Below are 72,089 nucleotides of genomic sequence, written 5' to 3'. Positions count from 1 at the left end.
CAGGTGTGCACCCATTTCTGTGATTGTGAGAAAAGTCCAGCTGTGTTTGGCACCTTCTGTTCAAGGCCTCTTGAATTATGCTAATTCTGCGGCTGCATCGTTTCCACGTAATTATGGATTTGCTGCACTTGCCACCTAGTCCTCATTTGCTGCACAATGTTCATATTTCAGCAAAACATCATTTTTTGCCGCCCTAAACGGATCAAACGTCATAACAATAGAAGCACCACACGCGGTGCTGCGAAAAGGAAGGAGGTTTAACAAAGGTACCTGGTAAACCTTAGAAATGCTATTTGCGATATTCAAGTGGTTAACCGGTACTAATGATGTGGAACTTTTGCCCAATTTTAATGTGTGGTGTAATGACAAAAAGCACAATAATACTGCCACAGAATGTGTTGCTCTACGCCACATACTTGTTCCTTTTCTTGAATTTCTTGAAGTATAATTTAAACAACTGTGTCTCATTATTTGGACCGCCGTTGCCACATAATTCTAGTGGCGCTGCCTATTTGGTCAGCTCTGAGTCAAAGCCGAAGTACGGCCATGTTTTTTGTTCCCACTGCTAGACAGATTCAGGAGGCCCTCGCCAGCAGCATCCCTTGGGTATCAGTCAAAGCTTCCACACATTCGGGGAAAACCAATTATCATAGGAGGACAGGTGTGAATGTTATTGGGGTGTATCTGTGCTGTCCTGCTCTCGGTAGTGCTTGGAACCTCTCTGGAGCTAACTGCGAAGGCGGGTGCTGACGCAGCATTTTTAATTCCGATGCTGGCGTTCGCTAAACTTTGCAAAACAAACGAAAAGCACAAATTTCTGTAACATCTATGGCATATGCACTGCGCAGGCACTCACCTTTCAGCCTCAGTGGAGAGCTGAGGTGCTTTGACACGGGAGGGTGGGCGCTTGAGGGAATCTTGGCAGGGTCACGCGCGCGCAGGGCGGTTTGGAGAACAATCAGAGCGGCTCTCGCTGCTAATTAAATCAAATTAATCAAGTGCAGCTATTTCTCTGCTTTATGCCAAGTGACGCACCATCTGTCCCGGGAGCTGCTGCTCGGTTAGCGTTCAGCCAGCACCATGAAGGGAGGGAGGGCTGGGGCCACCGGCACTTGGGATCCTGGACGTGGAGCCGCCGGCCGGTGGACACAGCTCCGAAATGATGTGTGTTCGAGGACAGTCTCGGGGAGCCCTTTTCATATGTTACCCAGAAAACAGGGGGTCTATTGTGTTTTCTCCTTTGTCGTCCATTTGTGGCTTTCAGGCCAGGTAAGGCCCAGGTTCACTTTGTGGCCCTGTTCCCGCCATCATCTGAGCCCTTCACATCTTCTAAGCCGGATCCCGTTGCAATAGATTGTCTGTACTTTCTGTGTGGCCAACTTGCTTCAAGATCAAAGGTTCTTCCTCTTCAAATTCCCCTGATATTGTGATTTTTGTTTCAGCTCGATAATATCCGTTTTACTTGAGGTTCGTCCGCTGCCGATATACATTTTACTTCAGGCTAGCCCCTCCTAATATCCATTTTCCTCTAGGAGTCCCCATAACAATACCCGTTTTGCTTTAGGACAGTGGTTCCCAGCCTGTAGCCCGGGGACCCCTGGGGGTCCGCAAACGCTCCTCAGGGGGTCCGCGACTGCTTAGAAAATGAATTAATATTAATAGAATAATAAAGTGTTTATAAATGAAGTGGCTAAATGTACAACTGAAATTTTAAAACGTACTGTAAATATCAAGGAATTTGAAATTGGGGGTTAAAATTAAATTAGTATCCTCAGATTAATTTGTGGGAGCAGTGCAGGTGCAGCAAATAGAATATAGGTTGTCATTTCAACCTCGGCGGTCTTTTCACAAGACCGCCGAGGGACCGCCGTGCTGAAGACCGCCAGTGCTGGCAGCTTTCCGCCTGGCGAATTATGCCTTCTGGCAGCCCTCCATCCTTTTCCGGACGGAGAGCCGCCAGCAGCCATACTGGCGGTCGGCGGGGAAGTGAAGGTTGCTCCACCTCCACCGCCACGTCAACAGTACACCGCCCACCGAATCACTTCCCATGATTCGGCGTGGCGGTGTTCTGTTGACGGGGTGCTGGCGGCGGAGAAGCCCCCATGGATCCCGTCCCCTCCCGGAGGATCAATGGACCAGGTAAGTTGATCGTCCGTTAGGAGAGGGGGTGGGGGAGGGGGGGTTGTGTGTTGTGTGCGTGCATGGGGGTGTGCGTGTGAGTATGTAGAGGGGGAGTGTGAGTGCGTGTATGCATGCAGGGGGTGTTGTGTGTTTGGAAATGTGTGCATGTCTGTCTGTATGTATGTCTGTATGGATGTGTGCGTGTATGTCTGAATGTGGGTGTGCGTGTATGACTGTGTGTGTGGCTGTTGGTATGTTTGTTGGTGTGTGTGCGGGTATGTGTGTTGGTGGTGTCTGCGTGCATGTCGGGTGTGAGTCTGTATAGTGATGTTGGGGGTAGGGATGGGGAGGGGGGTCCTGCCACCCTTGGGGAGTGGCAGGGGGGTGGGGGGTGTCGGGGAAGGACTCGGGGGTGGGGGAGACCCCTATCAGTGCCAGGGAAGATATTCCCTGGCACTGATAGTGTTTACCGCCATGGATTTGATGGCGGTTCCCAACCCCATGAAATCCATGGCGGTCAGCCGGGTCATGATACCGCCGGCGGTCTTGTGACGGCTGCCGGGTTGGACACCCAAGTCTCCAGCCCAGCGGTCGTCTCCACCCTGGCGGTCGGTTCGGAGAAGTGGCGGATGACCATGGCGGTAACCGCCATGGTCATGATTCCATTTTTTTTACCGCCAGCCTGTTGGTGTTAAGACCGCCGCTTCTCCGCCAACCGCCAGGGTTGTAATGACGGCCATAGTATGAATAAAGTGTGGCTTCAGTTGAATTTAGAAAAGCTCCAACCTTCCTATTGATTTTTTAATTATTATTTATATTTGTTTGCAAGTTAAATAAAATGTGTTATCATTTGGGTATGTGTTTGATGAATGTTTGTTTCTATATTTTATGTGTATTGTTTTGCGTTTCAAATCATCAACAATGTTTAGGCCCGGGGCCCCAAGTTCCAGTAATGAACCAGTAGGGGGTCCTCGGATTCCAATAATGATTCAATGGGGGTCCCCAGTTTCCAGTAACGATAAATTGGGGGTCCAAAGTAGTAAAAAAAAATTGTTAACCACTGCTTTAGGATATTCCCCTGATATTATCTATTTTACTTTAAGATAGTGTCCTGGTAATATCTGTTTTATTATATAAGGTTACCCCAGATAATATATTACTCCATTTGTGTGGAAATGGTGTGTATTATATGTTGTGGTTGTATGACCTCACCTTGTAATACACAACCAACACTTATTAGGACCAGTCAGGCTTCATTTGTCAAACCTTCAGCTCAACTCTTGTTAGCTGTGGCTCTGAGGAATCAGGCTTACGCAAAGGAACACGTGTAACACACGTAAACAGCACTAAACCAACTGAAGAAGAAACACAACTCACAAGAAACCCAACACCAATTTATACAAATAACTGATATTTCTATAAATTTATGTAAACCAAAATGAAAAATATCCACCAGAGGGTTCTGGAGATACAGATTTTAAAAGGAACAATAAGTCAAAGCTTTTCACGTAACCACAAGCAATCATTAGCAAATTCAGCAAATGTGACCCTTAGAAACATTTTGAACAAGAAGTTATTGCAAAGATGGATGCGGTTGCTTGAAAGTTTTTAAGGGGCCCATCTCAGGTAGGAAGCCAGTAAGGGGACCAGAAAGGATGTAGAAACAATTACCTTGGTTAGAAAAACTGTCTTCAATCCAGTTCCAGTGTCAAATGTCGCTTGGAATTGACCTCTATGCAGTGGTCCTGATGCAAGGTAAACAGGATGCTGAAGATACTGTGCAGTTGACAGGGCCCTTCCTGGGACTACTCTTCGGTTCTGGGGGAGTGAATTTGGCCACAGGGGCTGATGTCCCTTGAAATCCTCTTTAGTCCAGCAAAAGTCCAGTCTCCACTGGACTACAGGTCACCGGGAACAACAAAACCAGCAGATCCCTTCTTTTGGTGACAACGTTTCTTCTGGGTGACCAAACTGAACTCTGGCGACTCTCCATGGTCCACAGACTTGGGTGAAACTTCTGAGCATTGGGTAATGGTCTCCCGGGCTGCACTGTGATGAGGAGCGATGATCTGGTGATCTGGCTACTAGTTCGCCCAGGCTGGCTTCCCTATCTTTTGTGGTCCTGTGCTGCGAACAGGAAGACAGCGGACTGACTTTTGGAGTCTCTACTTCTGGGTAGGCTCAGGGGACGAGTTAAAAAAGAACAAGTGATGGACGGAATGCTGAACAATGAGAAACATTCACCCCCAGTACAGAGATCTGGGCCTAAATCCATTGTTTTTTTTCCACCAATGCCATACCAGTTTGGACCCAGCCATATGCAAATCAGTCTTGACCCTGTTCCCCATTTAACAGTCTAGCCCGAACTGCCAAGCCAGGTCCTCCCTGGACTGGAAACAAGCATCCTAGGACCAGTTTCAGGGTATCACCCTTCATCAGCCAGGCTATCTTGATTCCAGTGGCATGGAGAGCAAGGGACCCACGTCTGGGCATACCCTTCCCACTTGAGGCGACAAATGCAAAAAGAACAAGTGATGGACAGAATGTTGAACAATGTCAAACATTCACCCCCAGTACAGAGATCAGAGGACGACTTCTCCATGAGCAGGAAATCACAGGCAATGTCCTATGTTCATTACATGAAAAGATCAGTAGTCCAGTCCAACTCTGGTGCTGCTTCTTCTTTGCCAAGTCGAAGGTCAGCAGGGCAGTTCTTCTTCAGTCTCTTCTTCAGACCAAGCTAGATCTGAGTTCTGCGTGTCAGGAGTGTCCCTTTTTTTTGCACAGAAAGTGCCCTTCCGGGAGGTCGGCACCACTAGCCAATAGGCTTCTTGGTTCCCTCCCACCCAATGACAACTTCCTGTGAAGTAAGGTATCTAGCTATCCCAGAGTGTTTTATTCTGTCCACTCCCAAGACTCTCTTGGTGTGTGGAGGTTGATAGCCACCCCTAGAGGTGCGATGCCTGGGTGCTACACACCCATGGAAAAACCTGGTTTTGGATGTGTTTCCCCTGCCTGTCCACAATGCCAACCTGTCTACGCAGACAAAAAGTAGGCCTTCTCAAGTGTGGTTACTCTTTTCCCTTCATTGGCGACTTACACTTTGAAGCTCGCATTCTGGGCTAAACACATTGTTTGGCTTCCTTGCAGGAGGAGGTAACACCTCCTCCAGTGGCAGGCCTCTATTGTACCTGTCTTGGCAGCTGTTGACATGTCTCCTTGGGTGGGCTGAAGGATGTCTCATGGTCTACCTCGGCAAATAGCCACTGGGAAAATGGACAACAGAGTGGCAGCTTTCTAAAAGTTGCATGTGGCAACAAGTTACATTAGTTTCTACTTGGGCATCAAGTCAGGCATAATATAAGAGTTGTTTGATACCCTGAAGTACCAACTTTGGTAGTCCTATTCAGAAGTTAGCATTGTGAGTTGTCAGAGTGTAACTCTGTGCTTGTCAATGGGGCTGCCAGTCTATCTCACAGTAGAAACAACAATTACAGGTTTTTACTGTCAGAACATAGAAAACACATGTCAAAATTTCTAATATGCTGCACTCTGAATAAGAACTTGAGAGGCCTGCAGTAGGGGTGACTTACACATATTAAACAGGGAGTTTGGGATTTGTCATTGCTTAAAACTGCAATGTCGCATTAGCAGTTTTAGCAGTTTTAAACTGCTCTACCAGTCTGCAGTGGCAGGCTCTGAGTCATGTTTTACCTGGTCTCACTGAGAGCGGCACAACAAATGCTGCAGTCCATGAGAGAACACCCTAACTTACAGGCCCGGGGTATCCCTGGTACCATATACTAGGGACTTAGAAGTAAGTTAGGTCATGACAGAACATTAATGTTGTGAGAGCAGGTGATGCTGGCTAGAAGGTATAGGTTGAAGAGGCTTAGTCGCAGGGAGGATCCTAGAGGAACTTCACAGATGAGGTCATGGGTGTTTGAAATGTACATTTCCAGGCTGACTGACTGGGTCCTTCCAGTCAGAACAGAGCAGATCCATTGGAGTTCATTGTCATATAGGCATTGGATGAAGATGGGGAGAGAGACCGTGTCAAATGTAGCAGAGAAATCCAGGAGGAGGAGGGCTGCTTTGTCTTCTTCTGGCAGAGTCATGCAAACGCCATTTGTTGCAGCGATGAGGGCAGTTTCTGTACTATGGTTGGGCCTTAGTGGTGCCCTGGAATGCTAACATGGAGATGTGTCTGTGGTTGACGAGCGTTGAAGGGTCTGCAGAGGGCTTCTTCAGTAATGGGAGGACAGTTGTGTGTTTCGAAGCACCTAGGAAGTTAAGCTGAAGAAATCCAACCATTTGTCTTATTACAGAAAGCAACTCCACTGGTTTCCTGTAGCAAAGAAAATTCCATTCAAAGCTGAATGTTTCATTAATAAAATCTACTACTTTGTTATGCCTTCCTTTCTCTCCTTGGAAGTACGGAACCATAATCCTACACGTTCATTCAGATATGTGAACAATCTTGAATTTGACATCCGTAGCATGTGAGTTCGACCCATTTAGTCCACCAGGATTTTTCAATTTTGACCACGTGGTTTCTGGACGTTTACTGTGAGTTTTACTACCCGAGTCTCATTCAACAATACATTCATTGTAATAAGAATTGTAATTAGACTGATGTCTGCCTTCAAAGGTAGGGTCACTGCTACGCAGCTGAGATAAGAGTCACTGGGTGGGTTACACAAGAACATATGAGCACATGTGTGAACACACATCTGTTGGCTGCACGTTTGAGACTACCGTTGTGCACAGCCAAGTACCTGTGCAGAGGTATCCCAGTGCAGAAGGGACTCTTTAGGGATTGTTATTGATCTGGGGTAGGCCTTATATTATGAGAGGACATTTATAGTGAAGGTTTGCAGTGCTGAAAATCTACTGTGTTTTCTCAGTATTGTACATGAAATCGACTCCGAAGTACAGTTTAGCCTTACTTAGGTCTACAAAGTCCAGCAAGGTATCAATATAGGTAAAAACAGGCACCCCAATTATGATATTCCAGTCCCCAATATTCCACAAATACATCTCAAGGGACTTCTCATAATCAGATTCCAGGTCTTTGTCTCCCTACTGGACCTATTTATTACTCTGCTCCCCAGCAGAGTGATAAAAGGCCTCCCCACACAAATGACAAATAACAGTGATTGAGCCAGTTCCTGGGAAAAGAAGGGATGGGACGGATTCTGCAGCTGCTACCTTCCTTGTCACACTGCTCTTGGAATGGGACAATCCAGGCCCACTGGAACAAAAAGGGAAACCCAGACCTCTGGGGGCAACACAAGAGAGGCCTGCCTTTGCAGGTTTGGTGTGGAAAGGGATCAGACAGTTGTGTCAGGTACAGGTGAGCTGAGACTCTAAGAGAAGTTCCTAACAGAGGCAACTTGATGTCACCATTTTGGATTGTCCTAGAATGCTGTACAGAAGGGTTGGGAAAAGGGTGACTGGGTGATGTGGCATCCTAAGATTGGCTAGAGGTGCCTGGCCCCTAAAACATAACACTCCCACTTAAAAACACCTGCACAAGAGAGAGACAGATGAGAAGACCCTGGACCTGGGTGCGACAATATAAAAAGGATGTCTAGCTGGAAGGAGAAGCACTTGATGCCCTGCAAGAATGGGCTAGGACCCATATTTATACTTTTTTAGTGCCGCATTTACGTCGTTTTTTGACGCAAAAACGGCGCATGCTTACAAAATACAATTGCATTTTGTAAGTTTGCGCTGATTTTGCGTCAAAAAATGATGCAAATGCGGCACAAAAAAAGTATAAATATGAGCCTAAGTTTGTTGACTCCAACTGACCTCCAAGATTAGGATGGGTCTCTCCAGGACCAGTGTCGCTGGCCCCCTTATGTCGTCTGAGGAACAGTTGGGGGAATGGACCTGCTCAGGGACCTTGCATGGTTCCCCTGGGATGTTGCTGGACTTGCCTTGGACTCCACTGCCAGCTGGCTGCCCTTCAAGAAGCAAGGATGCTCTGGGGCCTGGAGAGTACAGCAAGGGTTTTTTTTGGCTGGCTGTTATGGACAGGCTACACAAGTATCCTACAACAGTAGGCAAAAAGCACCTGGGGCCAAGCAGGGGATTGGTCTGGTGCAGGGAGCCAGAAAATACAGCAACAGAGGAAAAGCACCTCTTTAAAGACAAGGAGGTCTGCAGAAAATGCTCCTGGTGGCCAAGGCTGGAGCAAAACAAGCCCATGTTTAATGGAATCTGTCCTACGGTGCCAGAGATCTGGTGCTTCAAAGATTTGCTTTTTTCTTTCAAATCTTTTTATTAGGTTTTTCAACAAGGAGTAGGGGCATTGCCAAGCATTTTACAGACTGACTATTGTCAAATGTCTGCATGTGCTTTAGTATCCCAAGTGTTTTGTCACAGAATACGATGAAAATAAAGAACTCACCCATCCACCCCTAGCCCGAACAACCAAAAAAGCAAAGGATACCAGAGGGGGGAAACATGGTAGGAACAGAGCTGGGAAGGGAGCAGTAAGATGTTTCTTGCTGGGTGAGAGAGAGGAGGAGGGTGAGTGGTGAGAACTTTTTGAGTTGTAGTGGGCATTCACTGCTTTATCATCCCCACGGGCTTCGAGGGCTTTGAATACGGATGTGTAAGTGTGTGCTCTACAATGTTCTGAGAGGAGGGTGGGTAGTGGGTGTCGAGCTCAACGTCCCATTGGCCTTTGAGGAGGTGTTGGCGACATGGTCTCCTGGAGGTGGCATTGTAATGTGAGATCAACCCCAGCAGGGAATTGTGCTGTGCAAGTGTGTTAGCATCTGCAACAAGGTCGCTTGTCTAAGAGTGGTTAAAGAGTTGTAGGGCCCTGAGTTCGTATGGGGTGAAGAACTTGTGTTTAAGCCATGCGATATAACCTATGAGGAGTTGACAGATGTAGGAGAATTTCTTATCTGTATTGGCCAGTTTGTGTGTCAGGTGCTCCATGGTAAGGACTTACCACATCTTATAAAACCATCAGGAGCTAGATGGGGATCTGCTTTTTTTCCAGTAGAGGGCTAGCACTTGTTGGGCTGCCTGTGTTATGTGGAATGTGAGCACCGAATTGGAGCATGCCATGCCCTTCATGTTCCCTTGTCTCCCCCCCGGAGCAAGCTATCTGGGTCAGATGGGACAGGAGAGACTAGAGTTCCTTTGATATGGCCCAGTATCTCCTTGCAGTACATTTGCATAGTCGCACCACACATGCCTCAGGTGCCAGATTCTCAGTGATACCACCAGCATAGGGCCGTGGTTGAGGGGCATATGCGCTGTAACCTGGTCGGGGTGAGGTAACATTGGTATATCACTTTGTATGTTGAATCCCTTTGAAGGATGCTCTGGGTGAATTTGGATATGTCCCTCCATATACAGTCCCAAGTCCTTCTAAGATTTATATTTTTCCAGGTCCGGTAGTCCACCTCTTTTGATAAGTGTGGAGTCCGAAAGGACGCGGTACATTCTCAAAATCAGGCCCTGTCTACCTCTGAACGCCCCAACCAGTTTTTCAAAGTGTGTGAGTGGTCTGGCCGATGGATGGGTGAAGAGCCCAGTGTCAAAACTGGCAATAATGAGGGCGGGTTTTCTCGGATATGTGGAAATCCAGTTTACACTGCTCAAATGCCTTTATGTCCCCCTAAGAAGAGGTCTGTCAGGGGGTTCTACAATCCCTCCCACCCCACCCCATTCCATGAAAGCTGTGGGGCACAGGGCTGGCTTAAAGTCAGGGTTCCTGGCTATTCTGGGGATGGAATCGGGAAGGTAGTGAGTCCCTTTGTTAGAACTATCTGGTCCCATTTAAATAAAACTGTCCGTGTTGGGGTGGCAATGCAGGTGCCCTTAGGTTGTGTGTGCTGAAGTAGCCGGGTTAGGTCCCAGAGAGGGCGGAAGACCACTGCTCAGTCCATGTAGAAGCAGTGTTGTTCCCTTTCCGCACTACCCAATCTGAGAGGTAGCGTAGGTGAGCTGCCCAGTAGTATTTAAAAAAATGTGGGCACACCAGGCTCCTCTGCCTCTAGGGAGCATTAGGTTGCTGTTAGAGGGTCAGTGGTGTTTTCTCAGCCCAAATGAAAGAGCAAGCAATATCCTGTAGTGGAAAAATGTCTTGTGTGTTTATGGGGGGTTGGGAGAGTTGGAGATAAGTAGAGTACACTAGGTAACAAGTTCATCTTTAAGATGTTGATACAGTTCAGGCACGACAGGTATAGGGCGCACCATCTCTGCAAATTCTCAAATATGTTTCTGCAGAGGAGGGCCAAAGAGGCCTGTGTGTATCCCTCAAGGTGTCATGTGATGATAAGCCCCAGATATCTAATGGAAACTTTGGTCAACTGAAAGGGTGTTGCTGCTTGGAGGGGAGGGAGATCAGTCAGGGGGACTGTTATGTTTAAGATGTGAAATTTTCCTATTTTAACTTTAAACCCTGACACTGCCTTAGATTGCTCTAGAATGGAAAAGAGAGACGGAAGTGATTCCGAGGGGTTCGTTAGCAAAGTAGAACATCGCCGGCAAAGAGATTAAATTTGTGTGCACATCCTTCAAAAGGAATGCCCACTGTAGAGTGTTAATTCGGTATCCTTATGGGCAGGAGTTGAACTGCGAGAGCGAAAAGAAAAGACAGTGGGCACCCTTGTTGTGTACCCCAAGCCAGGGCGATGGATTCCAACCAATGAAAATTTACTTGAACAGGTGTGATGGGGTTTGCACAGGCTGCCATAAATTTCCCCACCATACCTTGTCTGAATCTTGGTGGAGGCAAGTATGTGTTGCCTCTGATTGTCTGTAGGAGAGTGTGACAAACCCTGTCATGTCTTCCCCCTCAGCTCCCCTAAGGAATTCCCAGATGCAGATATTGCAAAACGAAAAAGAAATCCAAGTGATCCTTAAGGGGGGAGTATAACCCTAGACTTATTTCCACAACAATAGTTGCAAATATACCTTCATTAGATAGGTTACATTTAAAAAAATGTATTTATAATAGAAACCAACTTATTCAAATCAGAAACTCAATTTGGTTTAAAATAGCATACATATAACAGGTGCTCCTAAAGGTGTGACGACGCAGTGCAAATGATCAAGTGAAAAAGTAGTGCGCAAGAGCTATACAAGATGCAAATATATGCACAGGACTGGTAGAGACATATAGATGGAGCAAACAGCACTTAAGATAATGAGTTTTGGAATTCTTAGTCAATTTTTCATAAAACCAGTCCACTGTAAAAATTGTCAATCATTCGACCCACAGAATAGCTTAAACAAGGGTCATCAAGGAACAACAGTACTTACAGGAGACACCAACTAAGGTAAGTTGCCAACACCATCACTAGATCCATGAGGAAGGTGTATATCCATTAATGCAATGACCTGGTATAACATCCAATGCACTGTGCAGTGAACGCTTGCACCAATTCATACAGCTAAAGGAAAGACCATACATTTATTCCCCAATAGGTCATTCTCATAAAGCTGATAGGTTTTGAGATCCAGGAGTGCCCCAAATTCTGGCCTTGCTTGTCGTAATTACGAGGCAGGGAACGTACATTAAATAGTTAATCAATGACAACAGATTTAATCTCGTACACCATACTGTTTGGAGAAGATCTGATCTGGTTGGTCACCCTAGACATGGATGCCTGTGTCACACCAATTAGGGTGACCCACCAGATCAGATCTTCTCCGAACACTACGGTGTACAAGATTAAATCTGTTGTATTTATTTTTTACCTGGATAGTGCAGCTTTCTGAGAAAAAGTGTAGTTTAACTTGAAGAATAAGATTCAGTATTTCTGGTTCCTTTGGTTATTCCTCATTTCTGGAGTGACTAGCAGATTGACTTCACAATCTCCTGGAAACTCTACCCCTCCCAGATGATTGTATGTCGTTACAGTGCTTGCCTTTACCACGCATGTCTTTTTCACGCAGCCTTTACCACACACATGCTTTTACTATGCATGCCTTTACTACGCATGCCAAGTATATAAGGTAAGCACATCCCCAGATATATTTTTGGATATATATTTTTGTTTATACTTCTAACCTCCCCTTACCCCTACTTCTACCTCCTGAACCCTAAAATTACCTTTAACCTCCTTTACCACTACTCATCTCTAAACCCCAAAATATTGGTTCAGTATTTTTGATTTCATTGGTTAGTCCTTATTCTGGAGCGACTAGTAGGGTTAACTTCACAATCTCGTATGCTTTTTCCAAGCAGCATTTACGAAGCAGATGCCTTTAGCATGCATGTTAAGTATATGTAAGGTAAGCAAAACTCATAATAGTTTTTGTATACATATTTTGTTTATACTCCTAACTTCCCTTAAACACTATCCACACGTAGACCATAAAATTACCCTTGCCTTCCTTTATCACTACCATCTCCTAAGCCTAAAATTACCCTTAACTCTCTTTACCACTACCCACCCCTGAACCCTAAAAATGCCTCCCTTAAATTTATGATAGCTAGATAGCTAAAAAATAAACCCTTTCAAGGTTAGAGTGAAGTATAAATTCTGCAAAAAAAGAGAGAACTATGGGTAGTTCCCAAGTTTAGATGGAGAGCAACTCCAGTAAGGAACACCCTGCAACACCAGCAAAACTCTAGATTTGTTCACCTGAAATGTCTAGCAAAACTTTTAAGCATAGGATTAGCACAGTGCCATCCAGTGCCATATATATATATATATATATATATATGTATATATATATATATATATATATATATATATATATATATATATACGTGTATATATATACATATATATATATATATATATATATATATATATATATATATATAGTGTCATTTATCTCTCTCTCTCTATAGATATATAATCACTGAACAAAAACAAAGGTTACAAGGACGTTATAGTTAGGTTCTGAATTTACGAATTAACTCATACAAAACCATAGAAATTCAGCAGTTATAGTTTGAGTTATTACAAGTAACTATAACCTACGCCCTAAGGTCACTATAACTCGTGTCCTCACCTTGCATAGTTTTCTTCTCAATAATTTTATTGCTAATGTTGCAGGGATAATATCAAAGATGTCATCAATGATATAATATGTGGAGTAATTAGCTGTGCATGGTGAAGGCCGTGAGTTATAGTTACTTGAAATAACTCTAATTATAACTGCTGAATTTTTATGGTTTTGTACGTGTAAATTCAGAACCTAGCTATATCGTCCCTCTAACCTTTGGCTTTTTTTCTGTGAATTTCTATGTTTTTTTAACGCAAAGTAATTTTAATTACTATACTTTAATCCAACCGATGCAGCACACGACCAAAAGCTGTGTGTGGCAGGTGTTAGCCAGGCCAGGCCCTGCAACCAAGCCCTTATAACCAGTCTACCCTTTGGCTGTGCACATCGGGGTTGGCCACAGGGCCTGTCTCTGTCAGTGGATCTGTGAGTGGGTGCATGAGTCTCTGAATGGGTCTGAAAGTGGGTGTGTGAGTTTATGAATGGGTCTGAGTGGCTGCATGAATATCTTAGAAGGTGTGTGAGTGTGCCATTGAGTCTCAGAGTGCATGTATGAGGGAATGAATTAGTGTACGAATGAGTGTATGAATGTTTTCTTTCAATTTTTCTGCATATTTGAGAATGTTCGAGAATGTCTCTGAATATTCAAGAATATTCGAGGATATTCGAGGATATTCACGAATATCGTTCATGGTGAAGAAAAATCATTTAAAACCAATAATTTGACCCTAGAACATCCCTATATCACACCCCTGGGGTCAGGGTACCTCCACCCTGACCTCTTATACCAGTGGTTCCCAACTTTTGACTTCTGTGGATTCTCACTTTATAATTATTGGAGCCCGGGGACCCCCACTGAATCATTATTGGAATCCAGAGCCCCCCCACTGAGTTATTACTGGAAGCCAGGGACCCCAGCCGAAACACTGTTGATGATGTGCAATGCAACAAAAAAGAAAAAATACGGAAACAAGCATTCATCAAACATATTTTATTTAGCTTGTTATCAAATCTAAATAAAAAGCTTTAAAAAAGTTAATGGGAAAGTTGGAGCTTTTCTAAATTCAATTGCAGCCACACATCGTCCATACTATATTCAGTTTGATGCACCTGCACTGTTCCCATAAATAAATCTGAGGATACCAATTTAATTTTTACCCTCCAATTTCAAATTCCTTGATATTTACACAGTATGTTTTAAAATTTTCAATTGCACATTTAGCCACTTTATTTATATACACTTTATTAATCTGTTAATATTATTTAATTTTCTAAGCAGTCGCAGAATCATTCTGCAGCACACATAGAAGTGCCAAATCGCCATTGTAGATTGTGGGACACCTTTCTGCACAGAAACAATCATTCCCTTCAATGCAGGCACCCTTGCACTTTGGTGGTGCAAGGATGCCTGCGTTGGCAGCTAAATTTAGTGCCAGCGCTGGGGAAATACAGGGATGCGCCGCATTTTTGTAAATATGGCGCATCCCTGCGTTTCAGAACTGATGCAGCATGGCACTGCCAATTTTGGCGCAGCACAATGCCAGTTCCTTATAAATTTGGCCCATAGTCTTCAGGAGCGGTTCAATCCTGCAATCTTCGTTTACAAACATATTCCCATTTACATCTGATGATTGTATAATTATTAGATTACTAAGGCTAGCTATCAATGGTCTTCAATTCTTCAGGTTTTGTTTTGTCAGTGTAAGTATTTATCTGCTCAGCTGCTTCCTGTAAGATTTCTCAAGGTCAACTAAATGGCAAGGGAAACTTAGTAGGGAAACATATTTTAGAGTCTTTTAGAAGTCGTGAGAAATAAATTAAAAAAATTGGGGAACCTTTTCTTAACACAGAATGACCATGTCTCACTGCTGTAAGATATGTCAAGGTCTCCTGGTGTTTTTCAGTGGAAAAAGTGTGGAGCTATTAGTGTGTTGGTGCCTGCAGAGATAATCTATGAGCTTGTCCAAGGGACTTTAAATGTACTGCCCATGTTGGTATGGGCAATCAAATGCCTTGAAACAGAACTATCTACATCTAAGGCAAAACCCATTGCATAAATATTTTTGTGATGCAGTTCTGCCCATCGCACGCCATCAAGTGTCTACAAACCACTGCCTGTCAGAGCTCCCTTTGCCAGGTAGGTGCCAGAGGCTCATGCAAAGATTGGAGTGAAGGACAGTTGTGAGTAGGGCGAAATTGGAAAATTGGTTGACTCATAACTTACTCAATTCGAAAAAACATTCTTTGCAAGCTTTGCAAAAAAGCAGGATGACAGAAAAGCTTTAGTGGTCATTTGTAAAGGGGGAACTATTCCTGCTAAGGCAAGTGGCCATTGGAGGGAGTAGGTGGACTGGTGCCACTTGGCAGCAGTCTCGTATCCTTACCACAACACCCAGCATGTCCCCTGGACAAGAACCCATCACTTGCACCACCCCTGCCTTGAAACCCCCCTCTTTCTTCAGCAAAGTCCAGTTACTGATCTCCACCCATGCATGGACCCTAGGGAGTCTCCAGATCCGACTCTCACCTGCCACCTCTTTCCCCACACCAGAAATGCCTTGGCAGCAATTTTACCAACTCCAGGATATCTTACTCTACATGGACAGAACACCCTGCTATTTCCAGCTATCTAGATATTGCATCACCCGCCAGCTTGTGGGCCTTGCTAGTGGTGAAAATGTGCCTCAGCAAACTTGGGCAAAATCAGAAAAAATCCATCCTTTGAAAAGGCACGAAAAAGATCTCGCTTTTTTCTGACTTTGTGGGTGAAGATTTTACCTTTCACAAAATACCTTTGTGATCAGAATCAGGCCAGCATTCTCCCGGCAGTCTGTGAGCTGCCAAAAGATGATACTGTGATACTGTTGAAGGGAGTATGTCAGCCTCTATAGGTGATGCTTATGACAGGAGGTTCAGCATGGTCAGAGGATCCTCAGACACACGAGAGGGCAAGGACTGTAGCTACTGAACCCCAGGGTGCTGCGGGGGCACCTAAAAGGGATGTTTGGAGCTTCAGAACAGTCCCTAGGTCACACAGGCTGTGGTGGTCTGAGGGTGCCTGTTAGTGTGTTAATAGTGTTGGTATTCTGTAACAGGCACCCACTGCACTGAGCCCCATTGAGCCCTCCATTATTTCCCCATTCAGCTGACCATACACTCATCCATCCAAACATCCACATACTCATTCAATCAGTCTTCCATCCAGGCACACATCCATTTGTTGATCCATACATGCACCTCACCCAGACCTTCTATAGTATTCTGGTGGTTTCGAGTAGATGCCGTGTCCACACAGCTTTGTATTCCCAGCCACAAAATGAGGTCCATAAAGAAGAAAATACATGAGGCACTGGGCAGGGAGATGGTCTTCCTGCAGCTTCTAGCCAGGATTGTGGGCTTCTAGCCTCTCTGAATCAGATAATTTTTTTGTGAGCCAGTGCATTACAGAGCGTTACAACGCTTGAAGATTAAGCATTTTTTGCTGAGGTCTGACATGCGGATCAGGTTCCACGGTCTCTGGAAGCCAAGACACAACTGACGAGGTGGCTCAAGCATATGCAAGTGTGGAACGGCAGGTTTATCTTTGGATACCCACTTAATGTAGCAATAGAATCTGATGCCAGCCGCTGGAGTTGAAGGGCCCGCTGTAGCAGCCTCTCTACTGGGGGCAGATGGTCATCAGATGAACTAAGAATGAACTGACTCCAACTCCTTGCAGGCTTATTTGAGGTCAAGGTCTTATCTCATCACTGGGTAAACTGTTGTATTTTGTTGAGGATGGTCAATGTTTAGGCTGTCATTTATATCAATAAGTTGGGCGGAAAATGTTGGTGGAGTTTACAATAATGTTTTCTACTTTTGTCTCCGTATTTCGGTGATAGTAGCGTACTTGCTGGGCCACCAGTACAAGGTAGCGAATTGGCACTCCAGGCACCTGACATTTTAGTGACTGGAAACTGGATTCACAGATTTTCAAGTCTCTAAACCAGAGGTGGGGTCCTTGCAGGATAGATCTCTTTGCGTCAAGACTGAACCGCCCTCTCAATGACTTCTTCCATTGGAGGCCAGATCCGGAGGCTCTGAGACCAATACTTTCCTCCAGTATTGGGGAAGGAAAATTTGTTACGTGTTTCCACCAGTGGTGGCTGCTTTGTAAAGGTAGTAGTAGGGCAGGAGGGGGAGTGGGTGGGGCTCAAATAAAATAAATAAATAAATAAAATAAAAGTCACTTACCTAAGAATGGCTGCAGCCCCTCCTCCGTCTTCTTTTTTCCTGGCAGCAAGGTCCAGCAGCACACAGGCTCCCCTAAGCCAATCAGGATGCTGCTGTCACGAGCATGACAGCAGCATCCTGATTGATCTGGGCGGCCTGCTTCAGCGCTCAGGCAGGGAGTGGGAACCTGTACATGTTCTCCACCTGGCTGTGCAATACATTCGGGTGGAGGAATGCAAAATGCGCATGTCTATTTCGCTGGCCCAAGACAGCCAGCCAAACAGTCATGCGCACTAATATGCACATACTGCTCCTCCTCCCGCTGTCCACCAGCCCCCTCCAGCCCAGCCTGGCCCCACCCTAATCTGGCTCGCAATGAAAAATAAAATGATAATAACATGGTGTTATAATTTAATTTTTCCTTGTTTCACTGCTGTGAGCAGTAAGGTGATGCTCCTCCGCCATAGCAGAGGAGCGCCTCCGGTTTCTACCCTTCATGATGATTTTGAGAGTAGTGTGCAGACAGCAAATGGAGCTGATTCTTATAACTCTGATGTGGAGGGCCCATACCTGGCCCCCGGTACTTCTCCAAGTGGCCGTGAACCTCTGATTGCTTTGTTAAGTTTTCCAAAATTCCATCTGGGTCCAGCAGGGCTCCCTCATCCTCTGGTCCAGACCAATCTATTGTGACTCATGGCGCAGAGACTTTCTGGGGTCGCTGGCATATGCCAGGCCTTTCAGAGAAGGCTTCTTTCTTCTTCTAATAAGTGTGGGTGAAAGGTATGCATAAACAATATTCTTCAGCCTGGGTTCGATGAGTTTGTAGGTTTAGATCCCATGACAGACCCCGCGACCGTGGGGGTGAATGTCTTGTCTTAGTGGCAACGGGCTAGCCTATAGAACTGTTAACAATTTCAGGTCTGCAATTTCAGCTGGATATGTTCAGGTGGACGGTTGTTCTGTTGGAGAAAACGCTATCATAAGAAAGCTGTCACAAGGTATCAGATTCTCTAACCCACCTAGGCTGCGTTACGCTTGCATGTGGGATGTTAATATGGTCTTACGTTTCTTGGAGCATTGGCCTAATAATGCTGATCTTTCTCAGAAATAACTGTCAGCTAAGTTAACCATGCTCCTATATCTGTTTTTGTGCAAACGGGTGTTCATGCACTGGACATAACAGGTAACAGGTAGAGTATTTTCTCCTGATGGTATGACGTTCCCGGTTACTAAACATACTAAAACAAGTCTTTCCAATATACACAACCCAGCTTTTCTTTCTAACTGTACGTTATGTGTCGTTTGTTTACTCAAAGAATGTGAAGATGTTACAAGAATAGACTGGACACTCCAGGTCCATTGCTGATTCCCTTACAAAAGCCATTTCAACCTGCATCATCAGCCACTTTTGCTGGGTTATTACAATGTTTATTGGTGGGGCCTGGAATTGATGTTTCCGTTTTTGGTGCACATTCCATAAGACCAGCTATGGTCTCTAAAAGTTATGCTTTGGGTGCACGATTGGAAGATAGCATGGAAGCGGCTGATTGGTCATCTGAATGTACTTTCCATACTTTTTATGATAAACCTATTGTGGATGTAGCCTTGGTGGTGGTGGTGGGACAACTTAGAACAAACATAATCTGAGCCTCCAGTCCGACATACAATAAAAAATGTTATAGCTGTTGCATCAAAAATTCTTCAATTCTATGAAGGACACAGAGGCAAGGATTATCCCACCCAGTACATCATCCATGGTATAATGCCTTAATGGTTGATTGCTGTTATCCACCCAATGACTGTGCCTTGAAGCTTCAATTGATCTGAAGTTCAATGACCTTGATCCATGAGGAGGACTGGTGTCGCTGTTGCTGTGTGTTGGAGTTGGAATCCCTGGTTTCTGTTGAGGATCCAATTGTTTATGGGTGAACTGTTGCACCTGAGAATATACAAAGAAAGAGGCAGTCAAGATGGTGCTGGTGTATTTGAGGAGCGTTGAAGGCTGTGATTGGTGGACTATAAAGGGGTAAACCATGGGAAATGTAGTTTTGTGTATATTGTTTTTTGATTGGCTGGTGTTTAATTCAGTAAATGAAAGAGCAGTATAATCTTCACCTCATGTCCTTAATAGAATTGATAATTCTTGACGTGACAGCAATTGAGTTTGATATTTTAGCAGACAATTGTGTCGTGAATGACTCTCGCCTCTCAGCGAGTCTGCTGGATTAGGGGCTGCAACTCTTTTGTTCTTAGGTGACCAAGTCACTCCTACGCCAGTCAGAGGCTGTCAGCCCAATCCTCCCGGCTCTCTAGCAGTACCTCACCCAAAACCTAAGTAGTAAACGTGATTTCTGACAGCCTAGCACATGGACTCTGGTGACCTCTCAGGGAAGCTGTGGTCTAACAAATCTTACCTCTTTTCTCTTGTAAGAAATAAGCCTCTTACACACACACACAGGCAACGAAGAAGATGCAGGACGGTTTTCAATATATTTATTGAAAAGACTGCAATCTATGATAAAATGCATGTGCTACAATGATTATGACAATGAGAAATAACAGAAGCAGAATCGTGAGGATGAAAGTGGCAAATATGTAAACCCCCAACACATTGCTATAACATGAAATATGCAATTCCTAGTAATAAGGCCTCAACCCTACCCTAAAGCAAGAGCTGGGCATTATAAACCTAACTTGTTAGTACAGTGTCCATGAGAAACGTCCTAACCTCGTTACCTTGGGACGAGATCGGCCCCTTAGTCTCTAGATCAGGAATCGTAGGGTCACAAGGCTGTGATTCGCTGGAAAGAGGCGTGGAGTCTAGTTGGTGTATTCTGGTTGAACCCCCTCTACCAACCTTGGTCTTGTGAGGTGTTTTTATAGGGCACATCTTATTGTTTGTGCAGGAATCCTGACGCAAGTATGTACCTAAACATCAGCTTGTGTACGCAAACTTGTGTCGGCAATTACATAACAATTGCCTGACATGTTCGCATTTTCTTCTTGCTAACCTAAAAGAAAAGAAGCATGATGACACTACCCACTTACAGCAGTGATAATGACGCTTTCTCAGAACAACACTGATTGGGAAATTAAACATTTCTCTAAAATGCACACATCTGCAAGCAGTGCTAAAATGAAATCAATAATAAAACAGAGCATAATAAGTAGGTCAAAAGGGACTAGGTGAAAAGGGCAACTGGTCCACAAAGTAAAATCTAAGCTATCTCCCACGCCCAGGCAGGGAACTAAAATAGATCCACAACAATTGTACTTGAAACCAAACATTAGCCAGGTCTGCGCATGCGTGAAAGAATCTTTCTGGTGACTGAGTGGGCTTATTTTGAATTCTAGCACCACTGAAGTACCTTGTTCAGATAACATCCGCTCGAGTGAGTCTCACTGGCTATTATTCACTCTGTACAATGTACTACCAGTGAGAAGAAAAACGAGGTGGCACAAATTCCATTATGCTGTGGAAAGACGCACACATCATTTCCAGAAAATACCAGCGGCGGCCTCTCTGACCTGAGCCATTTTTGTGAAATAAAAGAGAAAAGACAATTCGCTTATGATAAATGTAGTCGTTTGTACTTTTTCAGCGCGGGTTTGTTATTTGTTTCAAGGGCACTTTGTACTTGTTGTCACAAAATGCATTTTCAGCGGGCGAAACATCTGTTTTTCTATGTTTCTTTCGAAGTAGCCAATAGGCCTCATGTCTCTCAGGAGCAATAGGCCCGCAGAAGTGTGTATTACTTACCCCTGTCGTTGTAAGTATGAGAGTTAACAGCCACGCAGCACGTGCACAAAATAAATGTTTTCCATGTACACAGGCGGTGTTTACATTGTATTGTACATTTATGTAGTGCTGCTGGATATCCATGGTGAGGCCTTTAAGCGCTCGGATGTTCTCTGGGTTCTGACGCCCTTCATAGGTGTGTGGGTGTAAGGCTGAATGACACAGTGTCTAGTGTGTCCCATCGAGGCGCTGGGTGAACCGACTGAGGCTCAGAGGTGTCTTTCACATTGGCGAACTGTTACCTAACAATTGTTTCTGTCTTTGCCATGTGGTTACGTTGCCGGGAAGAAGCAGACTTTGGTCGTCTCTGAAATTTTACATGATTTTTGATTAGTGGGATTTCGTTGTTTAACAGAGAAGGATGTTTAACCAGTTCTTGTCTTTTTTAAGGGGAGATTTTCTGATGAGGGCGAGCCTAGCGCATAGAGGTATTGCTTGACGATAGGTGCAGCCTTTATGTTGGGAACAGATTGGCTCGATACCATGGATTGCTGAATGTGCAATACACATCGATTTCAAGGTGACATGTCTGACCCAGGCACCCAGTGCCATGTTTGTGGTTAGGACTGGTGGCGCCCTGTGCGACAGTTTATTGTAGCGCCCCCCACCCCATGACCTCGGTCACACTCTCTACCACCCGGCAAATGTGCCCCTCATCTCTCCATCGCTCCCTTTTCACGTACATTCATGTGTTTTAAAGCAATTGTAAAGGCTGGCTTTACTAATCCACTCAACTAGCCACTTAAAATATAGGGGCATATTTAAGAGCCCCTAGCGCTACTCTAACGCCACATTAGCATCATTTTTTTCCTCTAATGGTGCATTAGAAGGCCAAAAACGCAGTGCCATATTTACAAAGTGGTGGAATGCATGCATTGCGCCACTTTGCTTCCCTTTGCGCTACATTATGCCTGTGCCAGGGATAATGTATGCAAAGGTGGCATTCCCCCGTTAGGGAGGGCCAAAAAAAAGGCGCAAAGAAATCTGACAGATTTCTTTGTGCCGTTTTTTTTCGGCACTTTTAACGCCTGCTCAGAGCAGGCATTAAAAGGAGGCTTCCATTGGTTACAATGGGCCTCTGGGTGCTTTGCAGGATTAGCATCAAAAAATGTTATGCTAATCCTGCAAAGCGCCGGACTAGCATAAAAAATTCTGACGCAAGTCCTCAAACTACCGCCATGGTGCTCCAAATTTTAAATATGATGCACACATGGTGGCGTTAGGAGGGGGTGCTAAAGGGAGGGCCAAAAAAATGGTGCAAAGAAATCTGACAGATTTCTTTGTGCCGTTTTTTTCAGCACTTTTAACACCTGCTCAGATCAGGCGTTAAAAGGAGGCATCTGTTGGTTACAATGGGCTCTATGGGTACTTTGCAGGATTAGCATCAAAATTTTTTATGCTAATCCTGCAAAGCGCCGGTCTAGCATAAAAAATTCTGACACTAGTCTCCAAACTACCGCCATGGTGCACCGTATTTTAAATATGACGCACACATGGTGGTGTTAGGGGGAGGTGCTAAAGGGCGCAAGAAAAGTAGCGCAGCCCTGTGTGCAGCGCCACTTTTTTCAAATATACTCAATAGGGCAGTGCTTAATTTGTAACTAAAAAGGTGCCGGTGCCCAAAGCGCTCCTCTTAAACACGCCGCTGCTGCAATTGAATGTGTGAATACAGAATACAGAGGCAGTGTAATCCTGAAGCCATCTCAGGCCTCCTCAATCCATTTACAGACACTCCCTGCCCCTTCAGCTCACTCTTGTGGTTTTCTGCTTTTTCCCATTGTGACGCTTTTCGTTTTTCTCTTCCTCCGTCTTTCCCATATGTGTCTTTTTCTAGCAGTAAATGCTTGAGGCAGAAAAATAAGCGCCAGCCCTCAAAACTAAGTGCCGGTGCTCTGCACCAGAAACAACAAGCACAAATTAAGCACTGCCATAAGGGTATATTTAAGAGTCCCTAGTGCCACTCTAATACCACCTTAGTGTCATTTGTTTTACACTAATGGGGCATTAGAAGGCCAAAAACACTGCAACATATATAGGAGGCACAATGCATGCGTTGCGCTATTTTGTGACCCTTTGGGCTACATTATGCCTGTGCCTGGCATAATGTATGCAAAGGGGGCAACCCCCATTGGGGGGGGGGGGGGTTTCAAAAAAATGATGCAAAGAAATCTACTAGATTTCTTTGCATCATTTTTTTCCGGCACTTCCGGCTCAGAGCAGGCATTAAAAGGAATCATCCATTGGTTACAATGGGCCTCTGGGTGCTTAGCAAGATTAGTGCAAAATTGACGCTAATCCTGCAAAGCGCCGGACTAGAGTAAAAAATTCTGATGCTACTCCCCTAACTACCATCATGGTGCACCGTATTTTAAATATGACGCACACATGGTGGCATTAAGGGGGCGCTAAGGGGTGCAAGAAAAGTAGCGGGCACTGTGTGCAGCACCACTTTTCTTAAATATGCCCCATAGTTCAGTTTTTTGCAGCAGGCACATTATCCCTCTATGCTACTTTATGCTGAGTCAAAGCTCCCACTAGGCAAAACTCCCATCTCTCTCTCTCTAGCAGGAACATTAATCACAAGAGGTATCTTGACATTTTAATTGTTTCTTGAATGCTAAACACTCAAGGAACTTTTCAGCATGTGTTTTTAAATCGCAATTTTCAGAAGTTATTGCTAAACACAGTGCCCCACTGAGGTCGGCGCCGGTGCGGTCGCACCGCTCACACCACCCGAAAGCCGGCCCTGTTTGTGGTGCTGGTGAGATATGAGCCCAAATGGAACGAATGAAGTTCCATCTTTCTGCTTCATTCTGCATTCTCCAACTGGTGAAGCGAGCAGAGAGGCCCAGCCTAGATATAGGCCATTGGTACAGTCTAAGGGGCAGATTTAAGGAAACTGGTGCAGCTCCACTTTCCTGGTGCCCCTTAGAGCCCCCCTACCGCCACCATGTGTGCTCCGTATCCTAGATACGGCGCACTATGGCGCAGGTTAGGGGGCACTAGAGTCATTTTTATTGATGCTATTGATGTACACTACAGGAGTACAGCTAAAATATTGGTGCTACTCCTGCAGAGTACATAGGGGCCCATTCTATACAATGGTTTGCCCCTTTTTAATGCCTGCTCTAAGCGGGCATTAAAAGTGCTGAAAAAAATGACACACGGAAATCTGTTAGATTTCCTTGTGCCATTTTTTCGGCCCCCCTAACTGGGGAACGCCCCCTTTGCATACAACTAGCCTGGCACTGGTATAATGTAGTGCAAAAGGTTACAAAGTAAATGTGGTGCAGGATTTTAGCCATCTAATGAAACATTAGCGTAAAAAAAAGGATGCTAATGTGTCAGTAGATGGCGCTAGGAGGACTTAAATATGCCCCTTAGTGAGCGAGAGCGAGCAAGATGCTAGCTTGAACTTTGTGATGATACCCTGACATGTGAGGATTCGTCACAGGCATTTCATCATGTAGAGGCTTTGCTTGAAAACTTGATTTACTTGTGCTGTGAGTGAGAGATCAGAGTGCATAGTCAATCCAAGATAACTCAGACTGAGTTGTTTGGTGAGGGGCCAAGTCACTGTGGGAACATTGTTGAATGGTGGTGTTTCTTCCACTTGATAAATGGTTGTGATGCTTAACGTTAACTGGTGACTCCATGCTTCTGGGACACAATATTCCAGTCCTCTTTTTCTTTCTACAACCCTCTCCAACCCATAACTTAAGGCTAACTGATTCTACAACGGTGAAGCCGCACTGCAACTACAAGGAATCCCACCACTGGTGCAAGATGTCTTTGATGAAATGGAGTCATCGTGTAAATGTATGCACTGTAGTTAATGTTCAGATATCTTCTGGTTTTAGCAGTGGTTGCTGGTGATCTTTGAACGTGGTGGGTCGTAATACTTGGCAGGAGTTCACCTCATTTTTTTTTCAAAATTTGCCTTGCGAGTTCCCATATGTTAAGATTCACCTTCATTGTGATAATGCATCATTTTGTCACGGGTAACGCTAATGCCAAGAATTACAGACATTTTTCAGCACCAGGATTTTGCCACTGATGCTGCCCATATGTAAAAAATTACAGCTAGTATTTCAGAGCCAGTATTTTATCATTGTTTGCTTTTAGCAACTCGGCCCCAGTATCCCATGGCTGCCCGCTTTGAGGCAAATAATTCCTTCCAGTATGCCAGCACCAGCATGTTGCCGTAGATGTCCCTTCATGTTAAGTTTTATTTCTATTATTTCATGGTCTGCATTTTGACAAAGGGTGCCCTCCTTTATGGTAAATATTACCTCCAATGTCACAGCCCTAGCATTTTGCCACAAATGCCCCGTGCCAAGAATTTTCTCCAGTACGCAAGCGCTACCATTCTTCCACAGCAGACCATATGCCAAGAATTGCTTTTAGTATGTCATGACCTCTATTTTGCCACGGATACCCTTCCTTGTGCCAAGAATTACCTCCAATATGCCAGAGACAGCATATTACTCTGGGTGGACCATAAGCCCAGAATTATATTGAGTATGCCATGGCCCGTGGCAGACTCACAAACTCTTATTTACTCTCTTTCACTCTTCCTCATACTCACTCACTTTCTCATTCAACCCCTTCCCCTCACTCATTCTCAATCATTCTTACAAAACTGACTTCCACTTACTGTTACTGACACAGAAACTAACTCATCCTCGCTGGTTCTCATTCCCACTTACACCCAGACTTACACACACTCACCCTTTCACACTTTCTGATACTTGGGGCCTATTGCAACTGCACCTGTTGCACAATTGATAGCTACATCCTTGAATCACTTCCACACCCTTTCATACTCTCCAATCATTTAGTCCTTCTAACACACTCAGACACCTTCACTCACTCCCTGACACTCACTTTCATGTATTCATACACTTAGATTCTCACTCACTTTCACTGTCATCGGCACTCTCAAATACACTCACACACACTCTGTCTCAATCTCACTCACTTTCATTCACTCACAAACGCACCCAGAAGCACATACACACACTTGCTCAGAGAAACCCATTTACTCACCTTTTTTCCCTTGCACGCGACTTCGAGGCTCCATGGGAGAAGCAGTGTAGGGATCTGGGTAAGAATCTGATGTTGGACAGAGGAAACAGCAAGCCATGATTCCCAGCACGGAGTCAGACAGAGTAGTAGGGCCAGGTTTGAAAAGGGGTAGACTCACCTCAATCACGCTTCCGGCTTCTTGATAGGATTGGAACCACAGCCCTATAACAAGCTGGGAGAGTGCTGGGGATCCTGCCCCTTCTGCTCCGTGTGACTTCTCATTGGCGTTAGGGATGTACCGCCGAGCATCCTGACAGCCACATTTTTATAATTATACTGTGGTGCCTGATGCACGCACTGTATGTCTGCACAATATAAAATGGATTGTGCCTGTGTGATAGGATCGTAGTTGAAGTATGACCCTCAGCCATGTGCAGGGCCGGTCAGGCCTTCTGCTCCTGGTGGGTTGGAGCCCTTGGATGCCATTTTTGAAATGCCTGGGCCGCTCCTGGTGCCTCGGTCCCTTTTCCCAGCTCAGCAAAGTTGATTGCAGCAGGCACGGAGAGGCTTCAAGAGAGAGGGAGGAATTTAAGAGGAAGATAGAGAGAAAGTGATCAGAGAAGGAGAAGAGAGGGAGGAGAGCAGGAGTGAGAGGATGGACGAAACGAGAGATTATGCGAGGAGATCAAGGGAGTGAGACTGGTTTGAGCATTTTTGCCATGGCTGCTTTTGGTTCCCAGTCTGACCCTGGACATGCACAATCCAGACATCCACCTACAGAGTGCCATATGTGTAAACAACATCCTATACTCTGTAGTTGGATCATGTCTCAGCATCCTCAGCTCCACTCTTCCTTCTGTGATGAGGAGCCTGGAGACGAGGCTGAGAGGGCTACCCTGCACACTGGCAGTGTTTATGGAAACACAAATTCAGTTTTTCATAAAAACTGAAGAGTTAAAATGATTAGTAATTGTGGCAAAGGACAGTAAGTGGTGTTTCACAGCAGGAAGGGCTGCACCCTGAAGCCCTGATAAGGATCCACCACTGTGTCCTGGAATATAAAGAAGAGTAGGGAGCCTCAATAGGCTGTCCCATAGCCAGCCTTGGTCAAACAGTGCATGCCTGTTTCAACTATAAAGAAATAACTAAAAGAGTCATATCTGGGGAAAGCCACTTGTAAAATATTTTAATTGTGGTTCTAAAATATTTTTCACTGCAGCTATGCGTGTAAGTTGAGGCACAGGCTGCAAACACAGGTGCTACAGCTGCAATTGCAAACTGGCTGTCACCCCATATCAGAGAATCAGGCACACACTCACTGCTTACATATGCATTGGATCCCAGAAGCCATTTAACAGAGGGATGGTGACCTGCTGACGTCTATGGACCAAGAGTATGCAGTTCCTATAATTAAGTCATAAATAGGAGGATCCAAAGGTATCACCCTATAGTTAAGGCAGGTCAAGGAATCTGATGAACCAGAAGCAAAAGCCGTCATCCACCAAACTTGGTGGCATGCTTAATCATCGGGTAGCTCCTTGATGGGCGAGCGCTGCAATTCCCAATGGACCCCTAGAGGGGGCTCTTTGCCAGAGTCCTTTTGAATATTATCAGCGGTTATGAGCTTAGAGAGGGGGTGCTAAGAGAGTAGATTGGATATGTGAAGTGAAAGATAAAAATGACTAAGATCTAGGCAATTCGTTAGGGCCGTAGTGCACCTAATATACATCTGGATGGGTCTAAGGAAATGAACAGATGCCTGATCCACAATTCTACATACTAGTGTAGCGAAGCAAATTCCTTATCTAAACTAAACAGATCCGACCTTACTGGAAGATAAATCATGCCCCTTAGTTGCTGCAGAGAAGCCGTGCTCAGTACGGCATACAGGCCTCCAATGTGGCTAGTATGGGCGACCTACCCCGCTCTGCAACCCTAGAGCTCGTATGCTGGAACTGATGTGCTCCTTGTCCCTCCTTTTTTGCTGACCTGCTGACGTCTGCATTCTCCAGTCTCCTCACCCAGGAAACTCTAGGGAGTGCATACTATGAACAAGCTTTAAAAGGCCTACACATAGGATTGAGCCCATTTTCACTTCTCCTAATTTAGTGGTGAGAACAGAACATGGGAATCATGACTTGCAAGAGCAGTGGAATACGTTGTCATATACTTCTAAGACAAGACATTTCCGGTCCCCCATGTAAGCTCAGTCACATCTGACTGCATCCCTTAGGGATGGGATGATTTGTGTTCATTTTCAGGCCCACTCCCATGTGGAAGTTTCCCGCTGGGGTCAAATGTATGTGCTAAAAAAAATGTATACTCCCAGCATGTTCTATGCATGTGCAAATTTGTTTCTAAAATTGCAATTGTACCAAATGTCGTTGCTTTCCCAGTTTAAGCATTTGTTGTAGGGCTGGATCTCCTCTAATTAAGTAAAGGATAACGTTTTCCAAAAAGCTGCCAATCGTTTTTAAAAAAAAGGAGAAGAAAGCTAATTTATCCAGCATAGCATCAGACAGTATAAACTTTGCACTGAAGCAAAAATTTAACAAATGCTCATTTGTAACATGTTTTCTTCATGCATAGGTCAGAATGGACTAAACAGCATTTTCTCCAGTACACACAGCTCTGAAGTTGATACGATTTTGTAGTTTTTAAACATAACATGCCCCAAGATTAGGTTTTCTAGACCCTCGAGTGAAATCTCAGGCTCGATGCAAACTTATTAACTTAAAACAGAAGACTTAATGGACTTAATGGATTGTGCATTCTGGGCATCCAGCAGTCCTTTTTGAGACTCACAGGAGTATTTGTTGTGAGTGTATTCAAAATCTCTTTTCAACATGAGTAGACACACTCAAGAATACACACTATGAATTTATTTTATGATTATGGTTTCTCTTTTTCGGATAAATCCGATTATAAGTGATAAAACACCACAAAAGGACATTTTTGATTTTAGTAGTAACCAGAAAACACTGCACTGAATTTTGCTGTGCTTTTCCTGCTTTGGCGGCAATGGGATATAAATGCAGGTCCTACCTCTAAGCACATTTTATGAAGGATGCTACTCACGATCATCCACTCACTCCCTGGTAAGTCACTTTACCCCAATGACTGTCAGCAAGGACACTGGACACCTAGAACTACTTTTACTCCTGTTTTGCAAGCACAGCTCATCTAATATAGCTTCCGCTCGCTATTCATTGCGTGTTTTTGTAGTGGTCTGTAGTTTTGCAGCTGAACTCTGAGCTGAGTGCTAGACAAGGGCATCACCGTTTATGTTATCCTCCTTCAATGAGGGGGCACAGAGCCCTGCTTTCTGAGTTCACATGTGTCAGGATTGTGGCAACAAGGATCATTGTGTGTACGGATGCCTCGAGAAACAATGGGCCTGATTTAAGGAAAGTGGCACTGCACTTTTCTTGCGCCCGTTAGCGCCCCCTAATGCCACCATTTGTGCGCTGTATCAAAGATATGGCGCACCATGGTGGTAGTTTGTGAACTAGTGTCCAAATATTTTACGCTGGTTCGGAGCCTTGCAGGATTAGCGTCAAACATTTTGACGCTAATCCTGCAAACCTCATTGAGGCCCATTGTTAACAATGGTGTGCTTCCTTTTAACCACTGCTCTGAGCAGGCGTTAAGTGCCAAAAAAAATGATGCAAAGAAATCTCTTTGGTGGGGGGAACACCCCCTTTGCATATATTATGCCTGGCGCAGGCATAATGTGGCACAAAGGGTTACAAAGTGGGGCAATGCATGCATAGTGCCACTTTGTAAATTTGGCACAGCGATTTTGGCCTCGTTGTGCCACATTAGTTTAAAAGAAATGACGTTAATGTGGCGCAAGGAGGCACTAGGGGCTCTTACATCTGCCCCAGTGTCTTCCCATAAAGTGCTGCACCCAGCACACCAGTTAGTAGTTTCACATTGTAATGATCTGAAAAGCATGCGTCTGAGAGCTGCATTCACTCATAGAGTCAATACAGTTTCAAACAAAGCTGGTGCTTGGACACCTGCTGACCTGACACCTCCTCATGAAGATTCTTTACTTTCCCTTCTACTTTTTCATCTAGCAGAGCTGCTTGTAATGCTTTATAACTAACAGAATGCATAAAATGCCTTTGCTGGCTCCTTCCATATAACCAGGCAGAGTAGGAACAGGCCCAGACCGGACAATGATGATACATTTATCAGCGCAGTCCTTTCTTGGTGCCTCAAGACAAAGAACAGGGCAGCATTACACCAACCACCATAATATAAATCGCATGTCAAAAGCAGAAACTTAAGTCAGCCCATCTTTGCCATTTGTCAGGAGACTACAGCAGCAAGAAGATGTGTTACATGCCCACCATTACCTTTTCATTTACTGCAATCAGCTATTAATGAGGTGCAAACATTTCCCCACTCACACACATGCTTGAAATGCTAGGAGAATGGCTTGCTGGGATGACACATCTGGGTGCTCGGAAAATGAAACAAGTAGGGAGGTGAGGGAAATAATGAAAAGTTACTAGAAAAGGCAAGGTTACAAGGAGGGAGTTAGAAGTGGGAAATAAGTAAATACGGACAAATATAGGCATTAATGAGTGAAGAAATTACACGAAAGAAAGATACTTGAATAATGATTTTGTATGGAGCAAAAAGTGGAAACATTGATAACCAATGATTTTAACAATTTCTGAAAACAGTGAAAAACAATGAAAAAACTCCACCAGAATTTACAAAAAATATAAATTGAATAGAGAAATGCCTATTTATAATTTTATTAAAAACCAATGACATATTCTAGTGTAAATAATATGTATACTCGTAACTATAAACATAAACAAAATTGTGGCACTACAAATGATTATTGAAGAAAATCTTAAAAAAGAATGACAGCACTGTAACTGTGTTTCAGATTTTCCTTGCATAGAAAGATGTAACCGGACTCTGTTGTCCATGCCCTCGGATCTTGCCCCTTGGTAAACTGCCTTAGCACCAAAAGGGCCCATATGCGTTTCTAAGGTGGTTTCTCACCCACATACTTTATCAGAACAACAGACGTTTTGTTCTGTATTGACAAAGCCATTCTCTGTCTTTGAGCACAGTGTATTATGGTATCGCTAGTAAGCTGATAAGGCCAAGCTGGAATTTTAGGATTCCTCTCCTTATACTTGTCAGGACCCTGATTGACCTGTTAAGGGCGGCCGTTGGCCAATTGGTGCACTACCTCCACGGTTCATCTGTCAGTCATTGGCTGACACCGGGGCAGTGCACACAGGCCCTTCTGCCTCTAGTACTCTACTAGTGTTTTACATTCACTTGATCAGTGCTCAGGGGCATATCGCAGCCACTTGTACTGATTCTCTTTCAAGAGGTATGTTGGAAAGAGGAGAATCTCCCCTTTCCAGTGATATCTCTGCTCAGTGCATCCCTGCTTGGAGATCACAGTAGGCACCAGGGATTTTTGGGGGGAGGCTCTTTGACCAAGGGCGTGTCCTCCCCTCTCTTAAAAGTTTCAATCTTTCTGCCCCCAACCCCGGTGGGGCAGAAAGCACACTAGACACTATGGAATTAAAACAAAAATTATAGTGGTGGTACCTGCCCACCATGGGCATAGCCATGCCCCCCAACCCAAGTAAATATGGAAATAATCATTCTACCCCCCCCCCCCCCCACGGGGGGCAAATAGGGGTGATTACCTCCAATATGGCCACCTGGGGACAGAATCCCACTTGAATCCAGGGAATTTTGTTAAAATAAAAAATAAGGCTTCGAGGGCTACTCACAATGGGCAAGGCCATGCCCCCACCCACAAAAAGGCAGTGTGGTGGATGGAGGTAATTACCCCCAATTTTCCCCTCCAGAAGGACAGAAAGCCCAATAGACAATAGGGAATTTATTTTTTAAAATAAAATATAGGGTTGGGGACTGCTCGCCATGGACAGGGCCATGCCCCCGCCCCAAATAAAGGTGCTAACAGTCTTTTTGCCTCCCTACGGGGTGAATAGTGGTGGTTGCCCCCCCTGTCTGTCCCCACTCCAGGAGGCTCAAAGTCCACTAGACATCAGGGATTTTTAAAAATAAAAATAAAGGGGTGGGCCTTACCCCCACCTAAAAAGGCAGTCTTTCTGATTCCCCTGAGAAGTGGATGGGGTGATTACCCCATTCTGCCTCCTCTGAGGTGGGGAGGCAAAAAGCCCACTAGACACTAGGGATTTTTTTTAAATATAGGGATGAGGCCTGCCCACCATCTGAATGTCCATTCCCCCACCCAAAAAACAAACAGTCCTTCTGCTCTCCCGGGGGGGGGGGGAGGGCAGTAGGGTAATTACCCCCAATCTGCCTCCAGTGGGGGCAGAAAGCCCACCAGACACCAGGGAAAATTACAAAATATATGGTGGTGGGGGCTTTCCACCATGGGCATGCCCATACTCCCATCCAGAATAAATGCACCAAAAATCTTTATTTGACCCTTGAGGGACAGATGGGGGAATGCAGTATTGTTTGGAGGTAGCCCCCTCTCCCCGGGATGGGCCTGTGCTCTCTCCTACCCTGGGTTCCGATTGACTTTCTGCCCTTCCTAGGAATGGAGAGAGGTAATTACCCCCAGTCTGCCCCCCAGTCTGTTCCCTGAGGGACAGAAAGCCCTCTAGTCACCAGGGACAGCATTTATGCAATTTTCTTTGTCCCCCCAACTCAGGGTCCAATAGGCTTTCCCCCACCTCGGGGTCCAATAGGCTTTCTGCCTCCCTGGGGGGCAGAGAGCCCTCTAGACACTAGGGACTGCAATAGTGTCACCCGAGGCAGAAAGGAAGCTTGTTCCAATTGGAGAGATTGCCCTAAATCTGCTCCCTGGGGGGTAGAAAGCCCACTAAACACCAGGGACTTTGCATTTGGGGCAAAAAAGAAGCACAGACGTTGTATGCTGACATTAGGCCATACTGCCACCCCAAATGATTTAAACCAGTATTTTGGCCTCTCTGGAGGACAGAGAGTGAGCTTCACCCTAATTTTCGCCAGGGGAGCAGAAAGCCCACTGGATGATAGGGCTATTTTTTAAATAAAATAATGGGGTGTGTCTGGCCCATCCTGACATCAGGCCCCACCCTCACCTTAACAGTCTTTCTTCTCCTTTGAAGACTAAAAAATCTGATTCTAATGGCAAGAGAGAACATGTAATTCTTTTGTGTGTTATTTTTATATATTGGCCAGGAGTATGTGGCTAATTGCCAACATGATCCCTCTTGCCATGGTGAATATCTGCACTTTCTGGGCTTGGCTAGGCTGCCACCTGGAGAAAACTAACAGACCCAGACAAATCAGAAAACGCTGAGAGGAGAGCAAGGTGGTATGCCTCGTGTGGATTCATGACGATTTCTTACCCACAATGCCATGCAAATCTTTACCTAACATCATTCATTTTCCTTACATTTATGTGATATAATCTTCCCGAATCCACAGGGGTCCACAACATTCTAACACCCAGCATTCCCCCCACTTGTCCCGATAAAACACTACCCACTTGTGTAGTTAAGCCTAGTGATTGTGACAGAAATGGATCAAACCGGGGTCAATGGAAGTCCTACAATGGAACTCCCACTGATTTTGGTTTGATCTATTTAAGCCGGTGGCACTAGGCTGAGCCACACAAGTGGGGGAATGCTGGATGGTAGAACTTTTGTGGATTCTATCACAAAAATGTATGGAAAATGAGCTTATTTAGTCAAAGTTTGAGGTTTGCAGGGCATTGTGGGTGAGAAAACCTTGTGCGATCATGAAAGGCACACTACAGTGAACTCCCCTGAGTGTCTAATTTTCATAAATATCTGTGATTGGTATGTTTCCATGAGTGGCCCCAGGGATGGCCACAAATACAGGAACCACCTCTGTAGCTGATTTCTCCAAGTAGAGCTTTAGAGCCGTTTGTGTGGTCGTCTCATGGCCCACCCACACAAAGAGGTATTGTTGTTATCAGGAGACATATGGGAGCTCTGGATGGTATGAAATGTGAGGATCCCCACAGAATCCGGAACTTTCCTGCACAGACAAAATGTGTGTTTTAGTCATAGTTACAGGTTCGCAAAGGCTTCTCAGTAAGAAAACCTAGTGAGAGCCAAGCAAGTCATCCCACCCTGGATTCCCCTAGAGGTCTAGTTTTCCAGAATGTGTAGGTTTGCTAGGTTTCACTAGCTACAGGCTGAGCTTAGGCCCAAAATCCACAGCTACCCATAATGCAAAAAAAAAATGAGTGGAAAAATGTGATATGCCCATGTTGCGTTTTAGGCCCTTTCCTGTTGCGGGCAGTTGGAGTACCCACATAAGTGAGGTACCATTTTTATCAGGGGACTTGGGGAAATGCTAGGTGGAAGGAAATTTGTGGCTCCTCACAGATTACAGAGCTTTCCATCACAGAAATATGAGTAAAATGTATTTCTTTTTTTAGTCAAAGTTTGAGGGTTGCAAGGGATTCTGGGTACGAAAATCCGATGCTAGCCATAGAAGTCACCCCACTCTGGATTTCGTTAGGTGTATAGGTTTTAAAAATGTATAGGTTTCCCATTTTGTCAAAAAAGGGTCCTTTTTCAGCGGAATAATGTGATGTGTCCAGGGGTGCATTTAGGCCGGTTTCCTCTCATGGGTACTAGGCCTACCCATACAAGTGAGGAACCATTTCTATCGGGGGACATGGGGAAATGTGAGCTGGAAGGAAGTCTGTGGCTCCCTGCAGACTGCAGAACGTTCCATCACAGAAATATGAGGAATTTTCTTTTTTTAGTCAAAGTTTGAAGTTTGCAAGGGTTTTAGGGTACAAAAAACTGTTGGGAGCAATGCAAGTCACTCCACCCTAGATTTCCCTAGGTGTCTAGTTTTCCAAAATGTATAGGTTTGCTAGATTTCCCTAGCTACAGGCTGAGCTAAGGCCCAAAATCCACAACTGCCGAAATTGCAAAACAACAGTAATTTTTCAGTGAAAAAATGTGATGTGTCCATGTTGCATTTTGCCCATTTCCTGGAGTGGGCACTAGGCCTACCCACAAAGGAGAGGTGCCATTTTTATTGAGAGACATGGGGGAATGCTAGGTGGATGGACGTTTGTGGTTCCCCACAGATTCCACAACTTTCCATCACAGAAATATGAGGAAATGTGATTTAGTCAAAGTTTGAGGTTTGCAAAACAATCTGATGGGAGCCAAGCAACCAACCCTGGATTTCCCTAGGTGTCTAGTTTTAAAACAATTACTAGTTTACCATGTTTCCATATGTGCTGCCTGAGCTAGGGCCCAAAATTCACAGCCACCTAAATGGGAAAAAAGAGTCTGTTTTCAGTGGAAAAATGTTGTGAGTCCATGTTGCGTTTTGAACCGTTTCCTGCCATGGGTGTTAAGCCTATCCACACAAGTGAAGTACTATTGTTATTAGAAGAAAGGTAGGAACATAGAATAGTAGAACATTTGCGATTATCAATTGGAGTATGCTGCAGTTGTGCCTTCCAAATGTAAACCAGTGTGTAAGAAAGAAGAGATTTTGAAAAAATGCCCTCTGAAACACATGCTAGTATGAGTAATCAAAAATTCAGAGATGTGCAAATAACCACTGCTCCTAAATTCTATATCCTGTTTCCATTTCAGAAATACATAGGTTTCCTTGGTACCCACTTTTCATTCTACATATTTCACCATAGGAATTGGTCCATACTTGTACACAATGAAAAACAATTGTATTGTGCAGCTCAGTTGCTGGCTCTGGGTACCTCAGGTTCTTAGAGAATGTACGAACTCTATATATCGCTGCAACCACAATGGTCTTTCAGACATAATGGTATTCTGCTTTTGTAAATTGGCTATCATGACAAAAAGTTACAGATTAAAATTGTTACAAATGCTTCTATTTTTCACTATTTCTTTATTTCAGCAGTTATTTTCTTTGGGAAACCCTTGAGGGATCTACACATATGACCCCTTGCTGAATTCAGAATTTTATCTACTTTTCAGAAATCTGTTCCTGTCACCGATGGGTTTCGCACTGGGTTCCACTGCAAACTGGAAGGGGTTGGAAGCACAGAAATGCGGAGATTATTCAATTCCCAGAATATTAATGCAGTAATTCCAATGAATATATGTGTATATATGTCTGTGCATGTCTATGCAGTGTTAAATGAAAAGCCTAGGCAAAGCACCTTGTACCTAACTTGACAATGTGGTCAAAATCTTAAAATGAATTCACAAGGTATTAAAAGCAAACAGCAGGCCTAAAATGACTAGATAAGCAAGCAGCAGTTTCTGATTGTCTTTCTCTTGTTTTTATATATTTGCGTCATTATGAAAACGGATGGAAACTTCCAAACCTGCAGCACTGAAGAGGAAACTCATAGAGTCTCACTTGGAACAGGAGACATTGAAAATGTGAAAGCTAAGTGCAGTGATACTGGTACTTGCTAATGATGATGAAGCCAGGATGTGATTAAAAAATGAAGATGTTGAAGTCAGATTAATCGTAGATGAATGCAGCATCAGAGGTGAAACTGTTGAATGTGCTTTAAGAATTGTGAGTTAATTGATCCCAATAATGTCGGCACAAATGCCAGCACAGACGCATGCACAGCATCTTTGACAATGGATAACCTCATTGCATGGTAGAACGCTTGATGTTCTCCAATCCATTGAGTTACCTCCCAGCAGTCAACAGAAAGTACACGTTCTTGTCCCAAAGGAATGTTCAAGTTGACAGTTTGAAAATAATTCAAATATTGAAACACAGGTCTCACTAGAGGAGGTTGAAGTTTGCAAAGCTATAAAGTCCATGTGTGCTTAGTTTCGCAAACTGTTCTCCTCTGAAACAGAAAGCAATAACTGCCATTTGGCTAGGGTGTGTTCCCATTCATTTTCATTTTTATTTCTTCAGCATGACATAAATAAAAAGTGTGCAACCCACGATGAGAAAAGTAGTTGATATTCCACCAAACAAGTTTGGAAGCAAAGAAACAAAAAGGAAGGAATAAACCAAACTAGTTGTAATGCCAGTCAGCAAGCCTGATCTAATGGTTTTCAAAACGTGTGATACCAGTTGTGTTCAAGATATGGACCACAGTGTGCAGTAGATCAGAAAAATGTGTTGGAAACAGAGTTTGCAAAAGTCGCTGGATCTCGGATACAGACTGACCTGTTGGAAGAACAAACATTTCAGCTGTAGAGGTTAAACGTACCACTTTAGGAGTTAGAACTGCAAAAAACAACGTCCTAATTCAGCATGTCTACTTCTGGACATGAAGAACTTTTATAAACGTTCATCGTTGAGAGATCAATTTTAATATTTCTGAACTGTTAACAAATATACAAAGCCCAAAGTCAAACCACAACAGGATTAATTTGTTCAAATTATATAGTATTTTTCTAATTCTTTGAAGCATGTTATATTAAGCAGTGAAAGATGCAGGTGTTCAAAAGAGCTTACACACAAGACTGAGATGCAAAGTATTAGAAGTACATTTTATAGTGATAGAATCACAAAGAAGTGAGTGTACTAGAAGGCTAGTAGATGGAGATGGGCTAATGCCACCAGGATTGTTCCGGCAATGGCATTCGAAAGGAAAATTCCACCGTATTGTAGAAATGTGTTGTGCATGCTTTCACACCAGTCAAGAAAGGTATGTTTCTGACAACCAGAGAAATGAAAGGTAGTGATGGCAAATAAATTACTCCATGCAGGAGCCACATAATGCTTGGATTTTCAGTGACAGAAAAAATAGTGCTCTCTAGCTGCTCAATTTATAGGAGATTGTATGATATTTATTTCTTAGAGATTGAGATCTGCATTTAAGTAAGATTTTAAGGGACAAAAATAGAGGAATCATTATGAGTGACTATGGCACTTTATGGGATTAAGGCCCGATTACAAGTCTGGTGGTCCTAGGACCGCCACATTACGAGGTTGGCGGGAAGACCTGCCAACCTACTGCCACTCCTGCCAGGATCCTAGATCCTGACGGGCTGACAGCTAGGCTGATTGTAATCAGCCAGCGCTGCCCTGCTGATTACAACCTTGTTCTCCCCCAGCCTTTTCATGGCGGTTCCACCACCATGAAAAGACTGATGGAGAACAATTGCAGGGGGCCATAAGGGGGCCCCTCCAATGCCCATGGGCATTGCAGGGCGCCTCTGCCCAGCACCCTTGAAATGCACACTGTTTGCTGTGCAGACAGTGCGCATTTCAAGGGTGCTGATGCCTCCTGCGTAAGGCAGCATTGCTGCGGACTCTATCATGAGCCGTCCCCCAAACTCACAATCAGCCCCAAACTACAGCTCAACAATGGCAGCACACATATTTGAGCTTGTCCACATTGCAAAAAATTGAAATTTTCCTGCAAAAGATTTAAAGTGGAGGAGGTGATACTGAAGACAGTGTAGGTACATTTATACAGTGTCTGAAAGCCATTGTGTGAAAAGTATTTGCTTTATTTTCTTGTCAGTTTCCCTAATTCTTTCTGCAGCTTTTCTTTCAGAGCATTCCTGGTCTTCTTTTATAGTAAGATAAATCATGGTGGAAACCATCCCAAAAGAAAATCACTCAAATCCTTATTGTCACTAACATTTGATATATGTTTCTTTGCAGCACTTCAACTAGATTGAGACAGCCATCCTCTGCACATCTTGCTTACACTATAAGTAGTTTTAGCCATAGAGATAAGTTTGTTATAACTCGAGTCGAGTCTGGTCCATTTGCTAATGGACCAATAGTTTTAGATAGAAACCTGTACAAACATGTATCAGTACCTACAAGTCGACAAAAAAGTGCCTATTGTTTTAGTCTAAAGGATCAAACTATACCCATACATAAAATATGTCAAGGGGGCTGCAGCTTTTAAGAGAAAAGTTACTTCACCACTTGCCTCTCGAAAACCTCTTTCCATAAGGTATAGGGTAAATGGTACCCCGAAGTTTCATCATCCCAACATGTTGTGCCACTGCAAAATAGATTCAAAATGAGATTCAAAACTGAAATCGAAATTGGGAATAACCTTTAACTTTACTAGTCAAGTGCCTGACAAATCCACAGTAGCGAGGGCACCCCCTGTCTGAACTGAGAGCTGAAACCAATTGTAAAAGTGACTTCTCCGCTATCAGCAAATAATGATAGATTTTGGTGTGCATCATTTAGGACTACTCAAAGATAGAGCACCACGTTGGGCCCTACTGATAAGATTTTAGCAGTTTACATACAAAATATGACCCTAGATTAGGTTTTCTGAACCTTCTGGTCAAAGTGCAAGCCCAATGCTAACTTACCAACTCGAGACAAGAAACCTGACAAACCGTAACCCATGACCCAAATGAGCATTACATGAGGACGGTGCATTCTGGGCAATGTCAGTGAGTGTTGCAGGATTATTTGTTGTTAGAACATTCCACATTTCCTATTACTTATTCCTAAAGCTAAGCTTACACATGAGTACATCTATGTGTGGAAGTTTACTCTTGAGTATCTTTACTGCTTTTGGCTGTTCACCATATACAAGTATAAAATTACTCAAAGGTGTTGACTTACACTCCCTGAAACTGGATGGAGCCAGGTGTGAAGTAGCCAAAAGCAGAAATAGTAAGTTCACCACATACGGCCAACCACTGATACTGCAGCACCTTCCTATAGCAAATAATGGAGGCAGGGACTTCAAATAGAACCCCATTCAAGATAATGTTAAACTAAAATAATTTATATCAACTTTTTAAAAAATCTCTATAAATTAAACTGAATGTTAAAAAATTATACCTATTTTTAAAATACCTATTATTTAATGATAAAATATTGTAATAACCTTATTTATTATCAAATTAAATGCAGCTTTATTTTTATAGCCTTTTAAATTAATTTCAATCAATTCTTTACATAACTTTAAGTAATACCATTACACAATAGGTATACACAATACTCTATTTTTTTAACAAAGATCTTTCAAAAATAGTTTTTATTTAATTTAAAATATTAAAATTAAAGAAATACATATTTCAAAATCAAGTTAATAGTGCTGTAAATTGTTTCATTTTGTATTACATTTCAAATAAACATATAATTAATTTACATCAATATTTACCATAACATATTTTTACTAATGTTTTAGAGTTTGATACACGTTTTGACATTTTCTCTACACTATACCAGAGGGGGATCTCACACCCACAGGTGGACATCACCCTAGGTAAAGGATAGGAAAAAGTTAACATTTTAATTAAACATGAAATACATAGTTAAAATATGTTTATGATAAATGTTAATGTAATTCATTTTTGTATATTTAGTTTACATTTAGTGCAAAATAAAAAATGATAAAACACTACCAACTTAATTTTGAATTAAAAATGTACTTGGACTATATTAAATTAAGTAAAAAAATAATGTTCTGAAGCTTAAATTAAGAGAAAGCCTACCTAAAGTAAAAAAAGTATATTCTTGATTATGTGTTAATAATTATTAAAGTATTGTGCAGAATTAATTAAAAGTAGTTTATGAATATTTTAATTAAAATTCGTGTTTTGCTCATTTTTAATTTACAAAAATGTTACTAATATGCTTTAACCTACCACTATTAATTTTCATGGGAGTGTTTTGCAGTACTAGTTGTTAGCTAAGTGCGGTGCTGGACTTGCTCCAGGTCCGAGTTGGAGTACATTCATCCGTGTTTTGAATCCTGTTTGGCTGTAGTAAATTTAGAAGTGCAGTTTGTGAATAGCAATGGGTTCACTCTTTTGTGGATGAGTCTGTCTTTCTCTAACCCCTTTCTTATGCCCTCCTTACTCCTCTCTAAACGCCACTTTTTTTCTAGTAAGTATGTGCCATTTCACAACCACTGCTCCGGTCCCATCCACATTTACTACAAAGTAGTAAATTTACATGTGAGGATCTCTCCACAGGAAAGATAGGAAAGTTAGAGGTGGAGTTTTACACATGTATGTTTGTGAACAGCATTTTGCAGTACTTCCAAGTACTTTTGAAGTACTACTACATGTACTACAAAATGCATTTTGAGAATCAGGCCCAACAAATATATTTTATAATTTTATTAAAATCAACATCCTATTCTAAAGCAAGCAATATGCATAGTTGTAACTATAAAGATAAACAAAATAGCGATAATGGAAGCGATTAATAAACAAAATATTAAAAGGAACTGCAACATTATGACAGTATTTCAGAATTTCCTTGCATGGCAAGATGGAACTAGTCTCTGGGCCTCATTATGACTTTGGCGGTCCCACCACAGGACCGCCAAAGCCGCAGGGAGGATGCCATGGGAGTGACGTCCCCCCTGAGCGTATTACAATGTTCCTGACGGGCTGACCAGTCAGAACACTAATACGTCTTCCCGCTGGGCTAACTGGTGGGACCAGTGCTAGGATATTGCTACTGGCTCCTTTAAGGGAGCCGAGGATAATATACTACCACTCCAGCACCCTTGGTATGCGCACTGTTTGCAGGACGGGGGGACCTGCACTGCCCATGCCATCGCATGTGCAGTGCAGGGGCCCCTCTGTGGCCGCCGGCACTGGCTTTCTGCCAGCCTTTTCGTGGTGAGTCCCCACCATGAAGAGGCTGACGGAAAGTGAGGTTGTAATCAGCCAGGTGGTGCTGAGTTCATTGCCACCATGGCTGGATACAAGCCCAACCGCCGTCACCCCATCAGGATCTATGACCGCTTGGAGTGCGGTGGTCTGACCATCAGCGTGAATGCGGCGGTCCTCGGACCACCACACTCGTAATGACGCTCTCTGTTTTCTAATGCCTCCTTTCTTATCTCTAGCTAAACTGTTTTGCCACACAAATGGCCGGTAGGATTTTTTAAGGAGGCCTGTATATCTTAGCGGAATAACAGTTGCATTGTTCTGCATGCCTTCACGGAGGATGATTAGAGCTTCTGCTTGCTTGAGCCAATTTTCACAGGAAGTTGAATATTCCTCTCAGACGTATTCTTGTCTGTAACCAGCTTAAATAAACTTTTCTGATTATTTTGAAAAGGGAAGGCCAAGGATGATGTCAAATGGAAGAAGAAACATATTAATCTTGTTGCACCTTCACTTAATTTTATAAGGCATTCTAAATCATGTGAATTCCTATATAAAAAATTGATACATTATCAACTATAATAAAGCAAATGCTATAGGTTATACATGTGGAATAATACTTAATGCAGCATGCACTTATAAATTAGAAGTGTGGGAAATATTGGATGCAATGGGGTGGGTGGTACATAAGGAGAAACACAAAGATTACATTGCAGTTATCTAGATCACTGTTTGAGTAGCTCATTAAGTCCAGATTTTTTATGTTTTGTTTTTTATCCTGTTTCACTCATTATAAAAACATTATTTCAAGTCCCAGAATTCAAAGAAACGCTACTCACACCTGGGAATGGGAAACAAGTTCTTTGCATAAAGGTTTTTACACCCAGGGAAAGCATCTTGTTTTATTTGTGCGTCCATTAAATAATGAAAAAAATAAAGTTTTCCCACTTTTGACTAGGTGAAAACGTGTATGTGATGTGCACTGAGGAACATGTGCTCTCCCCTACTCCTAGTATGCAAGTACTAAAAATAATGACAAAAGTATATCCTAAGTTTTACATCAGTACAAAGTTTATATAGTCTGGTCCCAGGGGCCATATTAACATTTAGGGGGTCATTATCAACTTGGTGGTCGAGACCGCCATGCCGGCGGTGGCGGAAATTTCCACCACCGGCATGGGGGTCTTGACCGCCACATAATGAACACAGTGGGGACCACCACAGGCGGCCCTCCACCACTGCCAGGCTACCGCCGCCAGGCAGCCTGATGATGGCAGAATTCTTGATCCGAGAGGGCAGCGCTGCAGGCAGCGCTGCCCTCCGGATAAAGAACCCGTGTTCCTCCAGCCATTCCCTGGCGGTATCACCCGCCAGGAAAAAGGCTGGCTGAAGGGGTGCTCCGGGGCCCCCGTGCACAGACCTGTTGCGCAGGTCACTGCCCGATTTACGGGTAGTGATTTGGACGATGGGTGCTGCTGCACCCGCTGCACTGCGGCATGACAACGGCTCCATGTCCAGGCCCAGCATTCCACTGGGCCGGCTAGCAGAAACACTGTTTCCGCCCACCTGCCCACCGGAATGTTGTTTAACGGGCCGGCAGGGTTACCTCAACAGGCTGGAGGTCTGTGTTCAGACGGCCAGCATGAACATGGCGGGGTTTTCCGCCGTGTTCATAATGAGGGCCTTAATGCACAAGTATGCCTTGAACCCTGTATGAAAAATAATTAAAACAGTAAACAGATAAAATGATTTTATGTGCCAGCGTGCACAGATGTAGTAAGGTGTAGTATACCTCGTTTTCAAGAAATGACTGTTGGCAGCCTCACGGTAGCACATTAAGGCCCTCAGTATGAGTGGCCTGATGGATGATGAGCTGTCAACCTCAATAAAACATATATTGCCCAAGGGTCAACATTTATCGCTGAAATAAATACCTCTTGTCACCAAATTCCTCCATTCAAATATTAAACAAAATGCAAATTTTTGCGTTTTCGGAACCTAAATTCTCACGTACTAGTGTTGACTGGGACCCCCAACCCCTTAAAATTTCAGTAGATTTGACCTTTGGAAATTTACCTGTGAAGAATTGTTGGTTTGCAGTAACTAGTGCTAAACTTGTGACTCCAATACCTTCGCAAAAATGTATATTTATAGGAAACGGAAAAGATGAGCAACTCATATTGAGGGCGAACTTAAGAACTAGCATGTGTTCTACAGACAAGTCAGCTCATGAACATAGAGCTGTGCTGCCACTCGCTGGTTCTGAGCTGTGCTGACCGGAGCACACGCGCTCACTCACAAATATGGGACAGGAGCTTATGTGCTGGCAACAGAACCGCTTACTGACAACTCTCTCACAGATTCCTTAGGTCTGTGCACACTTGCAAGTAACTGATCATATGGCCTCAGGGTCCAGTTCATGCTTCCCTTCCCGACCTGCTCCATGCGCCCATTACTGAAGGAACTGCACCATTTACAGAGCACTTCTGGATTTAGGGCGGTGCAACTGGTGTTGCTGCATTGGCACCAAGCGCTTAGGGCTTGACGTCATTTGAGTGACAGGTGAGACAAAAGCAGCCTGCAGAGATCTTTGTGTGCCCAGCTTTTCTCATGGGATAATATTAATGCCAACAAATCTTTGATGTTTTTTTTAAAACTTTTTATTTATGCTTTTATACGAAAGTAGTACAGTAAAGTTATGTATTTGCAGACTAATACAATTCAAACATCATATTGCATCATTTCCATAGGCTTTTTCTCTTTTTCTGGAGTACATCAGTACAGAGTTTTGCTGTTAGGTATACGGGTCCCTGGCAGTCTTAAACCACACATCCAACTGTAATCGAGTTTTGATTCTCCATCAGTAGTGTCGCCTTCCGTTTCTCCCGTTTCTTTCGCTATAAGGTACTGTTTGTATATTTCCCAGAATTTCGCTGGTTTGTTTGAGGGAGGGAGTAACTCACTGTAAGTGTCTGTTTGTGTGTTGCAATAAGTCATATCCCTATGCCATTCATCTACCCTAGGGATCGGTCCCCGGTCCCACCGCATAGCGATTCTGCGTTTGGCTAGCAACAGACCCATCGCTACCAATTTGCGAATAGATTTTGGTAGATCAGTGTCCCAACCCACAAGAGCCAAAAGTGGCTCAGCGTCTATTTGTATATTAGTTATGGCTGTCAGTTCTTCAAATATTGCTCTCCAAAAAATTTGTATATTTCCACATCCCCATGCCATATGTAAGAAATCGGCTCGTTCCACTCCACATCTGGGGCAGTTCGAGTTTTCACGCAAGCCATATCCATGTAAACGGACTGGGGTGTAGTATATCCTGTTGAGGAATTTGAAGTGAATAAGACAATGCCTGCCGTTTAGGGAGATAGAGCGTGTCCTAGCACAGCAGTAATGCCATTGCGTGTCTGTAATCTGTACACCCAGATCTCTTTGCCATTCCAGACGGGCCCCTGAGAGCTCCTGGGCTCTTGTTTCCTGTATTGATGCGTACAGAGGGGACACCAGACGTCTCGTACAACTTCCCTGTAGAATCATTGTAAGCGATGTGATCTCGGGGGGTTCTTGCAGATCATTACCCAGTAGCTGTGTTAGTGTGTGTTTTACCCTGTGATATTGAAACTGGTGTAGGGGAGTAGTCTCTTCTGCTCCATCTCTTATTATGTCCCAACTTTTCAGATTATTGTTTTCAAAAAGGTCTCCTAATGGGTTGATTCCTAGTTCACTGAGAGCGCATATCAGTTTACTGTCACGCCATAATGGGAACCAAGCACAGCAAGATACTGGAATAAGTGGGGAGTACAGCATAGCCAGCTTCTGTTTGTCCATGATCTCGTGCCAAGCCCGTGCCACCGAGTCCGGGAACGCCAATTTTTTATATTGCTTACGAGGGGTCTGGTACAGCCTTCCCTGTAATGGAGCTGGTGAAGCCAGCTCTCTCTCTATCCTGAGAAATGGGATATCCTCTGGGCCATGGAGCCAAGCATGCGCTGCTGTTGCTTGAGCCGCCACGCTATAGACCTCTAAATCCGGCACACCTAGGCCACCGAGCTCATATGGCCAAGTCAGCACACGCCATTTCACTCGGGGCTGTTTGCCTGCCCAGGCCAGTTTTATGAGGAGTGATCTTAATGTGGCAAAATATTTCTTGGGCAGCACCATGGGGATATTCTGAAATAGGAAAAGGAAGCGTGGTAACACCACCATTTTCATCAATGCAATTCTACCTAGCAGTGACAGTGGGAGTCGTATCCATCTCTCGACATCTGATGCTAGTTTAGTTATCGCTGTATCATAATTATCCATCACAATAATGTTAGGATCAGTATGCACCTTAATGCCTAGATATCTAACTGACCCAGTCTCCCATCTAAGCGGGAAACCCACTTCTGTCTGCACTGTGGAGGGAGTCAGTGGGAACATCAAGGATTTACCCCAGTTAACTTTAAGGCCAGATAATGTTCCGTATCGTACTATTTCTTGAAGCATTGGTGTTGCATTATGTTTTGGATCTCTGATATACAGCAAAGTGTCATCTGCATATGCCGAGGTTACTACTTTGTAGTGTTTGAAGTCTAGGCCCCGATGTCAATGGCATTCCCTCAATGCGCAAGCCAGTGGCTCTGCCACAAGTGCATACAGCAGGGGGGAAAGCGGGCATCCCTGTCTAGTGCCTCTGGTGATGCTCAGTGTGTCCGTCACCATGTCGTTGATCCGAACTCTGGCCCGGGGATCTCTATATGATGTGGCTATCAGGTGTAGAAAAGTGTCCCCAACACCAAAATGTCTTAGTGCTGCCCATAGAAAATCCCACACCACTGAATCAGACGTCTTTCCACGTCTAATAAGACTGCTACTGCTTGCATATCGGGGTTTATGTTTTGTATGGTTAGATTGCGGTCAGGGACAAATCCTGCCTGTTCAGTTTTTACCAGTAGGGGCAGAACTTTAGCCAGTCGTTCCGCTAAGATTTTGGCGTATATTTTGACGTCTACATTCAGTAACGATAGTGGCCTATAGGAGGAGCATTGATCTTTAGGCTTCCCTGGTTTGAGTAGTGTAACTATCATGGCTTCCCTCATCGATGGAGGCATCTAACCCTCCACGATCATCTCCTCAAACACCTCTTTCAGATGTGGAAGTATTAGCGATTTATATGCTTTGTGGAAATATACAGTCAGGCCATCAGGACCCGGGGCCCTACCCTCAGCCATGCTACCCAGTGCACTTGCTATCTCAGCTAGAGTGAACGGTGCCCCCAGAGCCTCCCTGTCGCTCTCAGAAAGTTTCGGTAACGCTATGTGGGCGAGATAATCTTGTATGGTGCCAGGATCTGAGTCTCCCCTAGAGGTGTAAAGTGTTTGGTAGTATTCACGAAATCTCGCAGCAATATCCTCGGGTTGTTGAGTATTCTACCATCTGTTGCTGTCATTTTATTGATTAGATTAGTGCTGCAACAGGGGTGGATCAAGTTTGCCAGGACTTTGCCAGGTCTATCCCCTTCGCTGTATGCGCGGGCAACGGCATACTTCTTCATATGACGGATTTCCGATAGAGCTGTCTCCTGATACTCCTGTACTTTGACTCGAATATGACCCAGTGCACCTGTATCAGCGGTTTTACAATGTTTCTGCTCTAATTGGGTTAGTTCCCCTTCGAGAAATTTTAGTCGTCCGTGTATTGATCGGAGTACACCCGCGTGTTTGGACATGGTGATTCCTCTAATGTATACTTTAAATGCCTCCCAAATTGTACCCTCCCTGGCAACTGTTCCTTTATTTAGTTGGAAGAATTCTTTGATTGCATTGGCTAGATCCTCTCTAAACGCAGCGTCTGTTAGCGAATATGGTGGAAATCGCCAGGAGAACGGTGGCAGTGGAACTCGACCTACTGTCAATAAAATCGGCACTGGTGAGTGATCTGAATAAGTTCGTGGCCAGGGCGCCTCTAGCATAACTCTGTGTGATATGTTGCTGGAAACTAGCCAGAAATCTATGTGAGTATGTAAGTCGTGTGCTGATGAGTAATGAGTATAACCTCCTTTTTCAGGATGCCTATCCCTCCAAACATCTACCAGCCCGAGACCATCATTATGTCTAGTATTGCGCATGCTGCAGCAGCTCGGCCCCTGGTCCTACCCCCGACCTATCCAGTGCAGGAGACAGTATGCAATTAAAATCTCCACACAAAAGTTGTGGGACGTCTCTCCATTTCTTTGCCCGTGTCGCTAGATCTCTGTAAAACTGTGGGTCTTCATAGTTCGGCCCATATATTCCTATTAATATAAAAGTGAGAGCCCCACCCCTGCACCTTGCTACCACGTACCGTCAACCTCCACGCCCTCGAACTCAATGGCCGATGCATGGGATGCCCACAACAAAACACCCCTAGAGTGAGTTGTGTAACCTGCAGCTAAAAACTGCCCTTTCATTCTGCGAGGGTTGAGCATGGGACTATTTGAGGCCAAATGTGTTTCCTGTAATACTGCAATATCAACCTTATGTCTGAGCAAGTATGCCACCACACCCCGGGTTTTGCGTGTATCATTGAGACCTCTCACATTCCAGGTGACCAACCTAAGTTTGTGGTGATCATTTTGTGTGTCAGTAGTCATACATACCGGGGCCATCTACTTTTATAGGTTGATTTTCTAAGGTTGATTGTGTATAGTACTCGTCTGTGTTTTGTCTGCTTTGTCTTATCCTACCTTTCCACCACACTGTTACTGCAACTTCCTCCCTCCCCCCAATCCTCCTCCCACAATAGGCTAAACCCCAACCTGCCCATCTGTTAATAACTCTTGGATTTCTCCCGCGATCTACCCCACTTAAAACTAACCCCAACATTTCCGTAAGTGGAACACACATGAAGGCGGATGTTGCTTCGCCTCTACAGTAGTTATGTTATCTTGGCTACCAATATACTATATAAAGACCATCCCTTTATCTCTGGGCACGTTGTACCCAGTGTGCAATACACGTATAGTTTACCTCCAGGCCTATCAAATCTAAACCTTCTCATTATAGGTGATATACACATATATTTGGTTTACGACTATGACATAATCTTCTCATTCCGGTGCACCGGACAGCCTTCCACAGAGAGAGCTGTCACAACCAGCAACTGGACATTGATTAAACATTCGCCGGTTCAGCGCTAGGAGCGTTTCTTTTATCTGCCAGCTTACGATTCACAAATTGTTCCAACTTTTTGTGGTCAGTAAAGAATATTGTGTTACCATCTACATCTACTCTCAGTTTGGCTGGGTATAACATTCTATAGTCTAGCTGCAGAGCTCTTAACTGTTTCTTTCCTGGCAGAAATTGTTTCCTCGCTTCCTGTACCTGTAGTGTAAAGTCAGGGTAAAACGAGAGAGTCTCTCCCTCGTATCGCAATGTTTTCAACTCATGTGCCCGTTTCAAAGCAGCATTGTGGTCCCTGTAGTTCAACAGTCTCGCTATTACTGGGTGAGGTGGAGCCCCCGGCGGAGGCCGGGCCGCCAGCGACCTGTGTGCACGCTCCACCACAAAGAACGTTGAGAAGGTGTCCTGTCCCAGCAGCTGTATCAGTAGGCCCTCAACAAATTTCTCCGTATAGAACGAGACTCCAAGTCGTCCATTTTATGTTTAAGGATATCCAGTTCTGTGCTCACTTTTAGATGCCCAGATGCCAGATCAGTTTGTCCATCCTCCACTGCCGATATGCGCGTTTTCATCTGATCCAAGCGTTCTGTATGTTTATCTAGTCTTTCCGACATTCTATCAACGCGATATGACAGAGAGTCGATTTTGCTGTCTATTTGGGTTAGGCTTTGTTGCATAGCTGACAGGATTTGGCGCAGTTCATGCTCATCTTGAGTTGGGATCTCAGGAGATCCCTCCAATCTAGCTTCCGCTCCTTCCCCAGCCTGACTCATTGTTTTACGTCTCTCAAAGTATAGTTTAGGTTGAGCTTTGTCATGTTTCCCCATGTTGATAGGAGCAAATGACTTTACCTCGTGGTATGCCCTTTGTCGCTGTGAATTTGTTTGCTGTGGGTTCCAGTGCCAACGGTACTCTGATCACTTATCACCAAGAGCCCCACGGGGAGTCAGTGCCTCTGATCTGATGTTTGGCTCCGATTTCGCTCAGCTAGGGCACATCTCGCCCTGTGAGGGGCTCCCCCGCTGGTCCCCAGAAGCGCCACGGTCCTCACTCGGCCCGGCAGTAGCAGCGCGCCACAATCGGCACTTACAGTGGTCGTCTTTCTTTTATTATGTGTGCGCGCTTAACGTGTCCCATCAATCGCTGCCAAGGCGTCACTCCCGGCCCAACAGCGGCCCCTCCAATTTAGTGCAGACCCGTCTGATCTCATCGATCACGATATCGGCAGGCTTCTGCCTCCTCACGTTGTTTCACTTAGGCTCACCTCAAATCGCCTGCTTCACTAGCCGGATTCGCTTCGCACTCGATTTTAGAGGGGAGCACAGCCGTGCCCCTACTGTGCCGCCCGGGGGCTCCCGCAACCACTGCAAGCCGAACGGGCCGCCTCCAGCGCATCCCCGTCTCCGTCCCGGACCCGGCCGCTCGCGCCCCAGTGCGTCCCGGGCGTTCTCCTGTCTTGCGCCCGTGAGCGGCGTCAGCGTCGCCTCACCGCTCCTAGGCCTCAGCCGGACTGCTCCGACCTGCGCGATCCGACCCTCCTCTCTCGACACCCACACCGGGCGGAGTCGAAGCCCCCTAACAGCCAAATTCTTCTTCCCTGATGGTTGGACACCTGTCGCTCCCTCAACGGACACAAATGCACGGGTATAGTCTGCAGGATTCTGGAGGATTTTATGGTAGCCGACGGAGCTCCGCTAGAGCGCGGCCATCTTTCGGCTCGGCAAGCTCCGCCCCCCCCAAATCTTTGATGGTTAATGCACTTAATGGTATGTATATGTCTGATACAAAGTACAATGTGTAACATGCAGATCATATATTTGTATTTTATTTACATCGCTCGGTGAGTTACTAGATCACAGAGATCCTTTGTTACTTGCAGTTCATAAGTTACATCCTTCTACTACAGCTAAGTGAGCTATGAACTGGCATCAAAGAGCGGCACTCAATCTGCAAGGCATAGGTGTAGAAACGGATTGTTTTTGTTTAAAATTTTCATTATAAGGTTGCTAAAAAAGATTAATTTATGCAGTAATACATTTCTGTTCATACAGACAACCACTAACCACTGTTATATTTTAAGTCCTGATTTTGTGGGGTAAATTTGCCAACAGTTTGCAACAGGTTTGTATCACAAAAGTGACACAAGTCGGGTGCAGTCTCATTTTGGAGCTTACTTTCCATTGCAAATTCTACTAACGTTGGTAAAAAAGGGTTTCATAAAAAATTAGGCCACCCTGGGCAAGTAAAACATTGGAGAAGAGTTGTATTTTTCCAAACTTTTCTTCACAGGTGTATTGCACCGTATAGCACACAGTAGGAAAAGTGGGATACTTTGTCAAAGCATAGCATTTTGCACAGGAGAGATAGCCTTCCAGTACAAAACCTATGCTTGACATCACATACAAATAAAAAAAAAGTGCAAGGGTGTGTGCATTGGCCTATGGCAGCGAGACGTGCACCAGCTCCAGCACTCCTTCATGTAACACATTACAGCAGCTTTGGTTGCTGCGCTGCCTTGTGTGTAAATATGCCTCTTCATTTGTCCAGACTAAGGCCCTCATTACGTTCTTGGCGGTTCAGACCGCCATGCCGGCGGTGGTGGAAAAGACCGCCACCGGCATTGCGGTCTCAACCGCCATATTATTAACACAGGGAGGGCCGCCACAGACGGCTCTGCGCCACCGCCAGGCTACCGCCGACAGGCAGCCTGATGATGGCGGGTTACATTATCCAACAGGGCAGTGATGCAAGCAGCGCTGCCCTCCGGATAATGTACCCTGTTTCCCCCAGCCTTTCCCTGGCGGATTCTCTCACCCTCATGCAGTGCCCCGTCACCCAGGTCACTGCCCGATTTACGGGCAGTGATCTGCGCGACGGGTGCTGCTGCACCCGCCCCACTAGGCATTGACGGCGGCTCCAAGTGGAGCCGTCTGCAATGTCCCGGCCCTGCATTCTGCCGGCCCAGCAGAATGTTTTTTATGCGGCCGGCGGGGTCTCAAGTGGGATGGCGGTCTATAGAAAGACCGCCAGCATGAACACGGCGGTGTTTACTGCCGTGTTCATAATGAGGGCCTAAGTGCTCAACATATGGAACCTATCAATGCAGATGATGTGTAACACCTACATGTTGTAGCTCTCATTGTCTTGCGTAACATTGATTTACACAAATATGATTCATTGACTCTGTATAATTTGTGAGTGATGTACTCTGACACCCTACATTGTGGTGAGCACTATAAATGAAATTAAATGTGAGTGAGCGGCTAAAGTGAGAGTGGAGGAGCATGGTTGGGGAGCAGTAGAAAGGGAATCTGTACAGAAAGAGTTGATTGGAAGTGCCAACAAAGACTGTCACCAGGACTAGACTGGCATTACCCGGCATTGCCCAGCACAAGTAATTTACCAAGTGGGTGCTAAAGGTCAGGGGCCAGTTTCACTGCTGTTAAGGGCTGGTTTTGCTGGTCACTGGGCTGCTGCATATCCTGCCTGTAGCGCTTAGAAATCAATAATGCAAAAACAAATGGCTTTAAAGACTGCTTCAAAAACATTTGTTTTTGCATTTGGGTGCTTCCTGTCTCCTGCAAGATTGTCATAAGCAGCCCGGCCTGCAGGGCTTTGGGGCCAACGAGGGTTGTGGGGTCTGCTGTTGACTGCCAAATCAATTGCAGAATCAAGTACATATATGATAAAGCCTCTTCAAACTGTAAATTAGTGTGTGTCTTTTTAATGTGAACTTTGCAGTGCATTTTAGTTTAGAATATTACATAGTCCATTGCATTAGAAATTACAGGTTCTAATCATGAATTTAGAAACATTCATGCCACTGCCCTGTTGACTATGGTAATAGTGAACCAGGAGGAAAGCTGGATTTTGTCCTCTACACATACAAGGTGTTACTATAGATGGCGTAGCATTATCGTCTTTTGCTTTTCATCCAGTGTTCACCCTGAACTGGTCTATTTCAAGGTGTTCTCATGTGATGAAGGAAACGGAGACACTGAAAAAAGTAATTGTCTAGGATCACACAATGAGTTCAAGTGGAAGCTCGCACTGGTGTTCATGCAATTCAGCCACTACATAGTTATCTCATTGTCTCGCCCAATATAGATCAAAGCTTAATGCATTGTGCATAGTTCTTTGAGGCTGATAAATTACACCAAGGCTACGCATGTCACTTAATATTAATGATAGTACTGTTTGGGCAAGTAATATTTTAATGCAGAAGCTAAAATGAAAACCAGAACATCTACTCTTGATGAGTTCATTGGGACCATCTGCTCCACATAGCTAAAAGTCTTTAGTCATTGTCATCTATTTTTTTATTAAATCATGCACCCACTATTTGACATCCAACTATTTATTAATTGAACCATGCAGCCATTCATTGAATGAGTGGCCAATTTTTGATTATGAGAATAAAATGCACTATATTTGTAATTTTAGAAAACATTTCCTGGGAGGGGGAACCCCACCTCTCAAAATACTCTGGATGCGCTCGCTCCCCCATGCAATGAGGGGGCTGGTCTGACAAAATTTGCAGAGCTGCTTTGGCTCCCGGTTCAGCCCCGACGGTTGCAAAGGGTGCAAAGGGCGCTGCCAGTGCTAATGGCAGCTCTGGTCTCCACTGCTCGAAAGCAAAGAACAACAGCCAGGGCTGGACAGGGAACCCAGAGCAGCCCTGGCAAATTTTGCCAGACCACCCTCCATCGGGTATATAGCGAGCAGGCCTGACCACTGCAATTGGGGTTCTCCACCGCCAACTAAATATGAAAACAATGGCAACAGCGGTGCATTCTACAACACATTTTTCATTATATATTCAATTGTATTCGTTTTTAAATCATCGTAAAGATGACCTTAAAGAGCACCAGGATACGGCAATCTTCATTGGGGCTATTCAAGGATTCCCTCACCATCACCCTCTAACAGTGCCTCTCATCTCTCCATAGCCCCTCTCTCACATGGATCTCATGTGTTTTATAGCGCCTCTCTTACCAGCGTAGGGTGTTGGAGCACTTTACATCACACACACATACAGAGACAAAGAATCATACGTATGTAAATTAGTGTATAGAAAAAAGACAAAATGTAGGATTCACATGTCATCCACACTGGTAGGCATTTTTTAGGAGTGCTTGGTCTGGGGAAGCATAAACTCAGGATTCAGAACGTAACGCAGAGGTTAGAGTTGACTTTACTAATAATAATTTATTTCTACCCAAACAAACCATTTTTAAGCAAAATTAGGATGATCAAAGACAAAACTTTCAAACCTGTACCACGCAGTTTGCATGCAGCTCTTTGATCGCTGTTTATAGCTCACTGTGCTGAATCATGATTGTAACTTATGAACTGCACAGTAACAAAAGGATCTCTATAACCAATGCAGTATCCTACTTAGATACACACACACAATACTGTTCTGCAATCTGCACAGTATGCGTTATTTGCAGCAGGCATATTAACCCTCTGTGCTACCTTAGAAGAGTCAAAACTGCCACTACACAAAACTCTGATCTCTCTCCAGCAGGTACATTAATCGCCAGAGTTATCTTGGCACTTTTACTGTTGCCTGAAAACTGTTGGATATACAAGGCACTCTGTGGTACTTTTAAAACAGCTGCACTGCTACAAAACGGCCCCCAGTAACAAGAGCACGCCCTCCCTTTCAGCCTCCCGGGGTAACGCCGATACCTGCTAAGGACAGTCCGGCCTTGGCAACAGCCGATGTTCTATGCTTCTGATCTGAGCTCGCAGCAATGCAAGGCCTAAGTCGCAGAACCACCGAGTTAGTGTATACCATGCATCGACAGCGGCATTTCTACACTAAGAGTTGCTCTGCGCCCATCTGAGCTTGTGCACAGGCGCAGAGTGAAATCATGCTAGGCCTCATGTGTGTTTTTTTAGGTCGAGCATAGCAGCGCACATGCACTGCTTTTCCGGCGTGTTGGTATGTTTCTGGGCTTTTAATGAACCCGCCTCACGCCCATCAATATCACTCATTCGTGGGCTTGCACTTCAAAAATCCTTTGATGACATTGGTAAATGGTTTACATTTGTCCCTCCTTGGGGAGGTTTTGTTACCGCCTTGGCTATGGCCCCTGTTACATGGCTAATTGCACTTTTGCCTATAAGTTTGACTGCAAGCAAACTTCTTTTTTCCTTTTGTGTCTCTCCTTATCGTTGATGCTCATGGCGGCCGTGGCACTGTGAATCGGCTCGCTTATGTGAAACTGTTTTACTTTTGATTCTGAAATGATGTGACAAGAAAAGTCCTGTTAGGAGTTTATAACGCTAATAGCTCTAACTCGAGCAAATGCGAGATCCATTGCATTGCAAATGCTTGTTTTTATTCGTGGATGCAAAAAGTGTATTGCAGGTCAGTGAATAGTGGCCTAGTTTGATCCTCTAGGGCACGGGGTAGCACTTTCATCTTAAACGCCTGTACAGGGAGTGCAGAATTATTAGGCAAGTTGTATTTTTGAGGATTAATTTTATTATTGAACAACAACCATGTTCTCAATGAACCCAAAAAACTCATTAATATCAAAGCTGAATATTTTTGGAAGTAGTTTTTAGTTTGTTTTTAGTTTTAGCTATGTTAGGGGGATATCTGTGTGTGCAGGTGACTATTACTGTGCATAATTATTAGGCAACTTAACAAAAAAAAAATATATACCCATTTCAATTATTTATTATTACCAGTGAAACCAATATAACATCTCAACATTCACAAATATACATTTCTGACATTCAAAAACAAAACAAAAACAAATCAGTGACCAATATATCCACCTTTCTTTGCAAGGACACTCAAAAGCCTGCCATCCATGGATTCTGTCAGTGTTTTGATCTGTTCACCATCAACATTGCGTGCAGCAGCAACCACAGCCTCCCAGACACTGTTCAGAGAGGTGTACTGTTTTGCCTCCTTGTAAATCTCACATTTGATGATGGACCACAGGTTCTCAATGGGGTTCAGATCAGGTGAACAAGGAGGCCATGTCATTAGATTTCCTTCTTTTATACCCTTTCTTGCCAGCCACGCTGTGGAGTACTTGGACGCGTGTGATGGAGCATTGTCCTGCATGAAAATCATGTTTTTCTTGAAGGATGCAGACTTCTTCCTGTACCACTGCTTGAAGAAGGTGTCTTCCAGGAACTGGCAGTAGGACTGGGAGTTGAGCTTGACTCCATCCTCAACCCGAAAAGGCCCCACAAGCTCATCTTTGATGATACCAGCCCAAACCAGTACTCCACCTCCACCTTGCTGGCGTCTGAGTCGGACTGGAGCTCTCTGCCCTTTACCAATCCAGCCACGGGCCCATCCATCTGGCCCATCAAGACTCACTCTCATTTCATCAGTCCATAAAACCTTAGACAAATCAGTCTTGAGATATTTATTGGCCCAGTCTTGACGTTTCAGCTTGTGTGTCTTGTTCAGTGGTGGTCGTCTTTCAGCCTTTCTTACCTTGGCCATGTCTCTGAGTATTGCACACCTTTTGCTTTTGGGCACTCCAGTGATGTTGCAGCTCTGAAATATGGCCAAACTGGTGGCAAGTGGCATCGTGGCAGCTGCACGCTTGACTTTTCTCAGTTCATGGGCAGTTATTTTGCGCCTTGGTTTTTCCACACGCTTCTTGCGACCCGGTTGACTATTTTGAATGAAACGCTTGATTGTTCGATGATCACGCTTCAGAAGCTTTGCAATTTTAAGAGTGCTGCATCCCTCTGCAAGATATCTCACTATTTTTTACTTTTCTGAGCCTGTCAAGTCCTTCTTTTGACCCATTTTGCCAAAGGAAAGGAAGTTGCCTAATAATTATGCACACCTGATATAGGATGTTGATGTCATTAGACCACACCCCTTCTCATTACAGAGATGCACATCACCTAATATGCTTAATTGGTAGTAGGCTTTCGAGCCTATACAGCTTGGAGTAAGACAACATGCATAAAGAGGATGATGTGGTCAAAATACTAATTTGCCTAATAATTCTGCACTCCCTGTAAATAGAGTGTTATTGGTCTCGTCTGTCTCTTCCATAAGTTTTTGATTGTAATGTTTATTTAATTAAAAGCTCGACGTGAAGGGCGCCACGTCACAGCCTCATCTTCGGAGTCGCGCAGCTAAAATGCGCTTTTCGTGCAGTATTTACACCAACGCTTTTAGTCATTGTCAGCTTCTTCCAAGCGCCATTGTCCCCAGTTTTAGCCACAGGAAGTGTGTTGTCTTATCGGGTGAAAATCATTCAGTGTGATTAAAAAACAGGAAGGCCCCGGCATTGGGTTCCTGGTTGGAGTGGAGACTCCGTGAATTCCAGAGAACAATGGCTGCTATGCTCGGTTTCCTTCGGTGGCGTTGAAAGTCCTTTCTCTCTTCCTGTCTCTGCAGAATCTCCTGTTTTTCAAAGACTGGACACAATGCACACATCTCAGCCCTTTTCATAGCGCCTCTTGTTTATGGAACCTGGACCATGCCTGGAGTTTCTACGCATTCCATAAATTCCATTAAATGGACTTCAGAATTCATTTCCTCTCGGCTCTTGTGAAACGGGAGGGCAATGAACTTTTATGGCTGTTTAGGTATGTACTGGTAGATTAAGTAGCCGGGAAGTAATACTCTGTACCTACTTGTGTTTTGTGTGTGGAGGTGATTTTCAAGATCCGGTGCAAGTTTGAGGTGATGTCTTTGCAAAGAGTCTGTTTGACAGGCAGCTGGTGACCCTTATTGAAGGTGCATGAGATGTTGGCACTGATGTTGGGGTTTCTACTCCTTTCTGAGATGCGGGAGAGAAGAGAGAATCAGTTCTGTGAAGGTATGTTATTACAGATCACGTGTTCACAAGCTTGGGCGAGATTGTCCCTTGTGCGTCCTCATCATGATCTAATTCTGGGACTCTACCAGGATCGGCTCCTCCGCAATGGTGGAGGAGCGTCGACCCATCGCCAGCTGCAGAAGCTGCAAACCTTCCACAACGAAGGAATAATAAACTAAGCTTATTGTACTTTCATTGTTAAAGGGGCGGGGCATTGGGGCTGACGAGCACTGAGGGGAGAGCACTGTGCATTCCCCTCAGTGCGCATGTGTGTTTGGCCGGCCATCTTGGGCTGGCCACACAGACATGCGCACTGGGCTCTCTCCAACCCAGCACTGTGCTGCCGGGCTGGAGAGAGCACAAACATGCTCCCAGTCTGCCTGGGAGCGCCCTGGCTGGGCTCTCTCAGCCAATCCTCTGCTCTGAGCAGCGTTAGGATTGCCCGCAGGGCAGGCTGGGAGCCTGTGCCTGCCTGCAGTGATGAGGGAAATAGGAGCAGCAGCGGAGGGGGTAAGTTTAAAAAAAAAATTAAATGTCTCCTCCATCGCCCCCCGTGCGTCGCACCTGCCCCACCCCTTCAGAGTGCAGCGAGACGCATCTGCACTCTACACATGTGAAAGAGCGCAATGTCTACTTTTTAAATTTAATATAAGACCTTGCACTGTCTACAATACATGCACTCCTCGAGTCCACATGGGGGGGGTATTACAGCAAGAGCCTCAGGGGCACCTGGTTCTTGCTCTCCGGGGCAGTTTGTTATTTTAAAAGGAGCTACAAATGCATATGTGCCAACTCCTACAATACAGATAGCGCTGAAGCCCATTTTGATCCAGTAAAATTACAAGGTAGCGTTCCCTCATTTTTAAGAGCGGCACGTTGCATGCCATGCGCATGACAAGGGCGCAGAGACCATCAAGAGGCGACTGACTGCATGCCATATATAGGTGACCCAAAGTCAGCGTGTCCCCAAAAATTCCTCCCTCCACAGGGACCCCCACCTCGAGACACCCCCTGCAAATTGGTCACTCACTGCACCCACCTACGGGGGTATCTCTGCCCCTCTCTGAATGGCAGACTGCATTGCTGCCTGCAGTGCAAGGCAGAGCGGTGGGTTCAAACAGCCAGTCTGTCTTTCACTAGCATGACATGCAGGCGTGAGTTCACATACACTGGAAGACTCATTAAGGCCCTGATTTATACTTTATTTGCGCCACATTACCGTCATTTTTTTCTGCAAAAGTGGCGCAAACTTACACATTACCTTCATTTTTTTACGCAAAAGTGGCGCAAACTTACAAAATAAAATTGTATTTTTTTAAGTTTGCACGGCTTTTGCTTAAAAAAATGACAGTCATGCGGCGCAAAAAAGGTATAAATCAGGGCTCCAGTGCGGTAGTGTGCACTGTTCTGGTCTTCATCCCGTGCACCCACTTAAGGGACGTTGTAGCACAGACGTTGGCAGTGCGCCTTGTTTGTAATACGGGCCCTGGAGTCGGTGCTTCGGAGCTGTAAGCACCAAGGTAACAATAGTGTGAACTATGGGCATTTCACGTTGCACAACACAAGATATTGTTCTGCACCCACTATCAAGTATGAATATTTCCTATGTGTTCATTAAATTGATTCCTTCAGTGAGACGTCAGATATTTCCCTTATTGCGCTATATGATAAATGTTTAATTGTTTATTGCATATGCTACTGTGTGCAGCTGTTCCAATTTTTTTAAGGATAGCTAATGTATATGTTGTCATGTACTGCACTAATTTCTGATTTACGTAATCCAGACCATTCATGTTATATTTCATATGTACCACTACATACCAAATAAAATAATTTACTAAAGGTCCACAGTCGTGATGTTGGCAGCAGACCACAAAGTAAACTGGCATGCACCCCCCTCGCACCCGGGGCTTGGGGTGGAGCAATCATACTTCGTGCTGTGCTTCATGAAGCTCCCACAGCCGCAGTCCCCGCCTCAAACAGGGGCGTAGCTCCGTCAGTAAGACTGGGGGGTGGAGCGTGAGCTTCAGATTTCCCAATAATCATACTGACATCTTGTTAAAATACATTGTATGAGAAGCAGGACTTGTTGCAGGGCTCAGGGGTAGTGGAAAGAGATAGGAGAGTCAATTGTTAGGGGCACTTAAAGCAACATTTTTCAAACTAATCAACATTTTTTAAGGCGCGTGTGTGTGTGTGTGTGTGCGTGTGTGTGTTAGTGTGGGTATGTAAATATCCCAGGTGAAATTCGACAATCACTTCATCATATCTAACTGAAAGCACTTGCATCCAACCATATATTACAGAGTAAAGTTTTTTAGGGGGGTGTAACACCCCAAACACTCTCCCTTCCCCAAAGCTAGGTCAATGATCTTACAGTGTCAAGGGGCTTGAGGAGCGCTGGCTGTGAGGAGGCGTGCGGACATTTTCAATGAAAGCAAGGAGCTACATCCAGAGTCCCATTACTAACCACTAGCTCTCCCGGACATCTCACATGGCCCAGTACAGAGAGAGAAGCAGTTTCGGCAGTTCATCAGTACAAGAGAATAACCAGAAAATGAAAATACCACCCATGTGGAACCAAAGCTCTTATGACACCAGGCAAACAAAGCCAGTCATCACGACCCTCCTAGAAGAGCTCTCTTGTCTCTTCCATCCAAGCATCTATCCATTCTTCCTTTCATCCAACTGCTGATAGCCACAATTTCACCTTTACATTCTGTCATTCATTGATTCTCTCATCTATCACTCAGTCTTTCACCATTCCGTGTGTCCGTCCTTTCATATCTAAACCTATCCATCCATCTCCAAACCAATCCATCAAGCCTATCCATTCATCTATCTATCCATCAGTCAACCCTTTCATTCATCCATCTATCCAGCTACGCTTTCACTCCTCCATCCTTCCATCTTTTCAGTCATCCATCCATCCTTTCACTCCATCATTCATCCTTTCACTCATACCCATTCACTCATCCATCCATTTACACTTGCACTCATCCATCCATCCACTCACTCTTCCAGCCATCCACTCATCCATCACTTTCACTCATCTGCCCATCCGTTCAAAATCCTTTTCACTCATACATCCATTCTTTCACTCATTCATGCATCCTTTCATCCATTTACCCTCCCTTTCACTCATCTATTCTTTCACCCATCCATCCATGCTTTCATCTATCCATCCACCCTCCCTTTCACTCATCCATCCATTCTTTCCCTATTCCATCCTTGCACTCACCAATCCATACTTTCACTCATCCATCTCACTTCACTCCATCCATCCTTTGACTCTGCCCATCTGTCCATCCTCCCTTTCACTCATTCAATTCATCCATCCACTCTCCTTTGTACTCAGCTTCCATCCTTTCACTCACTCATCCATCCTTTTCTATCATCATTCATCCACCATTTCACTAATCCATCCTTCCATCCATCCATCCACCCACCACCTCTTTCACTCACCCATCCATTCTTTCACGCATCCATCCACCATCTCTTTCACTCATCTAATGATTCTTTCACTCATCCATCCTTACATTCATTATTTCACTCATCCATCCATCTATTCACCCATCCATCCTTTCACTCACACATCCATCCACCCATCCTTTACCTCACTCATTCACTTTTTTCTACCAAGTTTCAGACAGAAGAAGCCAATTGAGAACTCCACCCCGCTGTAGCTACTAAATTTGTGGGTTCATGACTCCCAACTCAATCCTTTGACTTATCCATTCATCCTTTCATTCATCCATCTATCCTCCCATCCACCCTTTCACTCAACCCATCCATCCACCCTTTCACTCATCCATCTATCCTGTGTCATCATCCATCCACCCTTTGACTCACCCATCCATTCTCCCTTTCATCCACCCTTCCTTTCACTAAGCCACCTATTCTTTCACTCATCCATCCTTTCACTCATTCATCCATCTAGAAATCCACCCTTTCACTCACTCATCCAACTTTTCACTCACATACCCATCCATCCTTTCATTTACTTAACCCTTTCAACTGAATTATGAACCTTTGTCTCCTGAGTTGCAGAAAGAAGAGGCCCATCAAGCACTCCATCGCCGCTGTAGCTTCTAACGCTGGTGGGGGGCAGAGCTGACCATTACATGTTTAACTTTGGTGCAAGGAGTGCCGGCTTTAGCGTGGTGCGACTGGTACCACTGCACCTACTCCCAGTGTGATGGGGGTAACCTTTGCGCTCTGACCAAAATGCTTCACAACTGTCTTCTGCCCTTCTTGTCATACTAAAATGCCCACATGGGCATGAGAAGTGGCTGCAAGTGTCCCTTGTGTCCATGGGGGGCTTTAGGTAATAAATCCCCTGGTATCCCCTAAAACTTGTAACTCTGGGAACCTGCTTGCTTTATGTCACATCTTCTCTTCATCTGTGTTTTAGCCTCCGCCTTCCTTCCTCCCTTGACCTTTACATTTAAAAACTGAAACTATGGGTCCATATTTAGCAAAGCTAGAAACCTCTCATTTCCTGTTTTATTATGAAGAAAAACAGTTTGAAACATAAAAAGGAGCACTTCTGTAGCTTGTACTATAACCATATTATCTAAAGATTACACAGTGTCTAATGTATGGGGATCCTTTGCACTTTTTGAAAGTGGACTGCTTATATAAAAATGTAAAATAAAATGTAGGGAACAAGCTACTAATGTATGCTTTTGTTATTTTGCAGACATGAGAAATCTTTGTGCAAGGCTAACAGCTGGTTCTTCTAGGAAAACATGAGGAGGAAGCATGCTTCAAGAATCTGCAATTCTAGGATGCCTAATGAAATGCCAGATTGTGGCACTGCACATTGCATGTTTCTCCTTCAATAATTCTTTATATAATTGTTAAAGTTGTTATTTTATGGAGTGCCTTGGGTTGTTTTGGATGCAAAGTAGCTATTTACTAAAATAAATCTAATGTTCACACATCATTGAAGATCTTTTTCATTTTAATCAGTTGTTTCAGTCTTTTGCCAGAGAAAGTCGCCATATTTGAAAACAAAAACCTTTAGTTAATACCTTGCACCTCCAATGAAGGAAATATCCAAGGAGCATAGTATGAAGTTGCAAGCTGTCAGGTATCTTTTAAATGCAGAATATTTGTCTGTTTAGCTTGAACCTAATTTTATTGCAGATGCATTTTATGCCAGTGTCAGATGCATTGCATCCCACCACAATTCCCTTTTTGGCATGGAACCAGTAACCTCCCTAATATTTACTTATGAGCAAAAGTGGGTTCATACATTTTTCTTGAGGAACCATGAATGGGAAGTGACATTTGCAGAGTGTGTTCTTGTATACCACAAACTTCAAAAAGTTAATTAACCCTTGCTGAGATTTAATCTTTCAGGAATAATCCCCAGCAGCTCCTGGAGTAATCTACACTTATTGTGCAGTTGTCACAAAATCTTCCTAAGTAATTCAAGCTTGTCCTGAAGTTGACATGAAATCATCCTAAAGTAATCCATACTCATTTGAAAGTTGTCTTGAAATCATCCAGAACTAATTTGCACTCCTCGTAAAGTTATCATGAAATCATCCTAGAGTAATCACCGCTCATCCTAAAGCTGCCCTGGAATCATCCATGAGTAATCCACTCTCATACTGAAGTTGTCACTTAGTATTCCTAGAGTAGTAGGAGATAATCACACACTTTCAATTGAAGTCATCAGAACACCATCCTGGGGTAGTTTTACTGATGTCTCTAGAGTCATCTCCTTTAAATATTTCACCCCATACACATACTTCAGAATGACTTCGGATGACTCCACCAGATTATTACAGGAATAGTCCAGCTGAAGTCATCAGATGACTTCATAATGACTCCAGGAAGATCTTCCTCTTTGAGTTGGGATGTGTATGTGTGTGATCTGCAGTTCTCTGACACCCTGCATTGGGATGAGTAGGGCTTGAAAAGACATTTTGTAAATATGAGAGAGGGATTATGGAGAGATGAGGGGGTGGTAATGGGGAAATCTATGGAGAATAAAGTAATTGGGGGGCGCCAACTAAGAATGTCCCACTGGGCTCCACCAGCGCTAAAGCATGCACTAGGTGCAAGCTGGATGCATGGGAAGGAACACTAGAAACCGTGCTCCATCGAGGGAAGCCCCAGGGTCAGGCATATCGAGTTGCTTGGAGAGTTAGGAGGAGTTTTGGAGTTTTTGGTGGGAGAGAGGGTTTGCAGACAGAGGCCTAAAACATAGCTCTGTCAGTATGCAGCAAAGGCAGAGAGTGGGGCAGCTTGTGAGAGTATGCCATGTGACGCTCCGGAGCAACTTCTCCCGCTTGAAGACGCACATGCTGGGCATGTGAGGAGGTGCACCAATGCAATGACAGGCCACCTCTACATGCACCATGGTGTTATGAGCACTCTACGGGTGCAAGGATTAAAAGCAGCCATCTTTTAATGGGGTTCTCATTACCTTCTTTGAAAAACCACATTCAAATACCTGCCATTCTACCTTGTGAATGCTGAGAACTCATGGTGTAAGCTAGGGACACTGATTTTGCCAGTCTGTACAGATGGCAGTTTGCTGTAGCATCATTCCTGCCCTGCAAGTTGCGTGACTTGAGTTGCAACCTGTCACAAGCAGCTGACATTGCTTCTCTGATAACTACACTAGTGGCAGGGGACAGGCCCACTGGTGCCCACGGGCCACTGTCTTTCACTGTACTGGATGTCTCAGCATTAGGGCAAGTTTCTTCAAAGGTGGATTAATTTGGATGTTCCTTCCAAATTCAGGTTGTTTTAGCAAACAAGCAAAACTTAGCCTCTCAGTAAGCCTGACACTTGAAACCCCTTATAGCTTTCATGTAGACTGAACTTCCTATAGCTTTTCTAACACTGACAAGCCAGACGGTGACTGAAAGGTGCTAAATCATGATCCATTCTATGTATGCTGTCCTGTGGAGCTGACTCATGATCATTCTGTGTATGGTGGCCCATTCTATGTACGCTATGCTCTGGGACTTACTCATGATCAATTCTATGTGTGTTATCCCATGAAAGTGACTAATGAACCATTCTGTGTATGCTGACCCATTTTCTGTCTGAGATCCTGTGGGGCTGACTCATGACCCATTCTATTTATGCTGTCCTGTGAGCTGACTCTTGAGCCATTCTATAATTCTGTTCTATGGGACTGACTCATGACCCATTCAATTTATGCTATCCTGTGGGACTGACTCCATGAGGAGTCACCTTGAAGCTGTGGTGTAATGGTAGACGCTTAAAGAAAGCGTTCCTGCTTCACTGCAATAATCCTGAAATTCACTGGAATCCCAAAGCAGCAAAACAAGCCATCATGCAGAAGGAGACCTGCCTCCACACCCAGGCAGCCTTCTGAGGGGGAAGTTTTGCAGTGATGTGAACGCTGAATTTATTACTAATGAATTTCTATGTCTTTTGGATTAAGGGTTAGCATAGAATTTGATTAATATAGAAAATAATGTACGACTTGGAAAATGTGCCCACTTGAGTGGCCGTCAAAGATCACGAAGTGTCTTTATTAAATGCTTATTAATAATAATTGAAGTGCCTGCTTTAGGAAAAATGTACGTGCAGTGTGTTATATTAATGATTTTGCATTATGTATTTGCTTTATTAATTATAGGCCTTAAGTTTGTGAGGTTTGGGCCTAGTTTTCACAGCCTCATAGTAAGCTGCACTGTTTAATAAAATTGTGGGAATGTATGTCTAGAGAAATGAATTAATGTATTATTCACACTGTGTTGACCAAACGATAGCAGATGTCTTTAACTTTCTCATGAAAACTGCTTGCTAGAATGTCCTGTATTAGAATTTGATACTTTGTTAATTTGAGGCATGAGACAGCGATGTTCCCAGGAGCTAACAATGGATGCACTGACTGGAGTACGGATGGATACAAAAATGTTACCTGACGACGGGAAAGGAAAAGAGGAGCCTATCATTGACATGTGAAAGACAGTTTAGTTTTGAGCTTTTATTTCTATTGGACTAATTGTAAACGTATGATTTTCTGACCAATTGAAATGTGGGAAGTTCTTTAGGTGACTTTGATTTAGCCCGACTGCCTTTTCCTACTTTGATTTCCTTCGTAAAGGCTCATTCTATACTGTTTGGGAAGCTAAACAGCTCCTGATGAATTATTCCTATCTTTAACTTTATTCCTTAAAGTCTTAATGCTGAATGCTGATCCTTAGACTTTGCTTTAAATGGTTCAGATAGTTTAAAATCCCCGTTTCAGAACCATTCCCTTTCACTGCCTGTTGCTGACTGAATTGATGCCCGACTGACGAAGGAAATTGCAGCTTGCTGATCCATATGAGGAGAGGTATAACAAAATGCTATTGTTTTAGTATATTTGTCTTTTGTTTCTAGGTACCAACCACTATTTTGATAGAGCCATACTTAGATGTTTTCCAAATTTTTGTTGACTAAAATTATTTTGCCTGAAGTCTAAACATGCTATTCTAATCAGAAGGTTAGTAAGGGAAACCCTGACATGTTAGCAGGTTGCTATTAACAGATAATTCATGTTGCTCATTCGCTGAACCTAGATCTATGCTATTTCTATTGCACAGTTGTTCTTGCAATTGATTTGTACTGTAACTCTCAAATGTTTAGTGATCAATGCATTAGCTAAATTGAGATTCTTTAGAAGCTTTGGTCAACCAATGTTGTTTATGTATGTTTACCAGTTGGTTTTGAGACTAATTTACGTTATATTAGCGTTGTTAATCTAGGGAAATAAACTTTCTAACTTTTACATAAAGATGTGGTTATTGATGGCCAAATCGGTCACGGTGTGTGAAGATTTCTGACTCCAAAGGTATTTGATGTTGTTTATAGATTGTGATGATGAAGTTGTATGGTATTTGAGACTTATGGTGGAATCACTCTAAGCGCAGAGAAAAGGTCCATCGAACTTCTAACGCTTCCCCTTTTTAATTAAACAAAAAAGACCAAATAAGGACAGACGCTCTAACAGTGATGACCACCCACTGACTGTTGAAGAGACTATGTCGCTCCTAATCAGAGACGAGAGCTGACGCACGATCCAATGAGCAGACCCGGAGGGGGACCCCGGAGGTGAGCAGGGGTGCGGAGTGTAGGTGTACAGGAATCGGCATTCACTGGATTGATATGGGTGGAGTGTTGCCAGAAGGGCTGAATGGCCTAGCTTCACTGGGCCTAGAATCCGGAAGTGTGGGACTCACGATCGAGCGGCACCAGAGGCGCTCAGACTCTGACCATAACACCATCTTCTTAATGATGATGCTGAGTAGGGCAGTAACGGCAGTGCTAACATGGCACTTGCAACCCGATGTGCTCTTGGACCCCCACTTCAGAGCCACTATTGGGGATTCAAAAGATTAATATTTTAGAGACAATGAGTGTACGGCCACTCACTCAAATGTAAAATAGGATGCCTTCAATGTTGTACTACTGTGTATATGCATTAAAGCCTACGGCGTTAAAAAGACCTTGCTGAGGGAAGAGCTACAAGCAGAGGGACAACTTTCTGACCTTAAACTCTCCACAAATCAGAATCAGATGGGCAGGCTGAGACTACTAGAACTGACTAAAACCTATCAATCACTGATTGAAAGTCCTCAATACATGCACTACAAAAAATACCTCACTCACCAACATGGAGAGGGGGATAGCTTGGGCTGCTGCGTGGCATGCTTAGTGCAGTCAGACACTTCACAAAGACCCATAGGGACCATCTAGACATATAGGCCCTCATTACAACTTAGGCGGTAACTGCCGCCTACCGCCACGGCGACGGCAAACAAACATACCGTCGCTGTGGCTACCAGACACCCACCCGCATTATGACCGTAGACGGAATTCCGCCAGAAGGCTGGCGGAATACTGTTGACAGTCATGGCGGCAGACGGCGGTAGGGTGACGCTGCTGCCAGCAGCAGCACCACACCAGCAAAACACCGCCGACCGTATCATGAGCAATGATACGGCCTGGCGGTGTTTTGCTGGGGGAAACTGCTGCTGGCAGCAGCGCTGCGTCCCGTCTCCTGCCGGAGGACCCCCTGCAAGCAGGTAAGTCAGGTTCTCCGACAGGAGAAGGGGCTGGGAGTGGTGTGTGCATGTGTGGGGGTGTTGTGTGTGTGGGGGTGTGTGTCTGTTTTTGTATGCGTGCATACGGGTGCGAGTCGCGTTGAAGGCGTGCATGAATGACTGAATGTGAGTGTACGTGTATGTTGTGTGTTGTGAATGCGTGTGTGCGACAATGTATGTTGGTGTGTGTTGCGGTGTGTATGTGTGCATGCGTGGGTGGATGTGGGTATGCGTGTGTGTATGATTGTGTATGTGCGTGTGGGTGTGTAAATGTGCGGGGGCAGGAGAGGGAGGGTGGGGAAAGGATCTGGGGAGGGGGAGGGGAGCAGCAGAGACCCCTATCAGTGCCAGGGAAGGAATTCCCTGGCACTGATTGTGCCTACCGCCATGGTTTTCGTGGCGGTATGCTTCCCACGAAAACCATGGCAGTAGGCGGGGTCATAATCCCGAGGGTGGGATTGTGACGGCCGCCTGGCTGGAGACCGAAGTCTCCAGCCCAGTGAGTGGCAACCGGAGTGGTACATTGGCGGTTTGGCTTGAGCCAAACCGCCAATGTCATAGTTTGGGAAAAGGTACCGCCAGCCTGTTGGCAGTACCTTTCCCCAAATTACCTACGACCACCAGGGTCGTAATGAGGGCCATAGTGGGCAAGTCGTCAATATGCAGTTAGATATTACCAGGGTATTTGCAGATTACTATAAAACCCTATATACGGTTAAAAGCCCCCCCCAAACAGCACTCCTCAACCGATTCCTGTGGTCCACACAGCTACTGTATTCTCAGCAACACAATCGAGGTTCATGAATGCAGACTAGGAGGTACAGGAGATTAAGCTGGCCATAGACCTCAGTCCCTCCTGTCAACCGAATATAAGATACGGGGAAAGATCTTAGTGAACCAACTGCTTCCCTGTCTATTGGGTTTGATGCATCCTGATCAATATGGGTTTCTTCCCGGACAGAACACACATATGAACCTCTGCCGTTTGTTCTACATCATGGGCCTGGATGGCCGCCACCTGGGGCGTTCGTATGCGACCTCTGGACATAGACATAGAAAAAGCCTTCAACACTCTCCTGTGGCCCTACCTGTCTGGAGTGCTTCAGGTTCTGAGGACTGGAGGAACATGATGAGGTGGATACAGTTATATGTGAAACTGTCCAGAGTTCGCATTGTAGAGTGTTTTCTGACCGATGGCAGCTACAAAGAGGTCCCAGACAGGCCTGCCCTATGTTGCCCATTCTGATTGTCCTAGCCCTGAAGCCGCAGCTTGCCTCCGCTATGGCATGGTATGCTGATGACACCCTAACATTTCTGAGAAACCATGAGGACACCCTACCCCACTTGGAGGGCCTGTTTTGGGAATTTTTGGAGATCTCTGGCCTACAGGTAAATCGGGACAAGTCCTGCCTGTCTCCTCTCCTCCCCACATGATTGAGGGCGCTTTCTCCATCCTTGAGTGGCTCCCTGGAATGGGGATTCACCACTTTAAAATCTTTAGGTGTCCAGATTTTAAAACGCGGACCAGGATTTAAAAAGAGTAACCTGGATGAATGCATTACAAGTGTACCCGGGGTAGTTCACTTCTGGCTCTGCCTCCCACTCTCCCCACTGAGACATGTGGCTATAATCAGGATGTTTTCCCTCCCTAGAGTAATGTACTTTAACATGGCCCTCCAAAGAATTGAGGTTCAGATTCTCTCAATTAATTTGGGGCTCCCAACGAAGACAACTTTCGAGGGAAAAAGCTATGAACCCATAGCTATGGGAGGCATGGGCACACCTAACCCTGAGATATATAACGTGACCGCCCAACTGGTCTGGATGGTGAGGTAGCTGGAGGTGGAAAGGGACCTGGAGAGGTAGAATGTAGTGAACCTGCCAAAAAATAAGGCCCTCTCGAGAACCCTATACCAAATGACTGTACCACACGGATCTACACCCTAGAGCGCTCCGAACGATTAGGCATTGCTGGAGCTCTAACTCTGTGAAATTGGGAATGCAGGACCATATTCCTTTGCCCTCCTGCTATGGACAGCGAAATGGTGTCAGACAGACACATCATACAAACCGGGCACTAAGCAGGGATCACCATGATGGGTGATCTGTACAATGAAGGCAAACTCATCACGTTTGAGGCCCTCATGGAGGATTATGGACTACATGGCCAGTCCTGACCTATGGGGTGCTGTGGGTGGTGATTGGCGATACATTGGGAGGATGAGCGTAGGAGCCTGTAAAGGCTAAACTATTGTCTATTCTACTAACACACAGGGTGCAACATAGGGCGGTGACTTGTATGCACAGTTTACGGGGCCCCGTGTTCCGAACCCATATGATGGCAATATAAGTTAAATGGGAACAGAAGATGGAGGAAGACATATTTGCCAAAACCTAGAGAAAAATTCTGGAATATACCAAGGTAGTGAATAGAAACCCCTGCTTTAAACACACACACAACTAAATTACTTCCATTGTACATATTTATCTCCAGCACAACTGGATAAAATGTATCTAGGGCTTGGGGTGCCCATGCTGTCACTCGGTAGAGGTGAACTTTTTCACATGGTCTGGGATAGTCCACATATTTAATCCAGCTGGTGGTCACTACTGGGTTTATTAACAGACTTGACGGGAAGGCTATTTCCCATGACAACAGCAGCATGCTTACTGGGGATATTTGCCAGGCCTGCAAAAGTCAAAAACACATCAAAATCCTTAGATCTGTTCCTGCTGCTAGGAAAGCAGAGCATCACTATGAAGTGGAAGTCCTCTACAGCTCCCCCACTTTCAATATGGCTTCAAGACTTGATAGGATGGTGTAGCACAGAAATCAGTGGCATGACCTGTATACAGCAGCAACTGGGGAAGGAGACCCCTGACACAGAATGGGACATTTTGCTGATTGCGCTTTAGGTGAAGCCCGATGGGATGCCCCTGTAGGTCAAAAAGGGAACCGCAACACGGGCCAGGAACAGAGGCACTGGCCTCCTAAACAGGGATGGGACACAAGGTGAGGGGAACCAGAGAACCATTAGATTGCAAAACATAAAAGACTGCAATTAAATAGAAGAAGTGCCCTAGGGGGACCACACTCAGGCTAGCCATCACAAGAAACAGAATAATCGCTTAGGACTATAGACAGGATAATATAGGGTTGACTCACTAGAGCAGGGGGTGAGGATACTGTTGGACTTGGCCCTCTCTACAGGGTTGCCTACAAACCTTTCGCTTTACTACTCCAATTTTTTGCTGACTTTGTTTTTGTTGGCCTGAGGACTCTGTATATTTAACCACTGCTAACCAGTACGAAAGCGCTTGTGCTGTCTCCTTTAAAAATGAAACAATTGTCTTATACTCATTTGGCACATTAAATTTGCTTATAAGTCCCTAGTAAAGTGGTACTATAGGTACCCAGTGCCTGTAAATTAAATGTGACTAGTGGGCTTGCAGCACTGATTGTGCCACCTGCTTAAGTAGCCTTTGTGAACATGTCTCAGGCCTGCCATTGCAGCTTGTGTGTGCAGTTTTAAACTTCCATTTGGACTGGCAAAACAAACCTTTTGCCAAGCTTAAACTTTCTTTTTTAATACATATACATCACCCGTTGGGTAGGCTCTAAATAGCCCATGGAGCAGGGTGCATTGTATTTAAAAAGTCAGATATGTACTTTTAAGTATTACATGTCCTGGTAGTGAAAAACTATTAATTTGTTTTTCATTACTACAAAGCCTACCCCTCCCATAGGATAACATTGGGTTACCTAATTACATTTAAAAGTAATAACTTACAATTGAGAGCAGGAGGAAAGTTGAATTTTGTCTCTAAGAAATTGTAATTTAAAACTCCCTTTAATGGTAAAGTCACATTTTAAGTCACAATTCTGAAAATATCAATTTCAGGAAGTTGTCCTTTTCTTTCTTTTCCTAACCATTTGTGCCTGCAGACTGTTTTCAGGTCACATGACTAGGTGTAGTTGGCAGTTACAGTACTTGTGTAGCCCCCTAGATAACCATACTGTAGAATATCTGGGTGTAGGCAGGATGGGCCATCTCTGTCAGCATGAGGGAAGAATCTGTCAACTACCACACTTGCATATCACAAAGACTCTGCCTCAGTACACCCACAGAAGGTTTCACAGTAGTCGCTTGTGCCCCTGGCCAAGCTGAGGCCAGGACAGGGAGGCAGAAAATGTCAGACACCTCTGTATATGGAGAACTCCAGAAGCTTCTCCCACTTCAGTGAGGGCACCAGGTATAAATAGTGGACCCTCTGACCCAACTCTTCAGATTACTTCTGGACTTGTGGAAGACTCAGAAGAAGGACTGATGTGCTTT

The sequence above is a fragment of the Pleurodeles waltl genome, chromosome 3_2, assembly GCF_031143425.1.
Source record: "Pleurodeles waltl isolate 20211129_DDA chromosome 3_2, aPleWal1.hap1.20221129, whole genome shotgun sequence".
In the NCBI taxonomy this organism is placed as follows: domain Eukaryota; kingdom Metazoa; phylum Chordata; class Amphibia; order Caudata; family Salamandridae; genus Pleurodeles; species Pleurodeles waltl.
This window is presented reverse-complemented; position numbering follows the sequence as displayed.